This window comes from Solanum stenotomum, chromosome 3 (genome assembly GCF_019186545.1).
Source record: "Solanum stenotomum isolate F172 chromosome 3, ASM1918654v1, whole genome shotgun sequence".
Lineage (NCBI taxonomy): Eukaryota > Viridiplantae > Streptophyta > Magnoliopsida > Solanales > Solanaceae > Solanum > Solanum stenotomum.
In genome coordinates, this window is record NC_064284.1 from 55022621 (window position 1) to 55094709 (window position 72089).

The 72089-nt window shown below is 37.4% G+C and overlaps 1 pseudogene; it reads left to right on the forward strand.

Moving 5' to 3' along the window:
- The first annotated feature begins 30038 nt into the window (after positions 1-30038).
- LOC125859069 (uncharacterized) lies at positions 30039-31078 on the forward strand (annotated as a pseudogene).
- Positions 31079-72089: the final 41011 nt, after the last annotated feature.

A 72089-nucleotide genomic window follows, 5' to 3' on the forward strand; every position in this document is an offset into this window, starting at 1 on the left:
GCTGAAACGTGCAAGGCATCACATCACCTTCCGAGTTAGTTTAAACCAACACTAATCATATAAGAAACATAGTCCCTCACCTATACTATAAGGCTATGTCAAGTATCACAAGAATGGAATAAGCATATGCATAATACGGGCTGTTACACTAAGGGTCATTTTATTTAATACCTTAAGGCAAGGAAGTTAGTTTCTTAGAGGTGTGTCTATCACTTAGTCCGAGTTAATGACTCTAGTGTTGAGATACCTTCTATTCAGTCAATTTCAATAGTAAAAGAGTTTCCAGAAGTCTTTCCAGATGATCTTCCCGGAGTCTCTGCTGAGAGAGAGATAGACTTTGGTATAGATATTCTTCCAGATACTCGTCTTATATCTATTCTTCCATATAAATGGCACCAGTAGAGTTGAAAGAGCTTAAAGAGCAGTTAAAGGATCTTTTAGATAAGGGCTTTATTCGACCAAGTGTCTCACCGTGGGAGCTCCGATCTTATTTGTCAGAAAGAAAGATCATTCCCTTAGGATGTGTATAGATTACCGTCAGCTGAACAAGGTTACCATCAAGAACAAGTATCCTCTTCCGGGAATTGATGATCTTTTCGATCAACTTTAGGGTGCCACATGTTTCTCTAAGATAGATCTCAGATCTAGCTATCATCAGTTAAGAGTAAGGGAATGTGATATTCCAAAGACAGCTTCCAGAACCCGTTATGGTCATTACAAGTTTTTGGTCATGTCCTTTGGTTTGACCAATGCGCCTGCAACATTCATGGACCTTATGAATAGGATATTCAAACCTTATTTAGATATGTTTTCTATTTTCTTCATTGATGACATACTAATCTATTCAAGGAATGAAGAAGATCATGCTAGTCATCTCAGAATAGGTCTCCGGATTTTGAAAGATAGAGAGTTGTATGTCAAGTTCTCAAAATGTGAGTTTTTGCTTGAGTCAGTGGCATTCTTAGGCCACATTGTTTCTAGAGAGGGAATTAAAGTTGATACTTAGAAAATTAAGGCAGTTCAAAATTGACCTAGACCCACATCTCCAACTTGTATTAGGAGTTTCTTGGGTTTTGTTGCCTATTATAGAAGGTTTGTAGAGGTCTTCTCATACATTTCATCCCCTTTCACCAAGTTGACTCAGAAAACAGTAAAGTTTCAATGGTCTGAAGCTTGTGATAAAAGTTTTCAGGAATTGAAAAAGAGGTTGACTACTACCGCAGTTTTGACCCTATCGAAAGGTACTCAAGTTTTTGTGGTGTATTGTGATGCATCTAGAGTTGGTTTGGGTTGTGTATTAATGTAGAATGGTAAATTTATAGCTTATGCCTCCACACATTTGAAAGTTCATGAGAAGAACTACCCCACCCATGACTTGGAGTCGGCTGCCGTAGTATTTGCCTTGAAAATATTGTGTCATTATTTATATAGTGTTCATGTTCATGTATGCACTGATCACAAGAGTCTTTAATATGTGTTCACTCAGAAAAAGCTTAAGCTCAGACAAAGGAGGTGGTTAGAATTGCTCAAGGATTATGACATGAGTATTCTTTATCACCCAGGTAAGGCTAATGTTGTTACTGATGCCTTGAGCAGATTGTCTATGGGTAGTAGCGCCCATGTTGAGGAAGAAAACAAAGAGTTAGTGAAAGATGTGCATAGACTTGCACGCTTAGGAGTTCGACTAATGGATTCCACAGAAGGAGGAGTAGTGGTGATGAATGGGGCTGACTCTTCATTAGTATCTGAAATGAAAGAAAAGCAAGACCAAGCTCCAATTTTGCTTGAATTGAAGGTAAATGTTCATAAGAAAAAAGTACTAGCTTTTGAACAAGAGGGAGATGGTGTATTGAGATATCAAGGTAGATTGTGTGTACCAATGGTGGATGGACTCCAAAAGAGGATCATGGAGGAAGCTCATAGCTCCAGATATTCCATTCATCTGGGTTCCACAAAGATGTATCGCGACTTGAGAGATGTGTATTGGTGTAATAGTATGAAGAAGGGCATTGCAGAGTTTGTTGCTAAGTGTCGAAAATGCCAACGAGTTAAAGTAGAGCACCAAAGGCCCGGTGCTATGGCTCAGAATAGAGAACTTCCATAATGGAAGTGGGAGATGATTAATATGGACTTCATCATAGGTTTACCAAGGTCTCGTAAGCAGCATGATTCTATTTGGGTGATCGTCGATAGAATGACAAAATCAGCCCATTTTTTATCGGTAAAGACTACTCATTCGGCAGAAGATGCATAAATTATATATTCAAGAGGTGGTAAGACTTCATGGGGTTCCGGCCTCCATTATTTCAGACAGAGGTGCACAATTTACTGCACAGTTTGGAAGTCATTCAAAAAATGATTGGGTTCAAAGGTGAACTTAAATACTATCTTTCATCCTCAGATAGATAGGCAAGCAGAGCGCACTTTTCAGACTTTAGAAGATATGTTGAGGGCTTGTGTGATTGATTTCAAAGGGAATTGGGATGATCACCTACCTCTCATTGAGTTTGCTTACAACAATAGTTACCACTCGAGTATCCAAATGGCTCCTTATGAAGCTCTTTCTCGGAGAAGATGCAGATCTCCTATTGGATGGTTTGAAGTTGGTGAAGTAGGGTTGATAGGACAAGATTTGGTTCATCAAGCTATGGAGAAGGTGAAACTGATTCAAGAGAGGTTGAAAATGGCACAGAGTCGTCAGATATCCTACATTGATGTTAGGAGAAGTGAGTTAGAGTTTGAAGATGGTGATTGGGTATACCTAAAAGTTTCACCGATGAAGGGTGTTATGAGGTTTGGTAAGAAGGGGAAGCTTAGTCCCCTATATATTGGACCTTATTGAATATCCAAGAGGATTGACAATGTAGCTTATGAGTCGGAGCTACCCCAAGAGTTAACAGCGGTTCATCTGGTATTTCACGTCTCCATGTTGAAGAAGTGCATGGGTGATTCTTCATTGATCAAACCAACAGAAGATATTGGAATCAAGGATAGCTTATCTTATGATTAGATTCCTGTTCAAATTCAAGATCGCCAAGTTTGCAAGTTGAGAACAAAAGAGGTAGCATCAATCAAAGTCCTTTGGAGGAACCAATTTGTTGAAGAAGCTACTTGGGAAGCTGAGGAGGATATGAAGAAGAGATATCCACATCTCTTTGAATTCGGAGAAGTTCTGAATAAAGGTACTACTCCTATCTTAGTATTTATTTATAAGTTGGCATGTTGTTTTGCATTTGCTTATGAGTGTTTGAACTGAATGTTGCATGTTACACCATTAGCCTAGTAAGAGTAATCTCATTCGAGGATAAATGTTCCCAAGGGGGATATATTATAAAATCTCGCAATTTGAAATAACTAGGAAGAAGCTAATAATTGGAAATAGTCATTTTTGGAAAGAATGAAAAAAATTTGGATATTTTTTTAAGTTAGAATAAGTTGAGTTTTGGCCAACTTTAGATGGCCATAAATTCTAGCTCAATATGAGTTAGAGTTACTTCCAGATATGATAGGAAAGCTCTTGGAATGATCTTTCCAACGCCGCTGAGTTTGCGTGATTTCGAGTTTGTATGAGGGAGTTATACCATTTGAAAGTTGGGATGCTGGAATAAGGAAAGTCCAATCCGTATTTTAAAAGGGTAGTTTGGTCTTTTCCTTGCCCAATTATTTTGTTTCGTTTTTGGTAATTAAGTTGGGGTCTAATCAAAATTAGATCAGTTTACGCTTTTACCAAAATACACTAGGGCTTCGAGAAAAGAAGCAAGATTCATCAAGATCGTCGAGTTTAGCTTGTGGATTTTGTCAGTGGTGATCCCTACAAGGTATGTGAGATCACATAGCGTTGGGTTATTTCACCCACGTGCCTAATATGATTCAATTTCAGCAAAGTAGATTTATTTGAAAGTAAGTCCCTTGAATTCTTGATGAAGTTCGTTTGAATCCTTGTGGGTTGTGTTCTTGGAGTTTTCTTGACATTGATTCTCGTTTTTAGTTCTATTTTCGAGTGGAATCTGATGTTATTTGAGGGTATAGATGATTCTAAGTGTTTGGGGGAAAGAAGCAATGGAGTTTAGAAGGTTTAGAGCTGAAAAATGAAGAAGAAATTTCGTCGGGCAAATCTGGGCAATCCTTCCACGTCGCGGACCTGCTCCCTGGATTTAGGAAAACCCTTTTCGCGGAGCGGAGCGGTCACGGACCATTCTGCCTCAAAAGTTGTTTTCGAACAAAAAATTTAAATACTTCTCCGCGTCGCGGACCCACCCTCAAACAGTGATTTCTTGATCTTTTCACATGTTTAGCTATCTAAAATCATTCCTAAACATCATGAGATCTTTCCTATCACAAATCACGATCCTTGAATCCATAATTCAATTCAAGGAAAGTTATGAGTCAAGCTAGAAGTTAAGAAGCAAGTTAAGAGATGTTCTTTAATGTTTTCAAAAAGTCATTTCCAAATGTTTTAACTTTTTTTTAAGACTTAAATTTCAAGTTGCCTAAAGATTAAAAAGTCAAGTTTGAAGTTTATTTCTTCAAAAGTATATGGGGACTATGTATTCCCAAAGGGTTTTAAATGTTTTCACATGTAAACAAGAAAGGAAACCTCTATTTCCAAAGATCCTTTGAGCTAGTTTTAAGAAAAGAGTAATCGCTTTCTAAATGAAACAAGAGAGGAAACTTTGATTTCCAAGATAGCATTTGAGCTATGTTTTTGAGCACTAATCTCAAATAACAGAAAGAAGTCTGTTTTAAACATAAGAGCTAACATCATTTTTTGGGAGTAGTATTGAGCACCGATATGGGTGAGAGTTCAGACAACTCACAGCCCCCATAAACCATGTAGCCATCATGGGTAGTAAAGGGTCATACTTTTTGGATAATTCCTTTAGTGCTTTTTTGCATAGACTAGTGGATCCACTTAGTAGTTCAGGTTATATACCCTCGGCAAGGTATAGGATGACCCTGGCAGCGTGAGGCAAAACGATGTATCATCTCAATAGCTCTTACGTATTTGTTGTCGGTTAGAGAAACTCCCACAAAATTAATTGTATTCTTTTATACACAGTTTATTGTAATTTTACATACAATTTAGAGTTTTATGTATCTTTGCAAACACACAGAGTTGACATCATTTTTTAAACAACTTTTCTTTATATTGCACTTGGTTTAAACTGCTTTATATTGAAATGAGTTCAGTTATGTTTAGTTGAGTTGAACCAGGTAAGTGCTTTAGATTATTTTCAATCCTATGTTGTGTTTAGCATTCCAACTCTCATACTCATACATTCAATGTACTGATACCCGTTGGCCTGAATCTTATTATGATGCAGACACGGGTAAGTAGTATAGGCATCTAGCGCATCGTTGATCCAATAAGTACTCCAGAGTCAGTTGGTGAGCCTCCTTGCATTCCAGAGGACTCCTTTTACTGCTTTCAGTTACATTGTTATTTCATTAGGATGTCGTGGAGCTTGTCCCGACATCCATCTCAGTTATTTTAGAGGCATCATAGACAGTAAGATGTTAGTTCTTTAGTCTTTTCATTTTCTTTTCATATGTTAAGACTTGAGTTACCATTTTGGCTAAGTTGTATGTTTAACTGTTAAAAAATCTCAGTATTTTATTATTCAAGTGAGTATAGTGGTTTTGATCATTATAAATATGCATAGAGTCTTCCGCTGAGTTGAGTAAGTCAGGCCAAGGGTTCTCTTTGGGCTAGCAATGGTTCACAAGTGCCAGTCTCGCCCAGGGTATAGGCTCGAGGCGTGACACCTCAAGTAGGAAATGGTAGTGGAAATGGTTCTTCGGTTCGCACATGCCAAAAGTGTGGCAAGAGTCATCCAACGAAATGCTTGATAGGTACGGATACCTGCTTTGCTTGTGGTAAAAGTGGTAACCGCTTGAGAGATTTTCCATCTATAACTGACAAGGTCAAGAATAGTATGAAAGCTCCACCTAGTGGTGCAGGTTCAAGTGCTCCAAATACCAATTCTATGTACTTTAAACTCGTCACAAGGAAGAGGGTTCTCCCGATATGGTTACTGGTATGCTGAACTTCATTCATGTTTATGTTTATTCTTTACTTGATCCTAGTCATACCTTGCCTTTTGTAATACCATATGTGGCTATGAGGTTTGATGCTTTTTCGAATGTGTTGTCAAAACCTTTCTTTGTCTCTACTTCCATTAGTAAGTCGATTATGGCTAAGAGAGTCTATAGAAGTTGTCCCATTTTCATATCCCATAAAGTTATTCATGTTGATCTTGTAGATCTTGATTTGTTAGATTTTGATGTCATTCTTGTTATGGATTGACTCTTTTCCTGTTATGCCTTTGTAGATTGTAGGACCCGACTCTAGCCCATCATAGAATGGAAATCGGGAAAATTCTATGCCTAAGGGTTAGTTTGTTTGTTGTCTTATAGATTTAAAAATTATTTGTAAGGGTTGTCATATATTATCTTGTTTGGGCAAGGGATACAGATTTCGAAACCCCTATTCTTCAGTCAGTCTCCGTTGTGAAAGAGTTTTGGAAGTGTTTCCTTATGATCTATCTGGTGTTCCTCTAAAACAAAATAGACTTCAGGATTGACATTCTCTCTAATACACAATCTATGTCTATTCCACCTTATCGAATGGCTCTGGTAGAACTTAAGGAATTAAAAGATTAATTGAATGATTTGTTTGAAGGGTTTTATCCAATCGAGCATCTCACTATGGGGTGCTCTAGTTTTGTTTATTCGTAAGAAGGATGCTTCATTTAGCATGTGTTTTGATTATCATAAATTGAACAAGGTTACCATTAAGAATAAATATCCTCTTTCTAGGACATATGATTTTTTTATCAACTCCAACGAGAGAGTTACCTCTCTAAGATCGACCTACGATCAAGATATCACCAATTGAGGGTAACGGAAAATGAAAATCCAAAGATGGATTTTCGAACTCCGTATGGTCGTTACAAGTTTTTTATAATGTCATTTTGCTTACCTACTGCTCCTACCACATTTATGGACTTGATGAATGGAGTGTTTAGACAATATCTTGCCATGTTTGTGATTGTGTTCATCCATGACATTTGAATTATCTCAAGGAGTGAGGATGAGCATGCCGATCATTTGAGGATTGTGCTACAAATCCTCAAGGACAAAGAACTCTTTGAAAAGATTTGTAAATGTGAGTTTTGGTTTAGATCTGTTTCTTTTCTTGGTCAAATTGTCTTCTATAAGGGTATTGAGGTATATCCTATGAAGTCAAATGCGGTTAAGAGTTAACCTAGACATGTATCCCTTTGAGATATTAGAATCTTTTTTTGTATGTATAGCAATTATAGAACCTTTGTGGAAGGGTTTTCGTCGATTTCCTCTCCATTGACAACTCTTACCCAAAATAAAGCTATGTTCTTTTTCGGAAGCATGTTAGAATATTTTCAAAGATTAGAAGAATAGACTCACTTCGGCTCCTATCTTGACCTTACCAAAAGGATCCGATGGGTTTGTTGTTTATTGTGATGCTTCAAGGATTGGACTAGGGTTTGTTCTCATGAAAAAATGGGAAAGTTATTTCTTATGTTTCAGGGCAATTGAAAATTCATCAAAAGAACTATCCTACCCATAATTTGGAACAAGCGACGGTTGTTTTTACCCTAATTATTTGGAGGCATTACTTATATGTTGTTCATGTTCATGTCTGTACAAACCACAAAAGTTTGCAATATGTGCAATATGTTTACAATAAACGATCTAAATTTTCTTCAAAAGGGTAATATATAAGTTCTCTCTATCACCCCAGTAAGGTGAATGTGGTGGAGGATGCTCTTAGTCTACTATCAATGGATAGTCTTGCTCATGTTGAAGGTGATAAAAAATAGTTTGTTTCTGATGTATATAGATTGGCCCAATTAGGTGTTCGGTTAGTTGATTCTAATTAAGGTTGTATTATGATTCATAATGGTTCATAATCATCATTTGTACAGGATGTAAAAGCCAAGCAAGTTCTTGATTTGATTTTGGTGAGTCGAAAGAAGTTGTACATAAAAAGTCTATTGAGACTTTCTCCCTTTAGGGAGATAGTATGCTTCAATATCTAGGTCAATTGTGTGTTCCTAATGTGGATTATTTGAGAGAGCAAATCAGAGCAGAAGCCCATAGTTCTTTGAAATGTCATTCACCCAGGATCCACCAAGATGTACAATGACTTGCAGAAAGTATATTAGTAAATTAGGATGATGAAGGATATTGCAGAATTTGTGGCTAAGTTCCCTAATTGTCACCAAGTTAATAATGAGCATCAAAAGTTGGGAGGTTATACCTATGATATTAGCATTCCTATTGGGAAATGGGAAGATTTAACTATGGATTTTATTATTGGTTTACTCTGCAGTAGGTGGCAATATGACTCGATTTGGGTTATAGTAGATCAAATTAAGAAACTGGATCATTTCATTCCCGTCAAGGGTTCTTATTCGATGGAGGACTATGATATTATGTGTTTGAGGGAAATGGTTAGGTTTCATGGAGTGCCCTTATCCATTATCTCCGATCGTGGTAGCCAATCGATTTCTCAATTTTGGAAGTCTTTCCAAATGGGTCTTTGTACTTGTGTTAAGCTAACTACAGCCTATCATCCCCAAACTTATGGTCATGCAGATCGTACTATACACACTTTGAAAGATATATTAAGAGATTGTGTGATTTCCTTCGAGGGTAATTTGGATGATTATTTGCCTTTGATTTTTTATTTCATTAATAGCTACCATATTCAAAAATTGGTATGGATCCATTTGATGCTCTTTATAGTAGGAGATGTAGATCTCATGAATGTTGGTTTGTAGTTTGTGAGATTGCTTTGATATGTCTCATATAAGTACATGAGGCTATGTGGAAAGTTTACCTTATTAGAAAATGGTTGAAATTGACTCAAAGTTGAAAAAAGTCTGATGTAGATGCTAGAGGAAGAGATCTTGAATTTGATGTAGATGATTGGGTCTATTTTAAAATTTCATCCATGAATAGTGTGATGAGATTTGGGAAGTAAGGAAAGCTTAGTCCCTATTTTTTGGGCCCATATCATATTTGGAGGTGTCTTGGTAAAGTTGCTTATGAACATTATTTGCCAAATGACTTAACATCGGTACATACAGTTTTCCATGTCTCTTTGTTGAATAAATATGTTACTGATCCTACATTCATTGTGCCATTTTTCCATGTCTCTTTGTTGAAGAAATATGTTACTAATACTACATTAATTGTGCCATTGGAGAATCTTGGTATAAAGGAAAGTATTATTCATCAAGAAGCCCTAGTTGAGATTTTGGAACGACAAGTTAAAAAATTGAGGAATAAGGAAGTTACAGTCGTAAAGGTCTTATGGCGGATTCAAAGGATTAAGGGTGCTACTTGGGAGGTCGATACCAATATGATGTCCCGTTGTCCCCATCTCTCCCTCCCATCCTATTGTAGCTTGAGGTATTTAGCTCCTCATGGTTCATCCTTTTTGGTTTCATGTGTCTTTGTAGTTCTCATGTTTCCTCATGCACACACACACATGAAAACTTGAATTTTGAGAAAATGAGGTAAATTGATTGATTTATTCATAATTATGTATGTTGAGTATGATTTGCATGTATTCCTTATAAAATGATGTCTTGAATATTGTTTAGCTTGGAGTTGATTTTCCTGCTTGATAATATGTTGTTGACAAAGTTATATTCTTATTGGGTTGTTAGATGTATTATCCTACCCTTCTTGTGTTGTCTTGAATCCCATTCAAGGATGAATATTCCCAAGGGGAAAATATTGTAACACATCAAAATTTAGAAAAGGAAGAAAATATTTTTTTTGACCGAAGTCTGAAATTACGATCCCATCTATGGACCGTAGAAGCTTCTACGCGCTGTAGATATCATCTGTATGAAGGGAAAATATTTTTTCTCTAAACAAGTCCCACTATCCTTTGTACGGTTCACCAGAATGGTTCTTCGTTGTACAAGTCGTATACATATATCGTAGGTGAGTCCTACACTTAGTGAGATTTTTAGGGTCAAAGTTGGTTTTTATGGTTGGTGTCTATGGACCGTAGAAAGACCTAAACACCATAGAAGTATTCTGTCAAAAGATAGGTGAAATCATGGTCCAGTTCTGGTCTATTGTCCACCAGTACGGACCATAGAAAGTCTTACGGTCAGTAGGTCTCAACCATAGGTTGAGTCAGCAAATTTTTGGAAAGGGCTTTTGGGTCTTTTCCCTATTTTTCTTAAATCAAAATTATATCATTTTACCTTCTAGCCTAAGCCCTGTATTATGTTTTAAGCAACCAATTACCCACTTTCATTCAAATTCCCTAAACTTGACCAAATTCATCCTCTCTAAATTCACTCAACTTAAGGAAGAAGAAAAAGAGAAAGGATTCCATTCTCCATCATTCTTGGGTTTAAAGGATCAAGGTATGTGGGTATTCACCCATGGAGTCCTTTCCTCCATAGGGTCCCCAAGGTTTACGATCCTTTCCTTCAATTTGAATTAATTCAAGTTAGTGTTTTCAATTCAATCTTTATAAGTTTCATATAATTATGATTGGTTATTGTTAATTAACTCTTTTAATGCAAAATTCAATGTTAATAGGTGATATTTAGTAGAAATTATGTTGAACCATGCATGATCAACTATGCATCTATGATAAACTCACGAATAATAGACTCAATTTACCTTCCAGCAATTTGATGGCATCATCATGAGAATTCACTTTACTGTTCAATGATGAAAAGTCATCTTTCATCCCTTTTGGAAAATCATTAGAGCCCTCAACTTTATTGAGTATGCGTGATAATAAATCATTTACTCGAGGACTACCTGCACTCCCTTTAGATATCCGACTTTCACTCAAGTAAGTATGGTCCTCCTCATGATCATCTTGGTCAGCCCATTCTTGCCAATATCTCCTTGGTTCTTTACCCCTATAATAGTTCCAACCTTGATTTCCTCGCCATTGTTGAAAGCGTGGGTGGAAACCTTCCTTGTATCTTCTAGAGTTCCAACCTTGATTCTCCCTCGGTCATGAGTAATTGGAAGAAGAACCTCCTCAACTCGAAATACTCCATGTGTCCCATTCATATGTTCTTGTAGAATTTCCATTTGAGACAACATCTTTTTGATGTTTTTGTCCCTTTCCCTTTCTTTATCGATTTGTTCTTGTGTTAATCGGAAGCACACTGGGGAAACATGATCATATTTGGTGTACCATGCCTAGTTTACTTTAGTCAGACCATCTAGGAGAAACGAGGCTATTTCAAATGATTGTAACATTAGTCCTCCTTGCACCAATTGATTAGCTGTCCCTTTATTAACCGAGTCCAGACTATAAGTATTAGAGCAACAATTCACCTGGTAGTCCATGCGTTGGGTACTTACGCAAAAAAACTCTTGTCCGTGATTCATGAATTGGTTCACCCTCATTTTGCTTGAAATTCTAAATGTCGTCTCTCAGTTTCATCACTCTTGATGGAGGAAAGAATCTTTCGTGAAATGTCATAACCAACTCCTCCTATGATTTGATGGAGTTGGTTGGATGCTCGACCAACCATTTAGTAGCTCCCCCGATCAATGATAATTGAAATAAGCAAAGCCATATGAATTTTTGAGATAGATTCTTGAACGATAAAGAGGTACACACTTCCACAAAGCTTCATATATGTTCGTGCGGATCTTCATGATCTAACCCTCCAAATAAACCTCTTGAATGTATGAGTTGGAGTGTTGCGCTAGTAACTTCGAACATTGCATTTCCGTCGGCTTGTGGCATGCAAATTTCACCCATCTTGCCCACGTGGACAGGATTATAAACACTATTAACATCATTGATGTTGTCTCGATGAAAAGCACCACCCGCTGGGTGACCCACTTTGCAACTATTGTCCCCGTTTGCACTCATATGTCCTGTTGTGACACACAAATATTCAAAACAAAACTGAAGATTACGTGTGTAAACTACAACTAAGAAGAACAAAAATTCTACTAATCTAAAAATTCTCACATAACACCACTCCCCGGCAGCGGTGCCATTTTGATGTTTGCGTAATCAAGACACAACTTTTGATGCAAGTGTCTACGATCATACAATAGTTTAGTAACCCAACCAAGAGTTGGGATCTGTCCCAAGAGAGTGGTTTTGAGAATTAATAGAAGAATAAAATTTAGTTCTAACTAATCGTAGTTAAAGACATTAACGATTAGAAACATTGTAAATTCAAGGGGGATAGAAAAGTATCAATTAACAATGGGGTTTTGTCACTAGTAAGTAAAAATAGGAAAATAAACAAGGTTTTCTAAGTAATGAGAGGGGATCCTTGGGATGTGATGGGTATACGGGTTAAGCTAGATTATTGAGTACATGCTTTCAACAGAAGATTCATAGAATAACTATGACTAGGCTAAACATTAAGGGGGATAAACTCTCTCTCGAGTAACTTACCCCATTTCAAATGTATTCCTCTCGGACACCCACTTGCTGCATGAAGACCAACCTACGCCTTAACCTACTCACTCTCTCGAGCTGAGTGTGTGGGAATGAGACTAGGATTCACTCTCTTGAGCTGAATCTCATGTCGACCCACTCCCACCGGCCATCAATTTAGTAGTTTTAGTTTTACGACCTCTCTTTCGAGCAAGCCGAAAACACATAAATAAACTTGTATTTGCAACTACAAATTAATTAAATGCATCCACAACTATTAAACGAAATCAAAATTAAACTATGATTAAACTATCAGCAAGTAAGACCCAACAAATATCTTAACCCATATTTGCTAAATCACACCCCAAGAATTGGGGTTTTTAGCCACACATGTATAAGAGATAGAAATTTGTACCAAATTGAGCTCGCATTCAATTGGGTATGAAGATTTAAGTATTGATACATGCCAAAATTTAAGAATCGAAGAGACCCAACTCCGAATCTTGAAGATCAAATCCTTTGGATCTTCAAATCTTCAAAACCCTCTCAAACTTAGAGCAAAAAAATCAAAAAGTACTATTCTATATGAAAATAATAATAATTGTTCGACACTTAAAACTACAACTCTAACTAGTATTTATAATTTTCACAGATTTGTGCTGTAGTGGATCATTCGACGTCGTTATGCAAAATCGCCGATCAACTCAGCGATTCGCCCTTTGGTGTAGTTCATCGCCGTCTCACAGCAGCCTTCAACATCATCGTGCTCTGGGTCATTGGGCGGCATGGTACTACTTTGCGAAACTTCTCAGCGATTCGCCGACTACTCCCTTTAACCTCCGACTTGATCATTTTCTTCAAGGCTCAGCACACTGGAACAAAAGGTGAAGTAAGACCCTTCGGTGACTCGCCAAGTGGACTAGGTGATCCTCAGGCCTTCAGTTCTTCGTTCTTTTCAGCTTCTTCGTTCCTTTTTGCGACATAGTGTCCATGCTTTCCTTCAAACTTTAAATACCAGAAACTTAGGGGTTTTCATCTGATATTGAGGTAAAATAAACATTTGAGGACACAATTTCTATTAAAATATAGCCCTAAATGAGTCCAATTTGTGGACTCATCACTAACTCATACTCTTACCTACATTTTTCCCAAACGTAGGGTTCAACATTCAGGGTTGACTATTTTCTAGATAGAGCTTGGATATTATTGTTTCTCGAGCTTAGTGAGCCCTTATGGTTCGAGGACGAATTTCCATTTTTTGATCCTTTCATGTATTTCTACTTTTGAAAATTATGTATGGGCTAGGCACAATTTTATTGGATATTGCAAAAGATGGTTATGATGAGAAAAGTGTCTAGACTTCCGCTTTCATTTATTAAAAACTTTTTAGACTTGAAATATTGTTTTAATCTTATTGTTCTATTTCTTATGTTATGAGGATTAAGTTGCTTGTATAAAGTCATTCAGGGTTCTATATGCCATGTTAAATCTAGGGGTACCCCTGGGTCGTGACAAACTTGGTAATCAGAACACAAGGCTTAGAATGGTCCTAGGATGATAGTATCATAAGACACGTCTAGTAGAGTCTTGTTTATGTGTGTGAAGCGTGCCACATATATGAATGAGAGTCTACAAGATGATTAGGAAACTTCATTTCTTTCATTACTCTAAGTCGTGCAATAGAGTTTAACTCTATAAGATCTCTCTCCTAATCCTTGCATGTTGATCCTCAAGATATGACTCCTAGACGGGATGCTAGAAGGATGTAGGGTGACAATGTGGAATAAGAAAATCCTTCCCAAGCTCCGATAGATCCTTTGGCTGAGAATGTTTCACATGTAGAGTTTTGGTCGAATTTTCAAATGTTAGCCCAAGCTATGACGGGATAAGCCAATAGAGAGGTGGTAGTCCCCGTGAACCGAAATTTAGGTACGACTGCTGCAAGATTAAGGGACTTTATGAGGATAAACCCTCCAAAATTTTAGGTCTCAAAAGTTGAGGAAGACCCTCAAGAGTTTATCGATGAGGTCTATAAGGTACTTGATATTATGGTGGTGACTCTGGTAGAAAAGGCGGAATTGGCCGCTTACCAATTGAAAGGTGTTGCTCAAGTGTGGTACGACCAATGGAAAAAGGCAAGACTTGTAGGAGCGGAACCCGTAGAGTGGGAAGTGTTTAAATCTATGTTTCTTGATACGTTATTTCCCTTTGATGGGAAGTAAGCGTTAACCGACATAGACCATGAGATCTTGTCATGGAATCCGGTGTAATAAGTCCCCACACCGTAAAGAGGTGGTCTACTTGCCTAAGGAAGACTGGTTCGTATAGCTTAGGTGGATCCACTAGCTAGACCTATGCGGACAAATAATTTATAGGATAATTAGACGATCATTGAAACCCATCCTCTACATTGGGAGAGTTTCCATCTAACCAAATCCACTCGGTGCTTAGCTATATTCCTATAGAATAGTTCATTTCTTTAACATTAATACATATGAGGGGTGCCATTGGCCTACCGACTCCAATTACATTCACTAACACTTGAAAGGGTGCCTTAAGCCTACCTATTCAAGAGACATTTAGGAAATCTCATTAACTCCTCTTGAAAGGGTGCCATAGGCCTACCGGTTCAAGTCTCATCATTAACCTTTATGGAAAGGTGCCATAAGCCTACCGATTCCAAGGTTCATTACCATCATTAATGGAAGGGTGCCGTAAGCCTACCGATCCCAAGGTTTATTATAAGCATGTGTGGAAGGGTGTCACTAACCTACCGATCCAAGGATTCAACAATCAACTATATAATCATTTATACAAGAAAAAGATGCATAAGCCCTACCAATTCAAGGTATACTTTATATTGAAGAATCCTTCCTATTCTATAATCAATATTCATAAGCCGATCCAAGGATTCAACAATCAACTATATAATCATTTATACAAGAAAAAGATGCATAAGCCCTACCAATTCAAGGTATACTTTATATTGAAGAATCCTTCCTATTCTATAATCAATATTCATAAGTGTCAAATTGAGAAATGGCATTTCAATAATAACACTTTTACATTCATAACATGATCACATTAGCTTCATTGAATTCTCATTCATACATACAAAACCATGATAACACTTCAATTTCTCATACTACGCCTTCAAGGCCATGCTCATAATGTACACAATAAGGGAACACCTCCACCTTTCAAGTGGATCAATATACAAGGTAAGTAAACACCTCCACCTTTCAAGTGGATCAACAATACATACATAATTCTACTTTAACATTAAAATTTGGCCATAAGTTGCATTCAAAGTCATGAATCTCAAATCATCAATACATCAACAATTCACCATAATTGAAGCATATATAATAGTAAATTCACTAACCCATAGTAATCATGACATATTCCAATCATAAGCTTTCATAATCATCAAACCCACTTCATAAAAACACAATTTAGGAGTTGAAGGAAATTATGGATTCATGGAGTATTTTCACCATAAATCATCAATTAAACACCAACACAATCAATATATGCCATTAGAAACCTTTTGAAATCATTTAGAAGAAGAACCCATAAGATTGAGTAAAACCATTGGTTTTCATAAATTTGAAAAATCTTTGAAAGTCTTTGAAATTGACTCTAGCATGAAAGATAACCCTAGATGAAAGATCACCATATTTTTCTAAGATTCCCCAAGAAATTTGATGAAGAAAGATCCTTGAATCAAAACCCTAGCTCCCACTTCTTCTTTTTCTTCTTACTTGAGTTAGAGAGAGAATTTTTGGGAGAGGAAGAACTCTTATTTTGATTTGGAGAACTAATGAGTAAAATGACTTGTTGAAAGACTTAAAACTATTTATACTAATGATTAAGACCATTTAAAATTAACCCCACTTAATAAATAATGAAAACACAATTACTTAAAAATCCCTCACTAGGGAATCCTCGTCAGGGACCAAGGAAGGCTCTACGGACCGTGAATGGGGACCACGGCCCGTGAAGGTGCCCGTGGTCCCTAGGCAGTATCTCCTCTTAAGCTTGCAAACCTTCAAATGTCTAAGGCATCTCCACGGCCAACTCTACGGATCGTGGTGATGACCACTGGTCGTGGAGTGGCTCGTGGAGTTGAGGCAGAACCTTGGTCTCAAGGCCTTGGTTCTATCATGGCCAAGTAACTTCCATGGCCACTTCTACGGACTGTGGTCAAGGCCACTTATTGTGAAGCCTTGGGGCAGTGCTTAGCCAAGGTTGGAAGCCTTGGCCTTTGGCTTAGGCCTTTCCTTCCTTGGCTTGGCACAAGCCCTTACAACCTTCACCAACATACAAAAAGGTATTTTAACATAGAGTCTAACACGTGCCTTGATGTTGACTCACTAAACTTCATGAAACAAGGCTCGGGACAACATTACACAACATGAAACCTCATTACAAACTCCACACAAAGTCTTTAGGCTCTAGTTTCTCTTTATTCATTTTATGAGTCGTTACAGATATTTGTGCCAATGACCTGTGTGATGAGATTACTTTGAACATTATGTGTGATGACACCTAGAATTTGCCCCATTGGTTCGGTTGACTAAGTGAGGCAAGCACTTCAAATGATCTTAGGCAACAATTTTGAAGAGTGAAACAATTTGACAATATATCTCTATTGTGCCCAACCTTGTGAGATGTGTGAATCTTGGTTGAACCCTCTTGGGACTTATACCTTTCTTGGAAGAAACATGAACAATTGTGATTCCTCTCTATCCATTTACCCATAACTTTCATGAAGTGTGGTTTGTTGAATAGCCTACTTAGGCCAAAAGCCTAAGTTGGGGGTGTGGTGAAAAGAGAAGGAAATTCAACAAGTGTGAGAAATCCCCATTGAGTAATGGTTTTGAAAAAGATGGAACCCCTCCATGTAAAAAAAAAGAAGAAAGCAAAGAAAAAGAATAAAAAAATTATGAAATAAAGTAGTGGAAGTTCCAAAAGAAATGGGGTATCCGGTATTTGATATGAATTTTAATAATGAGGTGGGTTATGAGCATCATCAAAATGTTAAAGAATACTAAGAAAGTGATGTTAAGACCACACTTTATGAAGGTAGAAGCCACTAAGCCCAAATGACCATACCTTTACACTCAACCCTGTTACAAGCCATGAAAAGACCTTTGTGATCTTGAGTCAGCTGATACGAATGTTAATTAGAAAATAAGGACAAACCTATGGGTGAAGTCATGCATGTATTCATCTTTGTGAGTGTAAGAGTCGTATGTGATTTCAGAACTATAAATTGTTGAAGAACTTTGTCTGAATAGGGAATCATCTTTGTTGTGAGGGTATTTGAGTAAGTTTGTTGAGCTTGAACTTGCATTTGGAGGAAGTATTGTGAACTTGAGAATCTTCGATAATGGTGACTCACAATTTGAATCTTTGAGTGCACTATTGATCATTGCATGACTAAGTTAAACCTTCTTTTATGCATTCATGTTGAGTGTTATGCATCACTATGTGAGACATCCTTTTTGAGTTGTTGATCTTGAGTTTTACTTGAGGAAGATCAAAAGTTTAAGTTGGGTGTGTTGATGAGTCCGAGATTTGAACTCATTTAGAGCTTTATTTGTATAGATTTAGTGTCCTCAAATGCTTATTTTGTGCCATAAACTGATGTTAAAGCCTTGATTTTTAGGTAGATGAATTGAGGAGCAAAGCAAGGACACTAACAGGCAAAAAGGAACAAAACAAACTGAATAAATCAAGAAAGGCAAGCCTAATGGTCGCCAAGAGCACTTGGCGAATCGTCGAGTGGCTACTTTGACCGCCTAAAGTTCCAGTGTGCCATCCCTGAGGGAAGAAACCAAGTCGTTGATAGAAAAGGGGCAGTCGGTGAATCACCGAACATTTCTGCGATGCAAAGAGTCATCGCTTAAAGTTACAGAACTTGAGGATGCTCAGTGCCAAACCAAAAAGGCGATAGAATAGAGCAATGAACGGTTCGGCGAACAACTCGGCAAACCTGACTTACCTTGCCTAATGGCCCTTCGTGGCATTTTTTGGTGACTATAATTTAGATTTTGAACTGTTAATTTAGCATGCTGAATTAGACTAGGATACTTTTTTCTTGAGTTTTTCAGAGTTACTCAGTAGACTTGAAGGATTTTGGAGATTCAATTTGGAGATTTTGCAAGTGCGTTTTGAATTTTCTACAAATTGAAGCATTGTAAAGGCTAAATTACTCTTACCGAGTTGATGGCTAATCGATTTGGTAATCGTTTTTATTCTTTTATAATGGTTGGCTAAAACCCCAATTCGTGGGGTGTGATAATGTGATTATGGGTTGAATTAGTTTATGGGTATTGTTAATTACTAGTTTAAATGCTATATTGAAGTGGGTTTAATCATTAAGTGTGGATTAATTTATAAATTGTAGTTGCAAATGCAGTTCTAACCATGTGTTCTTAGCTTGCTCGAGAGAGAGGTTTTAGAACTAAGATTATTGATTAATGATTTATAGGTATTGGGTTGATCTGGGTTCAGCTCGAGAGAGTAAATCCTAAACTCCATTCTATCTATCTAGCTCAAGAGAGTGGATTAATTAAGGTGTGGGTTGTTCTTCATTGCGATGCTTGTTGAAGTTTGAAAGAAATCACCTTATTCGAGATAGTTGTTCGAGAGAAAGCTATATCCCATATAGTCTAGCACATTTAATGATTTATAGTTGTTTACTAGTAGTTTCAATTACCCATATATTGAAATTTTCCTATAATCAATCACATCCCGAGAATTCCTCGCCTTATTGTTTTATCAAGTTGTTTGTGACTGGGTTGTAGTTGATATTTTCAAACCAAAACCACTCATCGAACATTTCTATCACCCCTTTTAATTTGTTTTATGTTGTTGTCGATAAATTATATTCCTATATCTAGTTAGATCACATTCCTACTTCTTGATTGAATTTTAACACGTACCGATCCCTGTGGGATTCTACCCCAACTCAATTGTTGGGTTATATATTGCTTAACGACCGTCTACACTTAGAGTTGGATGATAAGGAAACTTCATTTCTTTCATTACTCTAAGTCGTGCAATAGACTTTAACTCTATACGATCTCTCTCCTGACCCTTACCTTATGTTCCTCAGGATATGACAACTAGACGGGCTACTAGAAGGATGGAGGGTGACAATGTGGAACAAGGATCTCCTCTCAAGCTCCGAGAGTTCCCTTGGTTGAGAATATTTCAAATGCGGAGTTGAGGTTGGATTTTCAAATGTTGGCCCAAGCTGTGACGACACAAGTCAATCGAGAGGTCGTAGTCCCCATGAACCCAAATGTGGGCACGGCTGTTTCAAGATTAAGGGAATTTATGAGAATGAACCATCTGGAATTTGATCTGTCCAAAGTTGAGGAAGACCCTCAGAGTTTATCGATGACGTCTATAAGGTACTTGATATTATAGGGGTAACTCTAGTAGAAAAGGCAGAATTGGCCACTTACCAATTGAAAGGTGTTGCTCAAGTGTGGTACGACAAATAGAAAGAGGCAAGACCAGTAAGAGCTGGTTCTATAGAGTGGGAAACATTTAACGCTGCGTTTCTTGAGAGGTTCTTTCCCCTTGAGATAAGGGAACCAAAGGTGCAAGAGTTTATTAACTTTCGTCAAGGAAGTATGAGTGTGAATGAGTATGCTCTAAAGTTCACTCAACGGTCTAAGTATTCTCCAACAATGGTTGCGGATTCTAGGGCTAAGATGAGTAAGTTTGTGACGGGTATATACGAAATTGTGGTTAAAGAGTGTCGTACCTCCATGCTCATTGGTGACATGGACATCTCTCGTCTTATGGTCCATGCACAACTAATTGAGGAGGAGAAACTCAAGGAAAAGTGTACGGAGGTAAAAAGGGCTAGGACAAGGTATTGAAACTTCTCTAATGCAAAGTTTGATGGACAAAGTAGGCCTATATTTCGACAAAGCTTTTACGGTGAAGATTCCTATAATGCTCCTCTAAAGTCTAATAAGGATAGGGTGTCTAAGCCTAAACCTCAAGGAGGGAATGGAGGTCGTTCTTCTTTTGCTAGGTCTACGTGCGAAAAATGTGGGAAGAAGCATGATGGTAAGTGCCTAGTCGGCAGGAATAGTTGCTTTAGTTGCGGGAAGAGTGGACAAAAAATGAGAGATAGACCCATGCTTGCGGCTAAAGCGAGAGAGGGCAAGCAAGCTCCTCCTAGTGGTTCGGGTTCCGATGCCCCCAAGCAAAACCGCTTTTATGCATCCCAATCTAAGGGTGACCAAGAGAGTTCTCAGAAAGAAGTTACTGGTATATTTAAAGTCTTTCAACTTGATGTTTGCGTTTTACTTGATCCAGATGCTACTTTATATTTTGTGACGCCATATGTGGTGATGAGGTTTGATATTCCTCAAGAAGTATTATTAGAACATTTTTCTATCTCTACTCCTGTGGGTGATTATGTGGTGGATAAGAGGGTCTATACAAGATGTCTCGTTTCCTCATCCCATAGAGTTACTCTTGTTGACTTGGTAGAGCTTGACATGTGTGATTCTTGGTATTGATTGGCTACATCCGTGTTATACTTTTATAGATTGTAGAACTCGTGTGGTCAAATTTCAATTTCTGAATGAGTCTATCCTACAATGGAAGGGGGGAAAGTTTACACCTAGAGGTCAATTTATCTCTTGTCTTAAAGCTAGAGATTTGATTTCTAAGGGATGCATTTACTATCCGTTAGGGTGAGGGATGTAGGTTCTGAAATAGCTACCCTTTAGTATGTCTGCGTAGTTAATGAGTTTTTGGAAGTGTTACTTGATTTACCCGGTATTCCTCACGAACGGGAAATAGACTTCGTTATTGACCTTCTCCCGGATATGCAACCATATCTATTCCTTCTTATAGAATGGTTGTGGTTGAGTTAAAGGAATTGAAAGAGCAATTAAAGGATTTGTTGGATAAGGGTTTCATCCGAGCGAGTATCTATCAGTGAGGTGCTCCCGTATTATTTGTAGAAAGCAATATGGGTCTCTTTGAATGTGCATTGATTATCATCAATTAAATAAAGTGACCATTAAGAATAAGTATCCTCTTGAAAGGATAGATCACTTGTTTGACCAACTTCAAGGGGCTAGTTATTTCTCTAAGATTGATCTTCGTTCGGGTTATCACCAATTGAGGGTGAGAGGGGATAATATTCCAAAGACAACCTTTCGAACCCGGTATGGTCACTATGATTTCTTGGTAATGTCGTTTGGGTTGACTAATGCTCAGGTAGCATTTATGGATTTGATGAATATGGTGTTTAGACAATACCTTGATATGTTCGAAATTATGTTTATTGATGATATTTTGATCTATTCAAGGAGTGAGAATAAGCATATTGACCATTTGAGGATTGTGTTGTAAATTCTTGAGGACCAATAACTTTTTGCTAATTTTAGCAAGTGTGAATTTTTGTTAAGGTCTGTAGGTTTCCTTCGTCATATTCTGTCAAGCAAGGCTATTGAGGTAGATTGTATGGAGGCGTATACGGCCAAGAGTTGGCCTAGACCTCTAACTCCCTTGGATATTAGAAGTCTTTTGGGTTTGGTTGGTTACTATAGAAGGTTTGTTGAGGGGTTTTCCTCCATTGCTTCTCTTTTGACGGCACTGACCCAAAAGAAGGCTAAGATTTTGTTGTTGGAAGCTTGTGAGAAAAGTTTCCAAGAGTTGAAAGATAGACTTACTTCCACTCCGGTGTTGACTTAACCGGAACATACGAATGGTTTTGTGGTATATTGATGCATCTAGAGTTGGGTTGGGATGTTTGCTTAAGCAAAATGGTAAGGTTATTGCCTATGCTTCAAGGCAACTAAAAGTCCACGACAAGGCAACTTTAACATCCATTAGAAGAATTATCCTACCCATGACCTTGAGTTAGAGGCAGTTGTGTTTGCCTTAAAAATATGGAGGAATTATTTGTATGGAGTTCATGCTGATGTTTTCACCGATCATAAGAGTTTAGATGTTTTCACCGATCATAAGAGTTTACAATATGTAATTAGTAAAAAGGACTTGAATCTTTGCCAAAGAAGGTGGCTTGAGTTATTAAAAGATTATGAAATAAGGGTTCGATGGGTAGTTTGGCTCATATAGATGAAGAAAAGAAACTGTTGGTTCGAGATGTTCATAGGTTGGCACGTTAGGTGATCAATTAGTGGACTCCACCAAGGGTGGTTTCATAGTCCATAATGTGTCTGATCGTCCTTTGTGATGGATTTGAAGGCTAAGCAAGGTCTTAATCCCATTTTGGTAGAATTGAAAGAGGTGGTGCTTAACAAATCCATTGAGGCTTTCTCCCAAGCGGAAGATGGTGTGATTAGATATCAAGGCCGTTTATATGTTCCGAATGTTGATGACTTGAGGGAACAAATCCTAGTGGAACCCCATAGTTCTCGGTATTCTATTCACCTGAGAGGCACAAAGATGTACCGTGATCTACGGGATGTCTATTACTAGAATGGGATGAAGAAAGATATTGTAGAATTTGTGTTCAAGTGTCCTAATTGTCAATAAGTGAGAGTTGATCATCAAAGACCGGGAGGTTTGTCCCAAGACATTTCTATTCCTACTTGGAAGTGTGAAGACTTGAATATTGACTTATAGTTGGTTTGCCTCGCACCCGACGACAAAATGATTCACTTTGGGTGATAGTAGATCGGATGAAGAAATTGGCTTATTTCCTTCCCATCAACGTTTCTTATTCGGCGGAGGACTATGCTAAGATGTACTTGAGTGAAATGGTAAATTTGCATGGAGTGCCTTTGTCTATCATTTCCAATCGTGGTACGTAATTCACTTCTCAATTTTGGAAGTCATTCCAAAAAGTTCTTGGTACCAAGGTTAATCTTAGCACAACTTTTCAACCCCAAACCGATGGGAAAGCGGAGCATACTATCCAAACTTTGGAAGACATATTAAGGGCTTGTATGATTGATTTTAAGGGTAATTGGGATGACCATTTTCCATTGATTGAATTTTCCAACAATAGTAGCTATCACTCAAGTATTGGTATGGATCTATTTGAGGATCTCTATGGTAGGAGATGTAGATCTCCTGTAGGTTGGTTTGAGGTGGGTGAAGTAGCTTTGATAGGCCCCGAGCTAGTTCATGAAGCTATTGAGAAAGATTGACTTATTAGATAAAAGTTGAGAATGGCTCAAAGTCGAGAAAAGTCATATGCCAATGTTAGAAGAAGTGATCTTGAGTTTGATGTTCATGATTGAGTTTACTTGAAAATCTCACCTCTGAAGGGTGTAATGAGGTTTGGTAAGAAATGGAAGCTTAGTCCCTAGTATGTAGGCCCATATAAAATTTCGAGACATATAGGTAAGGTTGCCTATGAGATAGATTTGCCAAATGAGTTGGCATCGGTGCATCCGATTTTTCATGTCCCTATACTTCATAAGCGTGTTTCATATCCGACCTCCATAATTCCCGTAGAAGGGTTGGGAGTTGATGAAAATTTCTCTTATGAGGAACTCCCGATTGAGATTTTGCACCGGCAAGTTAAGAAGTTGAGAAATAAAGAAGTTTGTTTTGTAAAAGTGTTGTGGAATAATCATTTAGTTGAGGGTGCTACTTTGGAGGTCGAGGCCAATATGATGTTCTGATATCCTCATCTCTTTCCTTCTTCTCCTACTATAGCTTAAGGTAATGAGTTCCTCTTAGTTTGTTCTATGTTTTGGAGTCATGTGTGTTTTATGTGTCCCATAATCTCCTTAAGTTATGCATGTTCATGGAAGCTTATGTTTTGAAAGAAAATGAATTATATGTTTGATTTTTCCTGATGTTGTTGTGTATTAATTATGAATAGCCTATATGATTCATGAGATTGTGTTGAGCATGATTTTGAGCTTCGAGAAGGTAATTCCTCCTGGAACATGAGAAATGTTGAAAGTTTCATGCATAATGAGTTATTAGATGTAGTTCATACTTCCTTGTGATGCATTAAATGTGTTTAGTGTGGAGTTGACATTTCCTCCTTTGTTTTGTGCATTGTTATGATGTTGCATGCATGATGGGCTGCTAGCCTTGAGTCTTTACTTCTGTTTATTGTCTAGAGCGTTATTCGAGGACGAATGTTCCCAAAGGGGATATAATGTAACACCCTAAAAGCTAGTGGACTAAATTAGAGCTACGTGTGAGGGTTAGAGCCAAGGAAGAGGGCAAGTGCCAAAGGAGAGGACTAGGGCAGTCCACTCTCCCATAGACACTTCCCAAGAAACCACGATAACCACCATGGCTCGTGGTGAGGACCACAACATGTGTTGTAGCTCGTGGTGGGCCAGGCAGTAGCCTCCCCAAGGCTTCCCAAAAATAGCCCCTCTTCACGAGCCACTTCAAGACACGTGGTGAAGTCCACGACTCATAGAGGTGCCTATGGATGTTGGGATTAGGGGAACACTTCCCTATCCACTGTTTCATGGACCATGAAGGGCACCACGGCCCGTGGCAGGAACAACAATTGTGGGAAGGGTCGTGGACCGGTCTTAGAGTTTATGGGTTTTTGTAAGGGGCTGCCTAGCTACTGTCTTATGGTCCATGAAGGGGGCCACGACTCGTGGTGAAGTCCGCGGCTCGTGGGACCTCACATGGTCCTTGGGTAGTGCACTAAAGGTTGAGGGTTATTTGGGTAATTACGATTTTAATTAAATTAAACTGAGGTTGCTTTGCCTAAGCTTAGTACACCTAGATAAGTGATTTTAACTCTAAAACTAACCTATTCAAATCATTATTTCCCAAAATACATAATACATCCCCAAAAGATCTCCTCTCAAATATTTCTCTCTGTAGAAACTAGAAGATGAAGAAGAAGAAGGAAGTTCAAGCTACGATCAAGGTGAAGGCTCAATTCCTCAATTGAAGCTTAGTATTTGGCTTTGTTGTTAAGGTATGATAGTTTTAATCCATGACATAGAAATCCCCCATTGTTAGGGTTTGATTCAAAATGCATGGGTTACTTTCAAACATGATTCTATTGATTGAATTATGTTATTCTAATCATGAATCAGATGATTTCCTATGGTTTTTATGATGTATCCTCAAGAACCCATGTAATTCCTATATCTCTTAGTTGTGATCTTATGATGAGGGACTTTGTTGAAGAAAGAGGAATTTGATGAATTTATGAATGAAGTGATAAAATCACATGAATTTTAATGAAATCCATGTCTAATGCTTGAATTCTAGATGTGGTGATTGAAACTAGGCTTTGAACCTTGAAAGGGCAAAGTATGAGATTATGCATGTTTTTATAAAATTTATGTAAATGCTTTAAGGACACTTTGAGAGTAAAGTGTCAATGATTATGATATTGTTGTTGTGTTGATTGAAAGGACATTCTCATAAACACAAGATTAACATGATATGAAAGGTTTTCTCATATAATTAAGATTCTAAGGTTGAAAGGCTTTCTCAGCTAATTGAATCTAAGATTCACGTGTAGACATGGCTAGTGAAAGGTTTGGTCACACATGATCTGAAGAGCTATCCAAATGAACTAGGTTGGATTGGTAACATGACATGCCTTTCCATGGATGATAAAAATAAGTAAGAAAATACTATTATGTCGGAATTATACTTAGCACCGAGTTGATATTTACAATAATATGGAAGCTCTCCCGTTAGTAGAGGTTGGGATTCTAGAAGAAGTCTCATGAGATAAAAGCTTTCCCATCAGTAGAAGCTAGGTTTCTAGTAGCAATATCCTTATCTCATAAACTATGTTCCCATGTACGATGATTATGTAGGGGATGCACTTAAGCTAGAACTTCATGGTTCTACCTTAGGCAAGTAGAACAACCCTTTTTGGAATGGGAGACACCGGGTGATCATGCTATACCTCACATAGTCTTCATGTTGGTTAAGGCTAATTTTCCCACAACAAGATTAATGATGAACTAAGACATGCTTAAAGAAGTATCTTGTAAGTGTTCAAAGATTCTTAAGATGATGCTAGTTTGCATTGAATATGATGTTGACTTATGTTTTCCAACTATCGCTATTGTGACGTTTAAACTTGGAAAATTGCATGATTTAAAAAAAATGTCCCTTTTAGCATGTTTTAAATGTCTATATGAATAGTTAGCATACTTATTACATTTTTGTAATAACGCATACTCTTGCCTTCTGTTTTCCCAAACGTAGGGTCTGACAGTCAAGGTCGACAGTTTTGTGGCTAGAGCTTGGATATTGTTGTTTCCTGAGCTTGGTGAGTCCTCATGGTTCAAGGACGGATTTCCATTGTTTAGTTCCTTTCATATATTACTTTCTTTGAACGTGATGTATGGGCTAGGCCTAATTTCATTTGATATTGTAATAGATGGCTATGATGAGACAAGTGTCTAGACATCTGCTTTCTTTTATGATAATCTTTTTAGACTTGAAATATTGTTTACTCTTATTGTTCTATTTCTTATAGTATGAGGACTAAGTGGCTTGTATGGAGTCCTTCGGGATTCTATATGTCATGTTACATCTAGGGGGTACCCCTAGGTTGTGACACCCGAAAGAGACCAAAAGACAACTAACGGAGTAAATCAATCCCCAGGACATTGTGACACCTATATAGGAGCTACAATTAAGAGAAAGTCATATAATATATTATATATACAGAGAACTGACCAATCCAAAATACAACATGAGGGTCACTATAAATGAAGGACCATAGTAAGTCTTTGAACGTAGGGAGCTCACAAACATTGGAGTCTATGACCTCAACGGAAGATACAACGCTCACTGAGGGTGACTCGAACAAGGAACTGCATAATAAAGATGTAAAAATGTAATATGAGTTCCAAAACATGGGGTACCCTATAAAAATCATAGCCAGACCAAACTCATAATGATCAAATATATAAAAAGTAGCATGATGATACCAGCAAGACACTTGAAAATCTAAAAAAAAATGGGTAAACTGTCAAATATGCCCCTAAACTAATAAAAAAGGTCTAAATATACCCTCCGTTTAAAGTTTGTCTCAATCATGCCCTCACCATCCAACTTTTCATCTAAATATACCCTTATGGACGGTAGTTGACCTACTGAAAATTCCAACTCATTTTACATTTTTTTAAATGCCAAGTGGAATTGCCACGTGGCATTTAATTAAAAGGGAAAGGGGTCGCTTATGGCCCTAAACTATCCGACACACATTCAAAACACCTATCCAACCCATAAATCACCCCTCTTTTAATTAAACTATCCGACCCGACCCGATCTAAAACCCATCCCTTTTAACCCATTATCAAAGCCCTAATGTGTTGTTAACTTCTCCATTTCCATTGAAAGAAGCTTGTCGTGCTAGGGTTCTTAGAAGATTTACGAAGCTTGCGGCGCTAGGGTTCTTAGAAGATTTAAGAAGCTTGCAACGCTAGGGTTCTTAGAAGATTTACAAGTTGAAGGTAAGTCTTCTATATTCAGTAAATTTATATTTGATTTTGTTACATTTTCTTGTTAGGTTAGGGTTATCTAAATAAAGTCGACCTTGTAAGGCATGTGTTGTATTTGATTTGTGTCTATCAAAATCACTTAAAATGTATTGTTTAATGTTAAAGGATGTACTTTTATGCCTTTGTGAGCATTGTTTTGTTTCTGTTTTGGTGGTCTCGAGATGATATTTGTCTTTTAGGGTTTAGTTTATTACATTTTTGTAGCTTTTAATGTGTTTGGTTTGATGTGGTCCCTCTGATTTTACTGTTTCTTTCATGTATTTTTAAAGAATGATTGATGAAGTTGAAATTGTGTTCAACTACAGGGGTAGATGGGTTATTTCACCTATGTTGGTTTACACTAAGAAATTGGTGCACTCTTGGCTTAATGTTGACCCTGAATTATTGAGTCAGAAAGATATATGTGATGAGTTTACTTCCAAGCTAGGGCTTTCTCGGGTTAAACAATTGTTAGTCACTAGGCCCTCTGGAAAGTATTATATAGTAGATGGGGATGATGGAATTAGGGCCATCCTTTGCCTTTTATGTGAGAAATTTAAAGTCATTAACTTCTTTTTTTGTGGAGGAGGGTGAGCTCACAGTCTTTGCCCAAAATATTACACAATATTCTGAATCATGTTATGTAGATGTTGAGGTTGGTACAGATTGTGAACATAGTGGTTGTTCTGATTATGAATGGGATCTTTCTGAGGGTGAGGAATGTGATTATGAGTGGATGGAGGCTAGTAGCAAGGAAAGGGGAAGAATAGTAGGTAACAGGTTGGAAAACTTCAAGGAATTGCAAGTTGGTATGACATTTAAGGACATGAAAGATGGTAGACAGGTTCTAAATTATTATGCATTAGCTAACAGAAGGGCTTTGACTATAACCAAAGGTGTTACAAAGAGAACTAGGTATGGTTGTGATGTGGGATGTCCCTTTACGTGTTTGATTTCAAGAGATGACAAAACTGAAGGGTTTAAGGTAAAGACTTTCATCAATAAACACACATGTGAGGAGGCCTTTTTTAATTCTAGAGCTGATATAGTTACTTTAGCTTAGTACTTCAAGCACAAGCTTTAAAATAATCCCAAGTATAAGGTAAAAGATATGATAGGAGAGCTTGAAAATGACTTGAAATTGAATGTGTGTCAATACAAACATAAAAGGGCTAAGAGGATGGTTCTTGAGAAGTTGGAGGGTAGTTTTATAGATGACTACAACATGCTTGAGGCCTATGCACAAGAGCTTAAGCAATCCAATCCCGGAAGTGATGTTTTGATAAATATCTCTAAGGATTCCCTAGTTGAAGGAAAAAGAAAATTTTTGAGGATGTACATGTGTTTTGATGCTCTTAAAAAAGGCTGGAAATCTTGTTTGAGGACATTCATTGGACTTGATGGTACATTCTTAAAAGGTACATGTAAGGGTATGATTTTGGTTCACTAGGACAAGATTCTATGAACGATTTATATCCACTAGCATGGGCAATAGTGGACAAAGAAACAAACAGGAAATGGTGCTAGTTCATTGAGCTATTGAAGGGGTCTTTGGACCTTAAAGATGCAAAAATCACATTCATTTCAGATATGCAAAAGGTATGATATTGTTTTTAACTCAATTTTTACTATTGTTTTAATACACTTTGATTCTCCATTTTTACCTACTTTTTTAATACACATTCATTGTCAATGTTACTTACTATTTTTAATACACATTCATTGTTACACACATTCTAACAATTCCAAAAACACTTGTACTTACTATTTTTAACACGCATTAATTCTCAACCTTTACTCATTATTTTTAACCATCAGGATTCTCATTAATTTCATGTTCTCATTTGTTTTATTTCACTGTTACAGGGACTGATAGATGTTGTTCACAAAGTGTTGCCTGAAGCTCAACATAGGTATTGTGTGAGACATATATTGAGAGTAACTGGTGCAAAAGATGGAGGAGTGGTCAAATGAGGAAGCTTATGTGGTGGTGTGCTTGGAGTTCCTATGATAAAGAGTTCAAGGACTAGTTGAATAAGTTGGGGAAATTATCAAAAGATGGTGCAAGGGATTAGGTAAACTATCCACCAAGAGCATAGTGTAAAGCTTATTTTGATACTCAGTGTAAGAACATGATGATTGATAACAACTTCACTGAGTCATTCAATGCATGGATTCTTGAGGCTAGAGCAAAGCCAATAATCAAGATGTTAGAAGAAATAAGAGTACAAGTGACAAGATTGCTAGGGAAAAATGAAAAAAAGTGGAGGACTTGGGTTACTGATTTCAGTCCAGAATGCATGAGGTTGTACATTGACTACAGGGCCATAGCACATGGTTGTAAGGTGGAATTCAATAGAGATTGGGGATATGAAGTGTCTGATGGAGAAGATATATACACTGTCAATCTAGAGCAAAAAAAATGCACTTGCAAAATTTGGGATTTATCAGGTATTCCATGCCCTCATGCCATCAATGCATTGACCAAAAAAAAGTAGATCCAATAACTGAAATGCATTGGTGGTATAGCAAGGAGGCTTACATGCTAACATATAAAAACAAGATGCAGCCTGTAAGAGGTCAGAAGTTCTGGAAGGTTGATCCTTCAAGTGCAATGCTGCCTCCTAATGTTGTGAAACAATTGGGTAGACCTAAAATGAATAGGAATAGAGAACCAGATGAAGCAAGAAAAAGAAAAGGTGAATGGTCTCAGTCTAGAAAAGGCACTCAAATGACATGTAGCAACTGTGGTGAATCAAACCATAATGTGAGGTCCTGTTACAAGGTAATCTACAGTATTGTATATTTTTCTATATTTTTTATTGTAAGCTAATTAACCTACATACAAAAAAAATTATAGGAAAAGTGTACTGAAAATAATGCACATTTAAAGAAAGGTAAAAGGCCAATGTCTAACGATGAACATGGTACTGATGTTGAGGCTGAAACTGAGGCTGCAACACAAGAGTTCGAACCATATGATACGGATGTTGAAGATGATGAAGACCCACCTCTAAGACCAATGGTGATTTGTGAATCAGAGTTAAGGGCTGAGAAGTTGAAGACAAGAGTTATTCCAACTAGTGCTAGAAAAATTTAGTTTTATGGAGATCACACTGGTGCCTCAGTGCCAACTAATTTGCCTTATTCTTCGGTCAAAAGAACATGGTAGGGCAAAAAAGCTATCCCTGCTGGACATGTGCTTATGTAGGAAAAAAAGAAATGAATCAAGATGATGGGGGTTAAGGGGAGAGAACAACCTGTTCTAGATGATGATTCGTTGTAATTTATTTTCTATGTTAATTTTTGTGTTAATGCTCATGGTTAACCACAGTGGTTGACAAACAATATTGCTGATTAGTACAATGTTTGGACTTATTTTAGGTTCTGCGACTGCTATTTGAATTTTTGAAATTATGTGCTTGTCTGGGCTGTGGCAGTGACTTTATGTTAGACAATTTTAAATTGTGTTGCATTTTGACTTTTGCAATGTTGTAGTCTTGCAACTTGTAGTGTTGTTGTTTATTCAATTATTTAATATGATATTTCATATTTGCATTGAGAAATTTCTTTTAAGTGTTGTTGTGTTGAGTGTTGATTGTTGTGGTTGTTGGTGGTTGGCCTATTGTCATAGGACTCCCAATGGAGAGAATCTCTTCAAAATCCAGACCTACTGGATGGCGGAAGCTGAAATTACTCTCAGTTGTTCATGTTGTACCACTCAAATTGGTGGACTTAACTCACGTTCTATCTCCTCCAGTGACAGCAACAAGACAAGAGAGTGCAAATCCCATGTACACCGTACAGATACCAAATTTAGCTACAATTCTCAAGAAGTATAGGCCAATAAAGAAATTCATTATCTATTCAAGGAGAAATACTAGTTCGAAACAACTAAACACGGAGAGAATGAGCCTTCAATTAATCTTACAGTGCTGCAAATACCACCACAGTGAAGGGCAATAAATCAATTCCTACCTTTTCATACTTATCTTTTTAAAGCTCATGTCGGGAACATAGTAACAATCAAAAGCAAAAGATATTTCTCAAACAAAAGAAGTAAACAATAATACTCCAAAATCAGAGAACCAAGGGACTACTGTCTCTGGTGCTTCAACAAAATGTATATTCCCTTAAGCACCCTGGCATGTCATGTTGCCCAAGAGGCGTGGCATTAAGAAACATTCTCAAATGACATTTGAGCATACTCTGTCAGCATACATTTCAGCTTATTGTGATACACATACCAACTAAACAAATAGCAAGGATCATTATAAATGTATGTGTATGGGCAGAAGCTCACAGAATCAATAAATAGCAAAGTAATCTTCCATGTATGTGAACATGGATTTAATGCATTATCAACTGAAGACTTTCCAAGAAATCTATGAAAAAATATCATATGATTATACTCATCTACAATCAGCAAAAATTTGAACCAAAGTAAATATAATGTTTCTTTGATTATAACACGATAAAAAGTTAACTATGTTCCTTGTTGTCTATTAACATAATAACGAGCTGCAGATGAAAGTAGTTGAGAAATTGATCACATCAAACTTAATAGATCATATAAACTAAAACGTCTACTTGAAATTGATCACATCAAAAGTCATGAACCACATCACACATGTTTAACGTTTTCTAAGCTAAGGTTTATAAAGTTAAATATTACAAAATGATAGAAATTCATATTTCCCTTCCTATTTCATCACCCAGAATGCTGCAAAACAACACCACAACATAGCTATCACAATCCACATTTTATGAACTTTTTTCTTAGACTTATCGACAACAATATCTTCATTATCGACAACAATCTCCTCACTCTTGGGAATAGTAATTTTGTCTAGATGTTCACAATTTTCTTCAATTTCAGATGCCAAATACTTTTCACGATGAAGATTATTGTTTTCCTTCTTTAAATTGTGGAAGAGATTTGCAACTCTAGAATGGAGTGGATAATCAACCCATTTCCAATAATCACATTTATAACCCTGCACAATTATGAAATTGAAATCAATACTCACCAAAAATATGAAAATTAATGAAATTATAAGATAAATTTACACTAGGCTTAGAACATTTATTAAAGCGTCTTCCAGCATTAGTTGGAGTGAAAGCTGTGAAAATCCTCGTTACAATACCACATTGACATTTCACCGTCAACAGACATGAAACACTCGAGTCCTAACTCATTCTTTAAAAAACTTGAATGGTGGAAGATGACTGGAGATGACTAGAACACTCTTTTATTCTCGTGCGAGCTTCTGAAAATGAAATCGATGAGGGTAATAAGGGCTCTCAAGAAACCTAGCATTGATGGCAATGAAGAAGGGCTATTTTCGATGGAAATGAAATCATGCTACTTTTAATGGAAATAGAGAAGTTAACAACAAATTAGGGCTTTGATGATGGGTTAAAAGGGATGGATTTTAGGTCGGGTCGGGTCGGATAGGTTATTTAAAAGAGGGGTGATTTATGGGTTGGATAGGTGTTTTAAAAGTGCGTCGGATAGTTTAGGGACATCAACCCCTTTCCCTTTTAATTAAATGCCACGTGGCAATTCCATTTGGCATTTAAAAAAATGTAAAATGAGTTGGAATTTCCAGCAGGCCAACGAACGTCCATAAAGGTATATTAAGACGAAAAGTTTGACGGCGAGGGCATGCTTGAGCCAAACTTTAAACGGGGTATATTTAGACATTTTCAAATAGTTTAGGGGCATATTTGATCCTTTACCCAAAAAACTAATATAAAATAGAGGATGGGTAGATAGAATTAATGATTCATCCAAAAGATACACACAAAAAACTCAATACATTCAAAGGCCAACTTATCGAATATTATAATGTAACGTCAAGTAAAGAAAACCATAACCCCAGAAGGAACATCGAGCCGCCTAAAATGACACCTCAAGTTTAACCAACGACAAATAACCCGATAGATGTATCCACAGGCCGCCCGAGATAGCACATTGAGCTTATTAACTAATAACCAATAAATATGTATCAATGAGCTACCATAAATTATACATCGAGCTCATCAGAGTAAAAGCAGCTCAAAAGTGTAATAATCAAGTAAATTGGGGCATCATTTTAGCAATATTTTTATCCATCTGGTGATCTTTTTCCAATTGTTCTTTGCTCATACCCAAATGCAGAGGAGACACCTGTTCTTTTATGGTTTACCATGCACGGTTAATCTTTTCATGTCGCCAAGTAACATAACTGCTACGTGAAATGGTTGCCTTATTAGCCAACCTTGAACAACTTTGTTGGCTAGGGATATTATAATGGAGTTCAAACTATAGTAGAATTATTACAACATTCAGTTAGCTGGAACACCATGTGTTGGGTATTGCAATAGTAGCTTTCGAAATTGCAGCCATGATTCATGAAGATGTCCCTACGGCACCCTTTCAAAATTTTGGATGCTACTTCTAAACTTGATCATCTTCGAAGGATTGAAAAATATCTCTAGAAATGCATCTATCAGCTCATCCCATGAGGTGATTAAATCATTAGGAAATTTGGAAAGGTATCTACTCACTTCTCCCATTAGAGAGAATGGAAATAATCTCAGTTGAACGATCTCTGGTGAGATGTTTTTGAAGTATAATGTCCTAAAAACATTCACAAAATTTCTAAGGTTCTTGTGGGGATCTTCATGAGCAAGTCCCCCAAGTACTCCTTGCATTTGGAACAACTGTAACATTGTTTTGATCACAAGAAAGATTGCCTACCCTAGTTTAGGAGGTAACCGGATAACTGTCGTGGTTTGGATGACATTCATGTGCATATCATTCAAGTAACCCATATTATCGTTTTCCCTTATAACTCTTTCCACATAGCTGAAGGTGCATATGTTTCCCTAGATTTCTTCCAAGCTTCATACCACAATATAGCCACACCCTTAAATATATATGTTGCTAGCTCAAGTGCTTCTTTACCCCTTTCATGCATAACATTCAAAATGCGTTGGATTTGATCTATAAAGTCTTGTGGATCTTAATTAGGATCTGACTTGGTGAATGATGGTAAGAGAATCATGTTTACACATGCTAGTTGCTCTATCTATACAACTAGTACCTGCAACTGGATTTCTTGCCTTTGGCCGTGGCCAGCAACAATACGAGTCAATAATTGGACTAAATTCTTTGGCTCGGTAGAATTAATAAGGGGTTCTTGAGGGGAAACTTCCCTCCTTAGATCTTTTGGAGATTGAGGGGTCGGGGAAGTCTATGATAAATACTCATCTTTAGCATCACTTTAAACAGCTTGACTAAGTGGTGGTTGGCTGGTCCCTTCTTGGGCAGCCACATCTACTCACTTACATGTACTTTTACACCTTCTCGTAACCGGCATCTTTTCTATAAAAAACAAATTTAGAAGTTAGATATGATTCACCTACAACATTGGTTCTATTGCACGATCTAAGAAATGAAAGAAAACAGACAACTCCTACATTTCCCGTAGCCTCCTATTTATAAATTAGGTGCACAACACATCCATAAGAAATACTCTTCAAAGACACGTCCTTGTAGACTCCCCATGATGACCTGCTCCAATACCACTTTTGTCATGCTTCAGTTCCCATTATGACAGACAGGCACCTGATGCCCTAAAGGCACAAGAGAACCAACATGTAACATGTGCTTACTATGAATATAACTTTGAAAATCTTAAAGTTTCTACATGTTCACATAGGACGTAGCAGTACAAACTAACATTAGACAAGACTTGGCCATTGAGGCCACAACTGTTTATGAGATACTCCATTTGTCCCTAATTACATGTCCACTTTTCCTTATACAGTTGTCCCTAATTACTTGTCATTTTGATAAATCAAGAAAGAACAATTTTTTTTTACCTATTATACCTTTAATTAAATGATTAAATACTTTGAAAAATATAGAACTTTTCATCCACTTCATAATTAATAGGGTAAAATAGTAAACTCACTGTGTCGTTAATTGATTTCTTAATAGGTGTGTCAATTCAAAAATGGACAAGTAATTAGGGACAAAGGGAGTAAGACGCAACTAAATCTATATACAATAGCCTACAAAGCCTCTAAGAGATAGAAAACCTTAGTTTAGGGTAGGAAAAGGCCCTGTCTTACCCTTAACTATAATATAGTAACAAAATAAGAGCCAAAGACTTGGTACCCTGAATCAACCTGGAGCTTTACCAGAAGCATCTGAGTACCTCTGTTCCAACTAAAGAGGTCTACTAGTTGTAGTACATGTGCTTGCAACATTAAATCTAGCTTCCCCATAAGAGACGTCAGTACGAAAAAATGTACTGAATATGTAATGCAATTACATATGTAAAACAAGGTTCAAATGAAATCAAGTATTCGTATATAAGTGCATAAATCAGAATAAGAGGCAACCTTTGTTACTCTTGTAGGAGCATATATGTTACATTCGTTTCTTAAAAAAAAAAATTGTCTTATGATCTTTATATGGGATATGATACAAATGACCAGCTGATCAGTGGTAGAAGAGGATGACCCATGCTAGGCATTTTAAACCCGGGATGTTGTCCTCATACATACTTAAATTAGGATCGTTATATGTTATGCTTTCGCCTCTGAGCTGCCACCCTTCTATACTAATTGAGATCAGCCCATGTTAGACTTTCGCACCTGACCTGCTACCCTTTCTATACCGATCGGGATCGACCCATGCAAGGCATTTGCCCTTTGGCTGCCACACATAATTATACAGATTGCTTCACTTAGATTCTTCAACCTTTTAGATTGTTGTTTTGGTGGTCATAATCATTTTTGAGACTTGGAACTACGGACAAGTAGCAGAAGACATGAAAATAATAACTTCAAGGCAGTAAAAATGACATAAGGAGCTATGTAACATCAATGCATTACTTATGAGCTTAAATGACACAATTGACTTCAATGGACTAAGAGGAGAATTCACCAAGCTTGCTTTAGCAAATACCACTTCTATACTCACACATTGGAGGATAATTATACAAATGTAGAGTAATGAACATGTAATGATGTAAGTCGACACACTAGGAAGAGGTCAAAAATATTGTAAGCTATTTGGAGATTATACGATGCCAATATGTTTCCCTTACTAGGGATAGAGCTTAGGAAGTTCACTTTGTTCATATTAATTGTAATTACCAGATTTCATGCCAAGGAATATTGAACCTAACAACCTTACATACCTTATTTTATGAGCAATAAAACTATATCAATTAAGCCTCCTTTCTTGGGTGCTAATCTACAATACAAGACATGATTACGCTAATGTTAGCAGCTAATCACATTAAGGTCCTTGAAAAATAGTAGCTAAACACTTGACGGAATGCACGCCCATAAAGCCATTACAAAAATGGTGAACCACCACACCATTAGTTTATACATTAATACAACTTCATACATCCTTTGCCAAGATACCCATGCTTCCCCCAACAACAATACACATAAGGAAGCCACTATCAATCCCCAAAAATATTTCATCATAATAGGATAATTTTGAACTGAAGAATTTATCACTATCCATGAGTTCTTGACAAATTTATAAAAAATTCTCCACCCCAAACCTGTATTCAAGAGAGGAAAAAATGGGCAGTAGCCTTACCTTAGTTTATTGAATTTTTTCCTCTAAACTTGTACTTCAAGAACTGAAACTCTCCTTCAAGCTTTTACTTGAAAAAAGAGGGACAATATTCAAGAACCCTAAGGTGTTTTAGGGCTACTGTTTAAAGCCAAGAAAGGCCAAAGAGAGAAACTTAATAAATCTGAAATTTTACAAATTAAAAATGAAGCAAAATATTTGATCTTTATCCCTTTAAAAGGGAGGTGAATTGGCCGACTTTCTTGGCCAACTTTGGGCTATATATTGTAAAGTAGGTGACCCACCTACATGGCCTTTTAACATGGGCCTTTGAGGACTTCAACACTTGTTAGGCCTTGCTTCCAAGTATCCCTCTATTCGTGTCAATTTGAACCATAATTAATGCAGGTAGGTGATCCACCTACTTTGACTTTTCAGTTGGGCGTTTTTGGACTTAAGAATAGTAGGCCTTGGCTGTCCATTTCCCCTTATTCTTCTACTCAACTTGGGCTAGATTAATGCACGTAGGTGGTAGTGTACTTGGTCCAACTACGTTGTCAAAAGAGTCTCAGTAGGTGATGGACCTACTCGGTCCTTTGGGCTGGTCAATAATTCAATGTAAGTGATGCACCTACTTGTCACCTACTAGCTTAGTTATGTCTTAGTACGTGATGCACCTACTTGGTCCTTTGGGTTGGCCAATAAGTCAAAGTAGGAGATGCATGATGTTTGAATAATCAAGACACAACTTCCAATGCAAGTGTCTAAGATCGTACAATAGTAAAGTAACCCAACCAAGGGTTGGGGTCGAGTCCCAAGGGACTGGTTTCTTAGAATTAGTGATTAAGCGCAAAAGTGATGAAGCTAATTGTAGCTAAAGACTTTATCGAATGAATACATGACAAATTAAAGGGTCTGACACGAGTGTCAATTATCAATGGGGGTTTTGTAAACAGGTAAAGAGCAAAATCAACAAAAATAAAGAGAGATATGAAAATGGAGATGGGATTCTTGGGATGTGACAGGAATACGGGTTAGACTAGACTATTGGCTACATGCTTTTGATAGTAAATCTGTTGCATATTTGTGACTAGGCTAGACTATAGTGGTGGTAAATTATTTCTCGATCAACTTACCCTGAATCAAATGGGTTCCTCTCGGACACCCACTTGCTGCATGAAGAACAGCCTCCGCCTTAGCCCACTCACTCTCTCGAGCTGAGTGTGTGGGAGAAGGAGTAGGGTTCACTCTCTTAAGCTGAACCTCATGTCGACCCACTCCCACCGGCTATCAATTTACTAGTCTTAGTTTTACGACCTCTCTCTTGAGCAAACCGAAAACACAAAGGTGAAATCGTATTTGCAACTACAATTTCATTAAGTTCCACCACAAAACTAAACGAAATCACATTTACACAACAATTAAACCATCAACAAGCAAGATCCAATAGATAATCTAACCCATATTCACAAAATCACACCCAAAGAATTGGTGGTTTAGCTATACATTTAAAAGAGCTAGAAATTTATACCAAAATGAGTTTGCATTCAAATAGGTATGCAAGATTAAGTCTTAAGACAAGTCAAAAGTGAAGAATCCGCAAGACCCAAGTTCAAAATCTTGGAGGTGAAATCCTTTGAATCTTCAAGTTCTTCAAAACCCTCTCTAAACTTAGAGAGAATAATGTCTCCTAAAATTGTATTCTAAACTTAATACAATTAAAAATTCGTTACAAAGAATAAATGCAGTACTGGTATTTATAGCTTTCAATAAATGTGCTGCGAAGGATCACTCGGCGAAGTTAGTCGGTATCGCTGATCAACTTGGCAATCCGCCCTTTGGTAGGTTTCATCGCTGTCTTACTCTATCCTTCAGCATCGTCGTGTTTTGGATCATTGGGAGACATAGTACTGCTTCGCGAAACTATTCGGTGGTACGTCGTCTGTTCCATTTCACCGTCGATTTGATCCTTTGTTTCAGGGCTCAACACACTGGAGCAAAGGGCGAGGGTAAGAACCTTTTGGCGATTTGCCGAATGGGTTCGGCGATTTTCAGATCTTTATTTCTTTGCTCTTTCAGCTGCCTTTGTTCCTTTTTGCTAAATAGTGTCCATGCTTTCCCTCAAACTCCAAATACTTGAAACTTAAGGGTTTTCATCAGATATTGAGACAAAATATGCATTTGAGGACACGAATTCTATCAAAAGAAATCCCTAAATGAGTCCAATTTGTGGACTCATTAATGCACATACTAGTCAACTACAAGCTTATTTAGGTCAAGAAAGTAGCTCACTTATTTTATTTCATTTTCTAAATCTTACTTCATTTTGCTTTAACTTACCAATTCACCTTAAACTTTAAGTTCAAATACGACCTTACTATCTCGAGTTTTAATTCTATTGTCGGAGTTGACATGGACACATGCTGAAACGTGCAAGACAAACAACACCTTCTAATATATTTTAAACCAACACTACTCAACTAAGAAATATGGTCCCTCACCTATACCATAAGTCTATGAAGTGTCATATGGATAAAAGTAGCATATGGAGAATACAAGGCGTTACATCCTCCACTCCTTAAGAACATTCATCCTCGAATGTAACCATTGTTAGCTAGCTCCAAATCATTTAAATCCTAAGTTAAATTTTATTATTTGCCACATAGGTCATATAAACTTATACTTACTAGTAAATGTATCAACTATACACTTTAATCTTTCCCTTTAGATTGAAATAAATGAGGATACTTTGACTTCATTACTTGATCATGTCCCAATTTCAAATTGGAAGTTTTATACGCTGCATATAACCTCCGGGCTTTTGGTGTTCTACTTTTACTTGTTGACAATTTGAACATTGAGCCACAAATTACGCAATGTTCATCTTCATGTCAACCCACCAATAAATTTCTTCCAAGTCATGATATTTTTTAGTTGACCCCAGATGGACAAAATATTTTGAATTATGTGCTTCCATCATAATTTTCATTCTTAATTCATCTAGATGAGGTAAACACAATCTATTTTGACACTGAAGTACTCCCCCTTGCATAAGCTCAAATTCCTTTTCCATACCATGTTGTACATTCTCCTTAAGCTGTAATAAAATTGGATCAGTGTACTGCTACTCTTTCACTTCCACTACTAATGAGGATTCTGCCGCATTTTGGACAATAACCCCTTCGTCTGGAGATTCAAGAAGGCAAACCCCAAAGCTAGCTAGTTGGTATAGATATTTAGTTGTCTCTTCTCTTCTATGAAATGCCCATAAGTGCTTGCAATCGTCTTAAGACATAAAGCATCAGCTACCACATTTGCTTTCATAGGATGATAAAAAATATCTATGTCATGATCTTTTAATAAGTCAATCCACCTTCGTTGCCTCAGATTCAAGTCCTTTTTCCTAAATATATATTCTGACCTCTTGTTAACAATATGTATGTCAACATGAACTCCATACAAGTAGTAGCGCCATATCTTCAGAGCAAATACAACTACTGCTAGCTCTAGATAATGGGTTGGATAATTTTTTTCATGTGGCCACAACTCTCTTGAGCCATAAGATATTTCTTTACCATGCTGCATCAATACACATCCTATGCCAAATCCTGAAGCATTAGAATACACTTCATGCCCTTCGGTGCCTTCTAGAAGTACCAATACATGTGTAAGGGTTAATTTATTCTTCAACTCTTGGAAGCTTCTTTCACATGTATCACTCCATTGAAACTTGGTTGCTTTGTTTGTTAGCTTTGTTAAAAGTGTAGTAATTGAAGAGAATCATTCAATAAACCTTCTCTAATAACCTGCCAATCCAAGAAAACGACAGATCTCCAGAGACAGTGTAGGTCTTGGCTAGTTTTTCAGGGCCTCTATCTTTTGAGCATCAACCTTTATTCCTTTGTCATATGCAATATGGCCTAAGAATGGCACAAATTTCAACCATAACTCACTTTTAGAGAACAACCCATACAACTTATGATCATGAAGAATTTGTAAAACCAGCCACAAGAGATTAGCATGGTCCTCTTCCGATCATGAATACACCAAAATGTCATCTATGAATGCTATCACGAACACATCTAGAAATGGTTTGAACACCCTATTCATCAAATCCATAAAAGCCATTGGTGCATTTGTTAGCCGCCTGAATGCCATGACTAAAAACTCAAAATGAGCATACCGTGTTCGGAAAGCTATCTTGGGTATATCTTGATCTTTGACCCTCACTTAGTGATAACCCAACCTCAAGTCGATCTCTGAGAAACACTTAGCACCTTGTAACTAATCAAACAAATCATCAATTCTAGAGAGGGGATATTTTTTCTTAACTGTTACCTTATTCAACTATCGGTAGTTAATATACATTCTTCATGAGCCATGTTTCTAGCATATAAACAAAACTAGTGCTCCCAATGGGACTTACTAGGCCTTATGAATCCCTTTTCTAAAAATTCTTTAAGTTGATCCTTCAACTGCTAAAATTCTACCTGGGCTATTTTATATGGAGGGATGGAGATAGGGTGAGTTTCTAGAATCACATCAATACCAAATTCTACTTCTCGTTTTGGAGGCAAACCCCAATGATCTTCAGGAAATACATCAAGAAATTGTTTTACCACTGGAATGGATTGAAGAGTTGGTGACTCTGCATCTATATTTTGCACTCTCACTAGATGACATATGTCTCCTTTGTACATCAACTTCTTTGCCATAAGGTACGAAATAAACTTAACTCTTGGTACCCCAATATTACCTTTCCATTCAAGAACTGCCTCTTTTAGAAAAATGGAAATGCACCATTGATTTCACGTATCAGGACACTTCATCCAATACTAAGTGTCAACGATCATTAGTCAGTAATATAACCCAACTAACTGAGTTGGGGTCGAATCCCACAGGGATGGTACGTATTTGATAATCAATAGAAAACACGATTATGTTCAAGTCAATCATAGGTAAAAACATCTAAGAATAAAAGCATGGTTCAAGTTTAGGGTTACACAAGTGTAAAATATCAGGTAGGGTTTTGGTTTCAACTATCAACTACAACAACAAATAACACGAAAATAACAAGTATAGAGACGGGTTGTTGAGATGTGATTGGAATATGGGCTAAGGTACACAAATTGGTGATTGCAACTGATAGTAAATAGTTGTTAGTCAGTGAATAAGCTAAACTTTAGTGGGGATAAACTTTCTCTAGAACAATTTACCCTGAATCAAATTGGTTTCTCTCAAAAACCAATAAGCAGCAATTAAGAACAACCTACTCTTTAGTCCATTCACTCTCTCGAGCTAAATGAGTGGAAAAGGGTTTAGGATTCAAATCAATTAACAATACCCAACAGCTAAATCAACCCATAATCACATAATCACACCCCAATAATTGGGGTTTTAGCTAGACATTATAAAAAGATAAAAATCGTTACCAAATTGTGTTNCGAGCTAAATGTGTGGAAAAGGGTTTAGGATTCAAATCAATTAACAATACCCAACAGCTAAATCAACCCATAATCACATAATCACACCCCAATAATTGGGGTTTTAGCTAGACATTATAAAAAGATAAAAATCGTTACCAAATTGTGTTTCCATAAAGTGAGTAAGATTAATTTCGTCTTTACAAAGGTGAAGGTTGAAGATTATCAAAGAGCCAATTCCAAATTCTCAAAAATGGAAATCTTCAAATCTTCAAAGCTAAGGAAAATATTGTCTCAATACTCTCAGTTCTGAGCTCCAAACTTCAAAACTGATAATTATGATTCTGTAATGAAAACTTGATACTAAACTAAGAATTTAAAAATGTATTTTTAGTCACCAAAAATGTGTTGCAAAGGACCACTCGGCGATCCGCCCTTTGGTCAATTCCATAGCCTTTTTCCTTTTGCCTTTAACATCTTCGAGTTTTGTAACTTTGGGGAATCTAGCCCTGCATCATCGAATCGTTTGGCGACTCGTGGACTTCTCCTTTCTATCACCGACTTGATTTTTTCCTTCATGGCTTGGCACACTGGAACTTTAGGCGAGATCATGGCTATTTGGCGACTCACCCAATGTGTTAGGCGATCATCGGGCCTTCTTTTCTTCGTTGTTTCAGCTACCCTGTTCCTTTTTGCTCATTAGTGTCCATGATTTGTTCCTCAATTCAAATACCTGAAAATCAAGGATTTACATCAGTTATTGGCACAAAATATGCATTTGAGGACCCTAAATCTATTAAAATAAAGGCCTAAATGAGTCCAAATAGTAGACTCATCAACACCCCCAACTTAAACTTTTGCTTATCCTCAAGTAAAACTAAAGTTCAGCAGTTTAAAAAGGATGTCTCAAATAGTGCTACACATGAATGCACACAAAAAGACTCAACTTACTCATGCAAGGATCAATTGTGCACTCAAAGATTCAAGTTTTGACTCACCATTATCAAAGATTATCAAGTTCACAATACTTGCTGCAAATCCAAGTTCAAGCTCAACAAAGGTACTCAAATGCCCTCACACAAAGAATGATTCCATATTCACACATAATGGTTCACAATTTAAAGCTCCAAAATCAAATGCAACACTCACACTCATAAAGATGAACAGAATGCATGATTTCACCCATATGTTTGCCCTTATTTTCCAACCAACAATTTTTTCAGCTCACTCAAGATTAAAAAGGTCTTTTCAAGGCTTGTAATGGGGCTTAGTGTAAAGGTATAGTCATTTAGATTCAATGGTTGTAACCCTCATGAATTTTGGTGTGAACAACGCGTTCTTTCATTTTCTTCATCATTTTCATTCGTGCTCACAAGTCACCCCATTATTCACTTTCCATGGACTGTTGGAAACCCCATTTCTTTTTTGCTTTTTTCACAACTCTATTCCAAAATATATTTTTATTCTTTTTCTTTTTCACTCTTTTGTTCTTTTTCTCTCTTCCTTTTTTTACATAAAGGGGTTCCATTTTTCTCAAAACCGTGGGTCAAAGGGGACTTTCTTGCACTTCTTGCTTTACTTTCTCTTTTCACCACACCCCCAACTTACACTTTTGGCCTAAGTTGGCTATTCACACAAACCACAAATCATGAGGATTATGTGTAATGGATCAAGAAAGGTCACAATTTCATCAAGTTTCTTTCAAGAAAAGGTTAAGGCTCAAAGGGTGTTCAAGCGGAGTTCACACACTCACAAGGTAGACTACAAAAAGAGGTATAATGTCAAATTGTTTCACTCTTCAAAGTTGCCTAAGATCATATCAAGAGAATGCATCACTTCTTCTTCTTTTTTTACATAAAGGGGTTCCATTTTTCTCAAAACCGTGGGTCAAAGGGGACTTTCTTGCACTTCTTGCTTTACTTTCTCTTTTCACCACACCCCCAACTTACGCTTTTGGCCTAAGTTGGCTATTCACACAAACCACAAATCATGAGGATTATGGGTAATGGATCATGAAAGGTCACAATTTCATCAAGTTTCTTCCAATAAAGGGTTAAGGCTCAAAGGGTGTTCAAGTGGAGTTCACACACTCACAATGTAGGCTACAAAAAGAGGTATAATGTCAATTGTTTCACGCTCATCAATGTTCCCTAAGATCATATCAAGAGATTGCATCACTTGGTGAACCGGACAAATGGGGAAAATTTGAGGTGAATCACTCATGGTTCACGGTAAGCTCATCACACACAAGGCATTGACAACAATGTGAAACAAGTCTCCACACTTTCAATAGTGTGCAATGTTCATCACAAGAGACGTAATTCAATACTTGGCTAGTCACAACGAGATGCAAAAACTTCACATATTGTCTATGCAACTTCACTTGTCCTCATCATATCCGCACATTCATTTTTGTTCAATTATGAGATTATTAAAGTCATCCGTATTGATCAAGACCGATACACAAATTTGCAGGAGAACAACCACATTCAAACACAAAGAAGAGGTGGCACAATTTTTTTTTCGAAAGGGTCCATAAATGATATACAATTAAAAACAAGGAGCCATAAGCTCAATCATCCACAAAATAAAGTATTACAACACAATTATAGCTCAAAAACCTAATATATAAACACAACCATAAGTCACAAAAGGTCACAAAATGTGGGCCTCACCTCACCACAAATAAAAACCATTTGTCCTCAAATGCAAGCAAAATAATGTTCAAAAGTCAAATAAAGTAAGACAAAGAGGGAGGTCAAGAGGGATCTTGTCTTAACAGTTGATCCATCTGTCTCGGCATCAGTGCCCAGTGTAGTGCTCGGAACCTGGGCATCACTCCCCGAAGTCATCTCAGAAGGACCAGCTCCACTAGATCCACCCATGGATGTCTCTGTCAGCGATGTCTGGATCATTGAATACACAATCATCTCTTCATGATCTAGAAAATCTCCATATATGCTCTCCTCCCTTATCTCTATCAGCTTCTCGTCGGTCTCTACCTCTGACTCAACAACTGTCGTATAATCCCTATGTACATCTCCAGTGGTAGCCGGAGCAATCCCTGAAGTCTCAGGAGCGTCCACATCATTAGCAGCCTCCAGTAATGAAGTGAAGTCAGTAGAATTTAGATAGTCTACATCCTTCTTCAAACCTGCTACTTCGGCTTCCAAACCCGTCACCTCGGAGGTCTCCCACTACCTGCTCTCACAAGCCTCAACTCTTGTGGTGAGAGTGTCAATAGATTTCTGAAGGGGGCTCAGTGCATCAATGATGGCACTCTCGATCATCCATGAGATGGATCTCTCAAGTCGGGTCACCCTCACATCAGCTGAATGGGCCAGGTATCCCATCTTATGAATCATCACTTGAGTAATCTTGGCGGGCTGGGACAAGGTAGAGTCACCTGGGGCCTGTGAAGAAGAAGAAGGGAAAAATGTACCTTAAGTCCTGGAGGCTAGAGTAGGCAAATATGCCTATGTATGTATCAGATCAATATCCACTGGAGTTGCCCTCCTCCTATTAGCCTCCTTTCGTGTGTACTGGAACTCAATACGTCGGATATCAGTGGAGAAAGATGGGGTAACCTCTATATCTCTCGCGTCATCCCGTGGCACTCCAGCACACCATCATACCTCTGTGATCAAGACCGGGAATGGAAAGGAGGTCTGACTCTACTTGGTCCTCATGGCCATCTAATTGAAATAAACAGAGACGTCTATTGAAATAAACAGATACACCTATCAGTTTGAAGCAATGAAAATAGCCTCTAAGAAAATTACTATCAATTTGATTCAATCAAATTTATTTTTTTTTGACAAATGTCAATTAAAAAATTTCACATGGATCATAAACTTTTTGGTTTGTAAGTTTTAAACCAATTCCAAAGATTTCTTTTCCAATGTTATCTTTTTTCTATGTATTCTATATCACTTATCTTTGAAGTAATTGAATCATTGAACTTACTTTTGTACCAATTATTAAATCACAAATTAAGTGCATCTTCAGATTTTTCTTACCCTTTATTTTATATTAATTTATTTTTTTATGTATTCTCCAAGGTTATGGCACCTAGTAAGCAATGGATGCAACTTTTTATTGAAAATCAAGTCGACCAAGCCTAATTAGATGAGGTAGAAAAGTTCTTGAAATATGCTATTTGGAGTATTAGAGAAGAAAATGAAATACTATGTGCACCTTCTCGTCAATTTATTATCTTCTATCTATTTGCTGATTAGTTGTGGTCTGAGCACCTTGTGGCTTTCTCCAGGTGTTGTAAGGGAGGAACGAGAACAAGAACTTACAAACTTAATCATGTCTTCTAGTCAAGGAAATGGAGCGATACACAAGAACTTAATGGTTCTTAATCTAGACTATATGAAAGTTAAGACTCCATTTACCAATAAACTAAAGGAATACATCCAAGAAATTGACAGAAGTATGTTTTTTCAAAAACTATTTTAATTGCATAGATACCAAAGACTATTAACCTTTTGTCTTTAAGATTCAATTTCGTAGCTTTGTGTCAAATAGCAGATGCACGCATGTGTTTTTCCTCTGTTTTTTATTTTCTGCATGTACAGTTGTTTTAGAAGTACTATACTGCACTCATCCTAGTAGTAATGGATATGTGTTGGGTCAATTTTCTTTAAATCATCATATAGTTGCGAGCATATCTCATTTTAACCACTGCTTCATCAATCATGGTTCTTTCCAGATGGAATAATTCAACGAGAACTGACTGAATTCCTAGTTATACATGATGGTTCTCTTTAACATGGAAATTTTAGGATATAATAGTCATTGTGAATGCAATTGATAGTTCTCTAGGATTTAATGCAATCACTGTGAATGCAATTTGTAGACATTTTAGACTTGTGATACACTATCGAATGTAATCTGTTTTTTTATCTCCCAACCTACTACATGAAAATATATACACTTGAAAATTATAGATGATTTAGACTTATGATACTCTACTAACTGGGCAGTTGAAGTTTCGATAGGAAACTCCACGACTACGAGGAAACCATATTAATTTTAGTCACGAACAAATTTGGATCAGATTTGAAATTTTATACTTGAAGTTCTGATAGGATGTTTGAGACTTGAAGTTCTGACATAAAACACTTGAAGTCTTTTTTACGTACTTTTATAATCTAAGGGCATCTAGTGAGATGAATACCCTTCTATGAAGATTATCCAACATCAGACCTCTATCATGCTGTTACTGGTTCCTTTCGGAATTTCCTCTATTGTCTTCTCTAGATACAGTGCATACTCTCCTCTACATATTTGGGTGGAAGTTGAATTCTACACGATCTACCCATTTCTCCTTCAACCTCAACTATCTGCTGCACTCTATATAAAGAGATGTTGATGATCGAGTCTCTAAAGTATTCATAACACACATTCTTAATGGGAAATTTCTCCATTTGTACAATATCTTGTCCTCGAATTTATGTGTTTTGATGTAGATATGAATTCTTGGTTAATTCATATCAAAGCTTTCCTTTTTATTCTTCTTATATTCTTGCAACTTGTTGATGTTTCTAGATAACCCTCACTGAATTTTAGATTATTTTTTCGATGAGCAGTTTAACTAATTTAGTGTAAAATTTACGTCTTACTCCTTATATATATATATACCAATAGTTAGTTATGGTCTTTTTCAAATTTTTGTACTTGAATATTTTGAAGAATGAAGTTATTTGGAGATTGAAGTTACAAGTCAAGATGCATGTATAGAAGATGCAAAAGATCAGTATTATTTTGCTATGGAAGTTATGCAAAACTTGATATTATAGTGTAGCTTAAGATGTTGATTAGCTAAGCTTTTTGTTAAGAAACTATTGAAACTAACATCATGGGATGTTAGCCAATTTTTATATTTATATCAGCCTTTTGTTTGGAGATTTTTTGTAGCAATCTTATGTTTATTGATAAAATTTGTAATTTCGTGATACAAAGCTTAAGAAACATTGGTAGTCAACTAGAGACCAAGCATATTGCTCTGTCCCTAAAAGTTCATTCAAGACGAGACAACTTCTCGTCCCTAAAGGTTATTCTAGTATGAGGTAGCCACTAGTCGCAAAAAGGTGCTCTACAATGAGGTAGTTTCTCTTCGCTAAAGGGATTTAACGACCAGAAAATAACTAGTTTTTGATGAAGAAAACGAACTATTTGGGACGAGATACATGGTCTCTAAAAGTATTTTTGTGACCATCTTCGCTTCCGTCTCTAAACACATTTAAGGACCAACTTAAGGATCCCGTCGTAGTTCACCTTTAGCGAGAAGGTCTATTAGGATGGGTGGCGACCAGCCTTTTCCCGTCGCAATAGATTATTTAGGACTAGATTTGGACTTTTTGGGACCAGATTTCCCTTCCTTAGAGGGTATTTTTCTTGTAGTGAACTATTGAACTAAATAGGCCTTCAATGAGTGTAAATCTACCACATATCAGTGGTGCATCATGTGGGGAGTATATTTATGAATTTTACTCAATTCTAAACTATTTAATTATGGTTTCTAGAATAAAAGTTTTAATTTAGCCACTAAATATGAATTTGGGGAACCTAGAGACTCCAGAAAATGGGGTTTTTAGCATCTAAACTTCTAAAGAGGGGCTTTCAGACATAGAGTCGAATTCAATTCTTTTTTTTGGGTTGTTTCACATTTGAACTTAGTTATATTATCAATTGATTTCTTTTAGATTTACTCATCTATCGGTTATGCTTCTACTTATATAGAATTATTTCATTATGCCTGTGATATGCCAGTTTCAGGGTTAGTTTGGAGTCACTTGTGACCTTAGGTCCTCATGTTACGTTTATGTGCTAGTCTCGGGGTGTGAAAAACTTTGTATCAGAGAATCATGTTTAAGAGTCCTAAGGTGTCTATATGTCACATTAAGTAGAGTATCTTTTATAAGTGTGAAGCGTGCCATACCTATGAGTAGGAGGCTACGAGGTGTTCTAAGAAAATTTCAATTCTTTGCTATCTTTATTGTTTATTGGAGTCTTATTCAACTTCTCCCTTCTATTCTGTTGTTATGGATTTTAAATCATGCCTCCTGGCAGAGCTAACACACAGAATGATCACCAAGTTCCTGCAGTCTACAACCATAAGGTTACTAATCCAGAGTTCTATAATGCGATCTAAAAATTAGCTCAAACCGTAGCTAACCAGCAGGCCCTAGTTTGTGCGAACCCTACTAGTGGATCAGCTATAGATAGGGTTCAAGATTTTATTCGTATGAATACGACATAGTTTCTAGGGTCTAAGGTTTTTGTGAGAACCCACAGAATTCCGTTGATGAGATCAAAAAGATTTTGGATGAAATGCAAGTGAATAGTGTTGATATTGTTGAACTAGCATCCTATCAATTCAAGGATGTGGCTCATATATGGTTCACACAATGGAAAGACAACAAGGGCGGATGCAAGGACATGGGAGTTTCTTACTCAAACTTTTCTGAAGAGGTTCTTCCTGAGAGAGCTGAAGGAGGCTCGTGCCTAGAAATTTATGAACTTAAGGTATGGGCTTATGTTATTCTAGGAACACATGCTAAACTTTCCTTATATCTCCAAGTATGTTTCACAGATGGTGGCCGATCCCAGAGCATTAATGGGGATGTTCTTATTTGGTGTAACTAATCTAGTAAAGACCAGGTAGGGGAACACTATGCTATTAGGAGATATTGATCTCTCCAGACTAATGAACTATGCTAGCAGGTTGAGGTTGATAAGCTCAAGGAAATCTCTAAGCATAACAATAAGTCTAGAACAAGCACTTTTTTAATATTCTTTGCGGTGTCGGGCGGTGTAAATCGTTCACATATTCAGAACACGTCTATAGCCCTAGTGCCTTCATTATCTAACGCTCCATCCCCTGGGTTTTTAAAGTATAAAAAATTGAGGGAATTTGGTTCTAAGTCTCAGGGAAGTGCTTCAGGTAACCAGACTTTTCCGTCTAGTCCAAAGTGTGGTAAGAACTATCTAGGCTAGTGCTGGTAGAGAGGGGTGTTTTCGGTGTTGTTAGTTTAATCATAGGTTGAAGGATTATCCTTACAAGTTTAGGGATGGTGGTGGTCAGTGCAAGAACATGTTGTATGCTCTTAACACTTGATAGGATCAGGAGAATTCTCTTGATATGGTCACTAGTACATTACAAGTTTTCCATTTAGATGTTCTTGCATTTTAAGATCTAGAGGCTACACTTTATTTTGTAACTCCTTATATAGAAGTAAGATTTAGTGTCAATATAGAAACTCTTATAGTACCATTCATAGTCTCCACTCTAGTTCGAGAGCCAATTATAGCTAGACGAGTATACATAAGTTGCCCTGCCATAGTTTCCCAAAAAGTCACCTCAGCAGTCTTTATATAGTTAGAAATGGTATATTTTAATATCATTCTATGCATGGATTGGTTACTTTCTTATTATGCCTCAGTGGATTGTAGAAGAACAACAGTTTGGTTTAAGTTTTCAAACGAGATAATTTTAGAGTGGAAGGGTAGTAACTCAGTGCCTGTAAATCGATTTATCTCTTACCCTAAGGCTAGGAAAATCTATTCCAAAGGGTATATCTATCATCCTGTTCGGGTGGATGATTCAAACTTAGAGACCCCAACTCTTGATTTTGTATCAGTAGTTAATGAGTTTACAGAAGTATTTCCAAGAGGATCTTCCCATAGTTCCTCCCGAAAGGGAAATTGACTTCCGAATAGATATCATTCCAGAATCCCATCCTATTTTGATTCCTCCTTTCAGAATGGCTCTATATGAGCTTAAGAAATTGAAATAACACGTGAAGTACATTCTAGATAAGTGCTTTATTAGACCAAACATCTCTCTATGAGGTGATCCAATGTTGTTCGTGCAAAAGAAAGATGAATCTCTCCGGATGTGTATTCACTACCCTCAATTGAATAAACTCACCATAAAGAATAAATATCCATCATCAAGATTGATGACTTGTTTGACCATCTTCAGTGTGCTAGTTGCATTTTTTAATATAGACCTCATATCTAACTATCATAAGTTCAAGAGTGAGAGATAATGACATCCTGAAAACAACTTCTCAAACTTGGTATGGTCACTAGGGATTTGTAGTTTTGTCTTTTGGACTAACAAATGCTTCTGCAACGTTGATGAGCTTAACGAATAGGGTGTTCAAGTAATATTTGGACTTGTTTGTTATCATCTTTGTTGATGATATCCACATTTATTTTCAGAATGAGAAAGAGCATGAGACTCATGTAAGAGTTCTTTTTCAAACCCTCAAAGATCGCCAGCTATTCCCTATGTTCATCAAATTTGAATTCTTGTTGTAGTCGGTCGTTTTCCTTGGTCATGTGTAATCAAGTGAATGGTTTCGAGTGGATTCGCAGAAAATTGAGGTAGTACAACAAAATCTTAGACCCACATTTCTGACTGATATAAGAAGTTTCTTTGGTTTGGACAGCTACCACAGGAGGTTTGTTGAATGATTTTAACCATAGCTTCCCATTGACCAGGTTAACTCGGAAAAAGGTCAAGTTTCAATAATCAAATGACTATGAGAAAATTTTCTTAGAACTTAAGACACGATTTACTACAACTTCTATATTGAATCTACTAGAGGGTTCAAGTAGTTATGTGGTTTATGATGATGCATCGAGGGTCGTCCTAGGTTGTATGTTGATGCAGCAGGGTAAGGTCATAGCTTATGCTTAGAGAAAGCTTAAGGTCCATGAGAAAAAATACCTAACTGATTACCTCAAGCTTATAGACGTCATGTTTGCCTTAAAGACTTGAAGACACTACTTGTATGGTGTTCATGTGGATGTGTTCATAGAATATAAGAGTCTTTAATATGTGTTCACCTAGAAAGAGTTTAATTTTTGTCAAAGGAGATCGCTCGAATTCCTCAAAGACTATGACATGAATGTCCTCTACCGTATGGGTAAGACTAATGTTGTGGTTGACGCCCTCAGTAGACTATCCATGGGTAGTGAGCTATATGTTGAGAAAGAGAAGAAAGAACTAGCCACTGAAGTTACATGCTCGCTTGCTTCGGAGTTTGCCTTTTTGACACGTCGAATGGTGATGTGATATTTGAGAATAGGCCAGAATCTTCATTGGTAGCAGATGTAAAGGAGAAACAAGATAGTGATCCTATATTTCTTTAGCCTAAAGGTGTAGTTCATCAGCAGAGAGTTGAGGTTTTCTCCGGGGGGAGATGGTGTGCTTTATTTCCAGGGTCACTTAAGTGTCCTTAATGTGAGTGAATTGGGCAGCATATCCTTATAGAAGCCCATAATTCCCTATATTCTATCATCCAGGTGCTACTAACATGTACCATGATCTACGGGATGTCTATTGGTGGTACGACATATAGATGGACATAACAAAATTTTTGGCTAAATGTCCTAACAGTCAACAGGTCAAAGTAGAACATCAGAAACCAGAAGGTGTGACTCAGGATATTAACATTCCTACATAGAAGTGGGAAGTGATAAACATGGATTTCATAACAGGTTTAGCTCGTACTCGCAGACAACATGACTCCATTTAGGTGATAGTGGACAAAGTCACTAAGGCAACTCTTTTATTGTTTGTCAAGATACAGATTCAATAGAGGATTATGACAAAATATACATCACCGAAATGGTCAAGTTTCGTAGGGTTCATTTGTCTATCATCTAAGATATAGGTCCTCAGTTACCATCACATTTCTGAAGGTCGTTTCAGAAAGGGATGTGTACTCAGGTAAATCTCAGTATCGTATTTCATCTGTAGACGGATGGTCAGGAAGCGCGTACCATTAAGATCTTAGAGGAAATGTTCAAAGCTTGCATGATCTATTTCAAGGGTAGTTCAAATGATCAACTACATCTCATAGAGTACGCTTATAATAACAACTTCCATTATAGTGTTCAGATGGCCCCTTATGAGACATTATATTGGTATAAATGCGAGTCTCCAGTTGGTTGGTTCAAAGTAGGTGAAGCGGTCATAATTATGCCCGATTTGGTTTATGAGGCTGTGGAAAAATTTCAGCTCATCATAGATAGACTAAAGACAACTCAGAGTCATCAAAAGTCCTATGCAGATATGAAGAGAAGGGACTGACAGTTTTAAATCGATGATAGGGTTTTCAAGAAAATGTCACCCATGGAAGAGGTTATGAGATTTGGAAAGAAAGGAAACCTAAATCCAAGGTATTTAGGTCTTTATAGAATCTTGAAAAGGTTGGTAATTTGGCTAATGAATTATAATTTCCAGCAGAACTAGCAGCGGTTCAAACTTTCTTTCATATTTACTTGTTGAAGAAGTGTGTGGGTTACCCGACATCGATAGTACCTTTAGAGAATGTGGCTTTGGAGAATACCCTAACCTACGAGAAGGTACTAGTTGATCTTTTTGACCGTCGGGTTTCTAGGTTGAGAAATAAGGAAGTCTCTTCAACAAAGGTTTTGTAGAGGAATCAGTCAGTAGAGGGAGACACTTTGGAAAAAGAAGCAACCTTGATTGCCAAGTATCCTCACCTCTTTCCTTTTGATTCAGTTTCAGCTTGAGGTAATAGTCCTTCTCTAGTCTTTGTTAAACTTGTGTAAATTCAGTCTCAGTATTTTCTTTCCTCAGTTATTCTTGCATTTCAGCATGTTGTCATCTTCATAAAAGTCAACTCAGTTAGGTATCAATCTCTAGTACTCGGTGGTAGTGATTGCAAATCTTTCCTCCAAATTAAGATTGCTTAGTCTTCATTCGAGGACGAATATTCCCAACGGAGAGATATTGTAACACCTAAGACTTTGAGAAATTTCTAAAAAGGAAAACAGGTAAGACCACGAACCCAAAATGGACCATAGACCCTTCATGATACCGTAGATGGGTCATTAAATGGTCCACGAATAATTAAGGGCTTTGAGAGTGACCATGAAGGACCACATTGACGGGGGTCACCTAGATGGTCCGTCTAGGAATTCACGGCCCGTCAAGGGAATAGTGAACCACCTTCCAGGGACCGCCTGGGAGGAAGTCACCTGCACAATGAATGTGAAGGCCCGTGGTAACTTGGACGACCCATCAAGAGAGAAACTAGGGTATGTGTGTTCCCTACAAGCTCTTAATGAAGTAATACTAATAATAGTAATCCTTTCCTAGTGTTTTACATGCAATATCCCTAAGTGATTGGTCCTCCAAGTAGGGAATTTTACCTCGCACCTTGGTCCGGCTACGGGTGTGTGCTTTACTAACCCATACCTTTACCCTAGATTAGACATCACATCAATGTATGGCTTAGTTTTCACCCTCTCTCCAATTGACATTAGACTATTAGATAACATCCACTAAATCTCTGTTGTAAATTCTTTTCTCATTATCTACGTCCTTGGTCCGGCAAGTAGCAACGAGGCGAGTTCTAATGTGAGCACTCGTTAAAAAGACTTCTAAGCGAATGAATTAACAGTACATGTATAAACACTATTCAAGAATTACTTAATTATTATTCATACTTTCTTAATTGGTCATGGTTCCCACAACCCTACTTGTGGATTTAGCTACTAATGCTTGAGAGTTCATAATTTATTATTCATAAGAAATAATTCATGAACTTACAGTTAGAATAGATGAAACCTGAAATCTTCAATTGAATTTCAAAGTGAAAATCTTATAAAATGAAACCCATATATCAAATTGCTAAAGTTTTCAAGTTAATTCCCAAAAACACCAAGACTGAGAGTTCACAATGTCTAACCCCCAAAAATGAGGTTTATAACTCTTATTTATAGAAAACAAATCCTAAATAAAATAGGAAACAAAATAAGGAAATAACTGGCAGGACGCGGTTTCAAATGACGCTTCGACCTACGAATCGTGGGTCGACCTACTGTCTATACGTCCCCTTCATGGCTCAACACTTAGAAACTTTCTCGAGGTACTGGAACCTTCAAAACTCAGATCATCAATGACGAACGTGCAGGACGAATCGTGGGTCGACCTAAGGTTCGTGGATGGCACCGTTAGTGGCTACTTCAGCACTTTTCAGTTCACATCTTCATCAAGAACATCCAAGACTATTTCCTGCAAACATTATACATAAATCATCAGTTCTAATGAAAAATTACCCCAAGACACACACAAACTCTAAGTTAAACACATCAAAAATACCTTAAACTCACTATATATCAACACCCTCAACTTCAACTTGTTGTTTGTCCTCAAGCGACACACTAAACTCTAAAGGACTCTTATGTAGAAGTAGACATACAAATTCAAGAAATCATATGTCTTTTTCAATCAATTCCATCACATTAGTGCAAATCTTTTCATCTAGACTCAACAAGCTAACTCATACGGATCAAAATATGACATAGATCGACCAACAGACATCACAACATACACCTTTCATAATCATCAAAGTATCAGTTCTCCAACAATGTAACTAGTGCCCTCATTTCAAAAGAAATCATTTTTCACACATAGTAGATATGAATTTCAAGTTTTAGGATTCATTCAACACTCACGCTTAGAAGTGACTTCAAGTAGAATTAGTCCTTAATACCATATGCTTGCCTTTATTTTCACTACTTAGACTCTTAAAACTAGTCGCTAGGATCACTATAGGACTTTCTTAGATTGTAACGTAGGCTCAGAGTCAGGTAGGGTACATTTGGGTACTTTTTAGTGACATTCTGCCCTCCTTGACATTACGCTAGCTTTTTACCTCTTTTCTCAACCAATTCTTGACATGTTTAACTTTTCTACTCTTTTCCTTGACTCCCTTTAGCACAAATGTGACTTTTTTACTTTATTGCTCTTATTTTTCACTTTCTTCTTTTTCTTTAACTTTAGTTTTCTTTGTTTCTTTTAACACTTTTGTCATTAATTTTTTTGCCTCTTTTGAACAAAGTCACATCTTCTTCTATGTCTTTTTTCTTTTCTCTTTAATTCTTTTACACAAACTCTTTTTATACCCATTTCTTTCGGTTTCCACTTTCATAGCCACCCTTAACGTATGTATTTTGCATGAGTTGAGGTGCACAATATCCGATGTCAGACCAGGGCCAAGATCAAGGTAACTTTTTGAATAAGCCACCTTTAACATAGGTTTTTGCCCTAAGTAAAGGTGCACATGTCCAAGGAGGGACTACGGCCAAGACAATTATTTTAGGGAAGATGAGGTAGGTGTATTGAAAGAACTGGTCTACATTAGTCTCAAAAATTTGGATCAAAGGGAACATTTATTTCTTTTTGTTGAATCATTACAACTTGAGTGGACTTATTTGAATAAGGGCCTATGATAATTTCCCAACTTCTAGCCGAGATTATCTTATCAGGACCAACGGGGCAAGTTCTAGATTTGCACAATACTGTATGAACATTCAAACATTTCTCACACACACTTGGCACATTGTTTCATTATCAGATTATTTGATTACCCAGTTCAAGGTTAGCTTAAGTCATGAGGTCTAATCAATTCCTTAACATGTCATATTGAGATCAAGCACATTCAAATAATCAAGCCTAAAGATCTAGCACATTTCAACTTTTTTGGACGGGTTTGAATTTCATATTTTTTATGCCATCATGCTTTCATCCTTCTACATATTTCTACACATACATTTCTAACTATGTCAATTTAACAGAAAAGCAAACACTCATTTGGGGGAAAAGAACACAGGCAAGAAAATCTTAAAGGAGGATTATGAGTTAAGTTACTCAGACTTTACCCTATCACTCACACTCCATTTACCCTACCCGCACCAAAATAAGATGCAATTTCCCTCAATGCACAAAAATCAAAAGTAAAACATAGGGTTAAGCACACCTGTGGCGCATAATTGTCGATGACCTCTCAAGAAATGGGTGGGTCCGATTTCCTGGAGCCCGCTAGATAAACATTACGGACGTCTTCAGTAACCCCCTCATAACAACGAGAGCACCATCAAAAATGCTTGGAATGACAGATGGTCCAACATCTATCTCACGGGCCCGTAGTTGTTACCTCTCCTCATCAAGTATAGACGCCCTCCGGGCCTCCCCAAACTGCTGGCGCTCCTTCTTCCTCAATCGTTGAGCTCTTCTATATCAGAAGTGTGGCCGAAGCGGAGGAGCTTCCCAGCAGTACGGAAAGAGTCTGGCGGTTGCATAATGTCGCCAAAAAGAACAGTCATCAGCATGCCATCCTTAGGTACCAAGGGTAGACTTTAGCTCAGTCTTAGTAGGGGCTAAGAGTGCAGCAACATCAGCGTGGAGGCTAGCCAACTCTATCTGGAATATGGTCACATCGATGGTAGGGGAAGGCCTCTCTAGGACTATCAACTCGAAAGCATCTAGGCGCTTATAAACAACCCAAATCTTCTGATCCATCATCTCCTCCATCCTCACCTAACTTCGGAATAGACCGCGCATCTAGAGGAATGGGAGTGGACCCTGAAGAGGGTGTGGCTCGGGATGAGCTCGGGGCCTGGCTAATGGTAGTAGAGGGTGGAGAATGTGCATCAGTTGGGGCTGGAATAGTAGAGTCATCAGCCTGGACCTGGTTCGAATCAGCAACAACATATGCACTCAATGGTGGGACCTCAACCTATGGCTCTCCCCAAGGTCCAGCAAGGTTCGCATCGTCTCGAATGATACCGATGTCCAGATTCTTGGTCACATCAATCAACCTGTCACAATGCCAAATGGCAACAGAAGTATCCCCATAGAGCAGGAATATCAAACATAGGAAAGGCAGGGTGGTGGCGGCCTTGACAACACTCTCATGGATCCTTGCAATCAGAATGTGGGAAACATCAATCTCCAAACTCGCCATAATGCTTGCCAGCATCACGGCCCGGTCCCATGTAACCACATTGTCCGCCTGAGTCAGGGACAGTCTTTTCCGAACAAATAACCTGATCAACTTTGCAGTGAAGTTTAATGCATCCTTCTTTATACTCATTCTAGAAGTACAAACCCACTCAGCGCATTCCCCATCTGCAGTAATATGACATGCCCTCCACCTCAAAAGTGCCTTCATCTGCTCAACACCTCTCTGGAAAGACCTACTCTTGACAATGTCCATATTTTTGTCATATTCTGCGGTATTAATGGGCAGAGTGTCGGATGGGCCATATACAAAAAGGCGAATGGTGGCCTCTGAGATGTCGACAGGGAACCTCGCACTGAAGTGGACTAAAGTGGAGGCTGAGCTGCGTGCTAGGCCTGTTTAAAGATTGTGTTCCGAATGGTGGAAACATAGGATCCATACAACTCTTTGGTGATCTCCTCACTGTAGGTCCCAATGCTCTGTGCCATCCACTCGAATCTCAGTTTCTTGAAGAGCTCCTCAATAGCAGGTGCAGTATGGAGGCTACCTATAAGGACCATGTTCTCCTTAGTAACTGTCTCAGTCATCCACCGATGCTTATTCATCATCGTGCCATTCTCATACAACTAAAACTAGCCCGTAATGCCCCATCCGTTCGACCCATCTACATTAGGTGCAGACTCACTAGAGACTGGGATATATTCGAAGCTATCGAACTTAGAGTAAGAATCAGTCCTGCCACTAGTGCTAGAACCGAACTATGAGGCTGAATCCGACTGTGTCTCTCCAACCTCAGTGGCCCCCACTAAGACTGGGGGCAGTGGCCTCATCACTGGTAGACACTAACTGTCGGGACTATCTCTTCATGATCCGTCGTGTAGTAGGGGAACCTCTAGTGGTGGGTGGAATATACTCCTGGTCGCTCTCCTCATCAATTAGCCGAAAGGAGGGGGTGACTGATTTGGACTTGCCCCCTCGTGCGTAAGTAGGAGCTTTCTTTAGAGCCATAGTACATATGGAAGCTTAGTTAGTACTAAAACAAGTTAATAAAACACATTGAATAAATTTAGAACAAGAAACAGACCCAAACAAAAACTAAAAAAATTTATGGACAGTAGCTGAATTGTTTACCCACGGTAGGTACCTATGGTTCATCGATGGAACAACGGTCCGTGGTCCCCTCCATAGGTCAGAGTTCCCATTTTTAAGTCTCAGATGGTGGAACCACGGATGTGCAGAACGGTCTGTCAATGGAACGAAGGACCGTAGTCCACACCGTGGTTCTACACTTAAGCAATTTTGTGTGTGTCACTAGTCCACAAACCTCGACCTACGGTCCGTGGGTTGAAGTCGTGGGTCAGTTTTGTGGTACGTTTCTCCTCACTTTTGACTCAATTCCCAATTTCAACAAATAGTGACTCAATTTATGTCTAAACATGCATTTCAACACATTATTCGGTAGTTCATCATCCCAAGGGTTCCAATTTACACATGATATAACTTTTAACAGATTCAACACAATGAAACCCTAAGTTAAAACTTCTGATTAGACCTAAAAACCTACAGATTTGTTTGATTTTACTCAGACACTCACTTGCAGTCATTCCCAGAGTGTTTCTAAATACAATTTCAACATTCAAACACTTGATTTACAACCCAAGGTAAAGTTCATTGTTGTGGTTTCAATAAGAAACTATGAAATGTTAAAAGTTTGGGAGAAATCAACTTACCTTACAACTGATCAACAATGATGAGTGTGTGATCGACTGTAAAAACTCCTAGAATAACGTGGACACCAAACTCGAATCGTGAAATCACTCGGGGAAGAAGATGGGAGTGATTAGGGAGAGAAAAGGGAGATATGGGAGAGAACAGTGATGGTATGGGATGTGGGTAATTGATTTGGGAGTGATTTGGGGGAATTAATTTAGGAATATTGGTATTTGGAAGGTTGAACATTGTTGGGAGAGAATTTTGGAATTGGGGGATGTTTTTAAAAGTGAAGGGTTATATTAATTGGGGTACGGGTCGGGTCATGATGAACCCTTACATTGGACCCACGAGACCCCGTCAATAGTTCGTGGGTCGACCTACGAACCATGGGTCTGGTCCTTATGTTACTCTGAAACTTAGAAAAATAATTAAAGACTTACCTGGATGTACGGATGACATCCATGGTCTGTTGTTTGACCAACGGACTGTCGATAGGATCCGTAGACCACTGCACAGCTATTTTATTTAGATGTTGCCCCTTTTTCCCTACACATATAAAAATCGTTAGGACTTTATATTTACTTTTTTGGAGACTTTTAAGACACGGGCCCTATTCTATATCTAGCCAACACTAAAACATAAAAAAAACACTAATCTAAAGAGCTACAAAAAATCAAAAAGAAAGCAGGAAACTCCTATATTGAAAAGAAAAACCTATAGTTGGCTAGATTGTACATCTTGGGTTGCCTCCAAAGCAGTGCTTGATTTAATGTAGTAGCACGAAGCAGACACCTTGATTACTCAGACTTTATCAAGATAATAGGCCTCAATCACTTCTTGCACACTCTCCAATTTCCCATGTAGACCTTGATCCTCTACCCGTTCACTTTGAACCGCGTTCCTTCCTAGTTCTCATGACTTTGAATGGCCCGGTCCACTTGGACTTGAGCTTGCTAGGAAATAAGCGCAACCTTGAGTTGAATAGAAGCACCAGATCACCCACAACAAATTCACGTTTTTCAATCTTTTGATCATGATACTTGTTCATCTTCTACTTGTACAAGGCTGAACTTTCAAATGCTTTTAGGTGAAACTCATCAAGCTCATTCATGTCATTCAATCGTATACTTGATGCGGTGCCCCAATAAAAATTCAACTTCTTTAGTTCCCACAATGCCTTATGCTCTAGTTGTACCAGCAAATGGCAGACTTCCAATAAAAAAGTTGGTAGGGGGGATATACCTATGGGAGTCTTGAATGCGGTGTGATAGGCCCATAGAGCATCATCAAGCCTTCTTGACCAATCCATTCTATTTGCGTTCACAGTCTTTTCAAGGATTTTATTTATCTCTTTGTTTGACACCTTAACTTGCCCACTAGACTGCGGATGGTAAGGAGTAGCTACATTGTGACGAACTCCATATTTCTCTAGCAATGCCTTGAATAGCTTATAACAAAAGTGAGAACCTCCATCGCTGATAACCACCCTAGGTGTACCAAATATGTATTTTTTTTCAGGAATGTGATGACACATTTTTCCTCATTGTTCGGATTCATAGGTAGCTCTTGCTTCTTTGAAATTCCTCCTTCTCTTTGGCAACGGTCACAAGACTTGGAGATATCATCAGCATCTTGGTGGATGGTAGGCCAGTAATACCCACATGCAAGATTTTATGAGTAGTCCAAATTCCACTATAATGCCTACCAAAAGGCGACGAATGACACGCCTCTAGTTTACTCATCATCTCAACCTCTGGCACACAACGACGAATAATCCTGTCAGCGCAAATACGAATCAAGTAAGGCTCATCCCAAAAGAACTTCTTCACATCATGCATAATCTTTTTCCTTTGGTTAAATGACAAATCCGATGGAACAAAATCGCTTTCCAAGTAGTTAGCAAAAGTTGTGAACCAAGGGATAGGATCATAAAAAGAAGCCAATACCTCTTCATTTAGGAATCCATCATTAATCTCAGCCCCATCTCCTAACTTGAGTATAGCTTCCTCCTCTAATCTGGGCAAATGGTCAGCAACTTGATTTTCTGTCTCCTTTCTGTCATTCACCTCAAAATCAAACTCTTGAAGCAACAATACCCATCTAATCAACCTCGATTTTGCATCCTTTTTAGCCATCAAATACCTCAATACAGAATGGTTAGTATGCACGATGACCTTAGTACCAAGCAAGTAGCATCAAAATTTCTCAAATGCTAAAATTACAGGAAGGAGTTCCTGTTCAGTCACAATGTAGTTATTTTGAGCCACATTCAGAGCTTTGCTGGCATAGTAATTCGGATGAAGAATCTTCTCTCGCCTCTATCCAATACCACACCAAGCGCCACCCCACTCGCATCACACAACACTTCAAATGGTTGCCCCCAATCCAGTGAAATAATTATAGGTGTTGGTACTAACCTTGCTTTCAACTCTTCAAATGCTCTAAGACAAGCATCATCAAAATCAAACTTGCACTCTTTTTCTAGTAGTTTTCACAATAGGTGTGAAATTTTAAAGAAATCTTTGATAAACCTCTGGTAGAAACCTGCATGCCCAAGAAAACTTCTAACACCTTTAGTAGAGATATATGGTGGAAGCTTTTCTATTACCTCAAATTTAGCTCTATCAACCTCAACACCTTTCTCAGAAATATGATTACCCAGAACTATACCTTCTTTCACCATGAAATAGCACTTTTCCTAATTTAGCACCAGACTGTACTCTTCACATCGTTTCATTACCTCGGCCAGTTGCATTAGACAATCATCAAAGAGTCACCTATGATAGAGAAATCATCCATAAATACCTCAATCGTGTCCTCCACCATATCTAAAAATATTGACATCATACACCTCTAGAAAGTCGTTCGATCATTACACAACCCAAATGAAATTATTTTGAAGGCGAATGTCCCATATCAACAAGTGAAGGTGGTTTTCTCTTGATCATCCAGAGCTTTGGAAATTTAATTGTAGCCCAAATATCCATCTAGAAAGCAATACCAACCATTACCAGCAAGACGATCCAGCATTTGGTCCATGAATAGTATAGGGAAGTGATCTTTTTCTGTCCAGACATTTAGCTTTTGGTAATCCATTGTAAAACCCCATGATTAAGTGATTTGAACTAGTTAGTTTCAGAACCTTTGGTAAGAGTTTTGGAGTGTCGTATGATGGTTAAAAGTTGTAAAAAATGTTCCCGTACTTAGAATAGGGGTTTTAGGGGTTAAACGTCCAGGTACAACTCCCTAAGGACCACCCAAAGGGTCCTTGAGGAGGACCCCAAAACAGTCCCTAAATATGGAATATTTTGGTGAACCACGACCAGTAGACCAGACCACGCCCCGTAGGTCATGGGCGTAGATCAAGGCCTGTTGAGGCCTGCCAAGAAAAGCCTCAGGAGAAAACCATGAGACCACAGGACGGCCAGTAGACCCATCCACGATCCATGGATGGGTGACCGTGGATGCTGCCAGCTTTTAAGATTTTTATTCTTAGTTAGGTGTTTGGGAATTAATTACGTAATTAATTAGGGGTTAAGGGAGGTCGGTTAGTTAGTTAGTTAATCACCTATATAAGCTAATAATACACTAAACTAAGTCATTAATTCAATATAAACCAACACCCCAAATCAAAACCCAACTACTCTTCTCTCCAAGAATCTTCTCTCTAGAACCTCCATTAAAGAAAAAAAAGAAATCAAGGAAAGCTTGAATAAAGGATCTTTTTAATTTGGAAGGATTATACACCTAAGTTATGGGAGTTCTTCATCCTTGGCAAGCTATCACCAAAGAAGTCCTTCCAAAAGATTTTAACTCAATTCTAGAAAACTCAATTAGCTAGGGTTCAACCCCATGGATTCCTTTCAAAGTTTTTCATAAAGATTGAATCATGTTTGTTATTGATGATACTACTGATTTTAGATGGGTTTAACTTGAATTCCAAAAGAATCCATGAGTTTTCCCCAACCCTAGCTATGGTTCTTCTCTACATTATGAATGTTGTTGTTGGAAGTTGATTCAATTGATTAAATGCGGGTTGATTATGATGAAATTATTTGATATTGGTGTAAATCTACTTCTATTCTTGATTAACTTAAGATTCTAGGGTGAAATTGATATAGCCTAGGGTTATGTCATGAAAGAGGCAAATTGTGGGCTTAGATGTGACCTTCTAAAATTGATGAACTTCTTGATGAATTGCCTTAGATTAGATCACCTAAACATGAATTGCTTATGAATGAATCTGTAGACATGAATGAACTTGATTAGGTCTTGCATGATGAATCATGGTTGAGTAGTATTGAGATTTAGTTTACTTGATGCTATATGACTATAATTGAGTAAGAATGAAGCATATGGTTAGTCTACCTTGACAATTAGGTTTACATGATGACCATGTGAGGTTTTGCTTGAGAGTAATGATCATAATATGAAGATAACTCTTAAGGTTTTAAAGGTAAAGGCTAAAGTGAATGAACTATGAATATTGAGGCTTTCAAGAAGAATGCCTTTGTTCACGTTGAGTTGTATAAGGTACTATTGTGGAAGGACTTTACCCACATGACCTACAATGTGAGTATATGAGCTTATACATGCAAATGAATGAACTATTTGAGTTAAGATTATATACATGTCTATTATGATAAATGTAGATGTGTTTATTTACATGGTCTATGATCCTTGAATGCAATATATGTGAATGATGCATGATTGTGATATTATGATCATACTTATGACCACTTTGAGAGGGAAATGTCTATGATGATAATGTTGTTGTTGTGTTATTGCATGGACAATTACACACACACTCCATGCATAAAAATGATCATGATGTATCAATGGTGTTAATTGAAAGTATAGTACTCATATGCACCTTCACACATTATTATGCATGATATGCAGATGACCATGATGATCCTATTGTGTTGATTAAAAGTCATTTCTCATTAGAACACATGATCTTGGTGTGAAAGTTATTCTCACATACTAATGTTGATTCTAAGGTTTAAAGTACATTCTCACTTTATTGAATCTATGATCTATTCTATGGGTTGTATTGAATGAAGGGCAAAGTATTCATTCACACATGTAAATGAAATTCAATACTAATTATATATAATTTGAGAAATCATGCTTAGCACCGAGTGGATATGGAAAATGAGGAAAAGGCCCTTTCATCAATGAAATAGATTAGGTCATCTAAAGTAAACTCATGAGATGAAAGGCCCTCCACCAATGCAATAGGTTGGATTTATAGAAGCAATCTCCCTATCCCATAACTATGTGCCCACATAGGTCTTTAGCTAGTGGATCCACCTTATAGATATACCTTTAGTTCTACCTTAGGCAAGTAGGACACCTTCTTTCGGTGTGGGTTACACAACACCGAATTCCATGTAGCTCACATCATCTATGTCGGTTAGGGCTACCGTTCCCTATATAATAAAGATAATGAATGAGACATGAATTATACCATGACTTCTTGGTGAGTTTTATTTAGTAGGAGTGGGGGTATGGGACTTCACTTCCACATTGCACAAGTAGACTTAATAGGATGTCATGGTATGGTTTCTTTATATTATGATGAGATTTGAATGTATGCATGTATGTTGAATAGATAGTTGTTATGAATGAATTTCCTTACAATTCAAGTAATGTACATTACTAATTCTGTATTTATGTCTATTTCTTATGATGAGGTCTAAGGATGAAATGTATGACTAAACTTGCTTCAAAGGAGTACTTAGTAGGGTTGGTATTATGGGATACCAACCATACTTTGCATAAGTGTTTCTTAAGGGTTTCTTATGTGATCATTACTTTATGATAAGATGATCTTGGTATTTCAATTTGTATTGTGTTATGATTGTAGGCTATGTAATGTGGAGACTGGTATATGTATTGTGTTGATGTTGGAGACTAATCTTGTTATTATAATGATATCTCTCATGTTACGATGAAATATATGTGAGTTGCCTTATGGGTTGCATTCACCAACTATTTCAAAGATGATGTTCAAAAATGGCATATAGCTTGATTTCAAATGAAATGTCCCATTTTATACATGTTTTATCGTTTTTGTGCATGGCTTCCATACTTAGTGTAGGCTTTAGAGATATTGGATTCCATCCTCGTGGCTAGGTTCATAAGAGATCAAGAAGAAGAAGATTGGTGAGTCCTCCTTGTATTCGAGGGCTCAACCAGAAGTCCTTTATTGTCTTTCTTTTATGTTTTAGACTTTGGCTGTAAGGGCCGTGTCCCTAAAGTTGTATCCAAGACTTTTAATTCAATGTTATAGATAGTTTGAGACATAGTGTCATAGATTCTCTTTCATTTTATACGAGACTTCGATTGTAAAGAAAAGTTTTAAATTTCTCACTATTTTTCCTATGCTTTTATGTTCAAGTTATGCTATGAGGCTTGTATTCGACCCCTTTAGGGTCAAGTATGTCGTATTACATCTAGGGGGTATCCTTGGGTCATGACAAACGTGGTATCAGAGCATAAGGTTTTTGGGATGGTTTTTAGGATGTCTCAAACCACATCTACTAGAGTCTTGTTCAAAAATGTGAAGCTCACCACATTTTATGAATAGGAGGCTATCGGATGTTAGGAAAACTTCACTTCTTCATTCTTTGAGTAGTGCGATAGAGTTTAACCTTATTCGGTGATCTATTTGATATGACTACTCAAGGAGCTTGCACCAATGGGTTTGAAGAAGACTATGATGATCAAGGAGCTTCTCCTCAACATCCTCAAGTTCCTATTGACTTAATATCAAATGAGAGGATTAGGTATGGTTTTCATTGGTTGACTCAAGTCGGGATAGAGATTTCAAATTTCTATGGGTCAAAGATGGAGGAAGATTCTCTGTAGTTTATCGAGAAGGTCTCTAGGGTGTTGAACTTTATAGGAGTAACACCGGTAGAGAAGGTGGAATTAGTCGCTTACTGATTGAAGGATGTTTCTCTAATGTGGTAAAAGTCAATGGAAAGGAGCGAGGACGGTAGAAGCGGGCCCCATGGAATAGGAAATAGTTAGGAATGGGTTCATTGATAGGTTTTTCCCTTTAGAGGTGAGAGAGGCTAAGATATTTGAGTTTGTTAACCTTCGACAAGGTAGGTTGAGTGTTGAAGAGTATGCTCGAGTGTTCGCTAGGTTGTCAAGATATGCTCCATCCATAGTGGCCAACCCTGAGAAGAAGATGAATAAGTTTTTTTTGGGTTTATCCGACATGATAATAAGAGAATGTAGTATGGTTATGCCTGAGAATGATATGGAAATGGATCGTCTTGTGATTCGTGCTCAATGGTTTGAAAAGGAGAAACTTGAAGAGAGGTCTAGAAGTATAAAGAGGTATAGACTTGAAGATGATGATGACTCCCAAGAAGGTTCTTATGGTAAAAGCTCTTCCAATATTCACCCTAAGTTTCACCAAAATAAGGTGTCTACCCAAAATTTCAAGTAGTGAGTGGTAGTGGATCTTATGTGATTAGGTCTACTTGTGCTAGGTGTAGAAAGAAATATGATGGTAAGTGTCTAGCCGGCACGAAGGATTGTTATGGTTGTGGTGGGAGTGACCACAAAATAAGAGATTTCCCGGTACTTACGGCTAGAGGAAGAGAGATAAAGAAAATTAGAACCAATGCTCTTCAAGCTAGAGGTGAACAAGAGTGTCCTTCTAAGGTGGCTACCGGTATGTGTTTTATGCTTACCTCTATTCCGATAATACTTGTCTTTTGTGACTTGATAAATTGGATATGATGAACTTTTGTGTTGTCCTTAGTATTCATGGGTTTAATTATTGCCATAAGTGTTGGTTGGTATAATCCAACTTAGCCATGATGAGTTTTGATGGATGTTGAGTGAGTAGACTCCTTTAAAAGAGGATAGGAGTGTAATGATACAATGTTTAGAATCACCTTGAGTAATGAGTGTGAAGGTTTAGTCATGACTTTCTACGACCTTAGAATTGAAAGAAGTGATGTTGTAAAGAGTTTTTATAGGCTTACCCCCAAGTAGGGGATAATGTGCTTAGATGGTAAAGTCCAGTATCTCTGATGTTCATGAGTTAGGCTTTCTTGAAAGTATCACCTTAAGAAGTGTAGTGAGTTTGATGAGTTTAGTCGAGTTTGGTAGGCTCATATTAGGCCTTGAGTGGTGTTGGTAAGGTTACTAGTGAGCAAGAGTGCTTATATGAGAACCTTTCTAATCTTGAAGTACCAATTGGGATCTTAGACCGGCAAGTTAAAAAATGGAAGAGTAAGAAAGTGCTTCCTTAAAAATGTTGAGGAACAGTGTTTTTGTAAGGGTTTTAGTTGAAGGTGCTTATTTGGGAGGCCAAGGGCCAATGATATGTCCCGATATCCTTATGGTCCCTTTTATTCCTTCTCTAGCTTAAGATGATAAGTTCTCCTTGACTCATTTCATGATTGTGGAGTCTTGGATGCTATATGTTTCCTATGATTCCCTTGTTACCAAGAGTTACACTTGTTAACCTTGGTAGGGTTTGGATGCATGATTTTAATAAACCTCTATTGGTTTTAGAGCCCAGTAAGGTTATAATGTGCCTAGGTAATGCTTGAGTTTGTTAGAAAGGAGTAGTATTTGAGGTTGTTTTGAAAAAAAAAATGGATTACTCCCAAAGGGAGATCATGTGCTTGAGTAGCAATATTGATTGATAGTCTCAATATCCTCATCTTTTCTTCTATTCCTATTCGAACTTGAGACCAAAAGTTCATTTTTGGGCTTGTTTTACGTTTTGTAGTCATGAGTGTTTTAGAAAATCCATGATCTCCTTATGGTATGCATGTTTTTGAAAGATTTTTGCTTTGTATAAAAATGTATTTTTTCATGATTTACATGTTCCTCATGTTGTTGAGCATTTAGTATGGTAATGCAATATTTAACTTCATGAGATGATGTGATGAACATACTTTGTTAAGTTTTGATGAAATGGCACATTGCTTCATAATGTTGTCATGGGCTTGCTTATTGTTGTAAAAGGTAACCCCTCCTATGACTATGTGATTAATGATATTTAGAAGTGACTAAGTAGGCTCACTCCCAAGGAGGAGAGGGTGTGCCTAGCTAACATTGTTTCATGTGCTTATGCGTTGCCATGACTTCTTTATATAATGCATGTTCATGAAAACTTGTGTTTTGAAAGAAACGAGTTTATGTGAATTGTTTCCCTCATGTTGTGGTGCTTTAAAGTAAGAGTTGCCTATTGTACTTCATGAGAAGAATATATGGACATGATTTAGTTAGGAGATGGTAGTTCCTCCTTGAACATGACAAGTTATGAGAATCTCATGCATAAATGGGTTGTTAAATATAGTTCATACTTCCTTGTATTGCATTGAACATGTGGAGTTGAAGTTGATGTTTTCTCCTTGAATAAGTGCACATTGTGAATAGAGTCATTCGACGATGAATGTTCCCAAGTGGGGGATAATGTAACACCCCGTAATTTAGTAAGTTGAACTGGTGAGTTCTAGATCCTTTGGTAAGAGTTTTGGAGTGTCGTATGAGGGTTAAAACTTGTAAAAATGGTTCCCGTACATAGAATAGGGGTATTAGGGGTTAAACGTCTTGGTATGACACCCCAAGGACCACCCAAGGGGTTCTCGAGAAGGACCCCAAAACAGTCCCTAAATATGGAAAAATTTGGTGAACCACGGATGGCCAACCACGGCCAGTAGACCAGACCACGCCCCATTGGTCATGGGTGTAGGTTAAGGCCTGCCACGAAAAGCCTCATGTACAAACCACGAGGCCACAAGATGGCCAGTAAACCCATCCATGGTCAGTGGATGGGTGGGCGTCGATACTGCCAGTTTTTAAGATTTTTAGTCTTAGAAGGTGTTTGAGAACTAATTAGGTAATTAATTAGGGGTTAAGGGAGGTCGGTTAGTTAGTTAATTAATCACCTATATAAGTTAATAAGACCCTAAACTTAGTCATTAATTCATTATAACCCAAGACCCCAAATCAAAACCCAACTACTCTTCTCTCCAAGAATCTTCTCTCTAGAACCTCAATTGAAGAACAAAGAAAGAGATCAAGGAAAGCTTGAAGGAAGGAGCTTTTCAATAACAATTTGGAAGGATTCTACACCTAAGGTATGGAGTTCTTCATCCTTGGCAATTTATCACCCAAGGAGCCCTTTCAAAAGCTTTTAACTCAATTCTAGAAAACTCAATTAGCTAGGGTCTCAGCTCAACCCCATGGATTCCTTTCAAAGTTATTATTAAAGATTGAATCATGTTAGTTATGGATGATATTACTAATTTTAGATAAGTTTAACTTGAATTCCAAAAGAATCCATAAGTTTTACCAAATCCTAGCTATGGCTCTTCTCTACATTATGAATGTTGTTGAAAGTTGATTCAACTGATTGAATGCAGGTTGATTATGATGAAATTACTTGAAATTAGTGTAAATCTACATGTATTCTTGATTAACCTAAGATTCTAGGGTGAAATTGATATAGACTAGGGTTATGTCATGAAAGAGGCAAATTGTGGGATTAGATGTGTGACCTTCTAAAATTAATGAACTTCTTGATGAATTGCCTTAGATTAGATCGCCTAAACATGAATTGTTGATGAGTGAATCTTGTAGACATGAATGAACTTGATTAGGTCTTTCATGATGAATCATGGTTGAGTAGTATTGAGATTTAGTTTACTTGATGCTATACGACTATAATGGAGTAAGAATGAAGCATGTGTTTAGTGTACCTTGAGAATTAGGTTTACATGATGACCATGTGAGGTGTTGCTTGAGAGTAATGCTCCTAATGTGAAGATGACTCCTAAGGCTTTAAAGGTAAAAGCGAAAAGGAATGAACTATGAATATTAAGGCTTTAAAGAAGAAAGCTATCGTGCACGTTGAATTGTATAAGGTACTATTATGGAAGGACTTTACCCACATGACCTACAATGTGAGTATATGAGCTTATACTTGCAAATAAATGAACTATTTGAGCTATGATTATATAGATGTCTATTATGATAAATGTTAGATGTGTTGATTTACACGGTCTGTGATCCTTGAATGCAATATATGTGAATGAAGCATGATTGTGATATTATGAACATACTTATGAACGCTTTGAGAAAGAAGTGTCTATGATGATAATGTTGTTGTTTTGTCATTGCATGGACAATTACACACACACTCCATGCATAAACATGATCATTAATTGAAAGTATAGTTCTCATATGCACCTTTACACATTATTATGCATGAAATGCACATGACCATGATGATCCTATTGTGTTGATTGAAAGTCATTTCTCATTAGAACACATGATCTTGGTGTGAAAGTTATTCTCACATACTAATGTTGATTCTAAGGTTTAAAGTACATTCTCACTTTATTGAATCTATGATCTATTCTATGGGTTGTATTGAATGAAGGGCAAAGTATTCATTCACACATGTAAATGAAATTCAATACTAATTATATATAATTTGAGAAATCATGCTTAGCACCGAGTGGATATGGAAAATGAGGAAAAGGCCCTTTCATCAATGAAATAGATTAGGTCATCTAAAGTAAACTCATGAGATGAAAGGCCCTCCACCAATGCAATAGGTTGGATTTATAGAAGCAATCTCCCTATCCCATAACTATGTGCCCACAT